Source organism: Opisthorchis viverrini (genome assembly GCF_000715545.1).
Source record: "Opisthorchis viverrini unplaced genomic scaffold opera_v5_1, whole genome shotgun sequence".
Taxonomy (NCBI): domain Eukaryota; kingdom Metazoa; phylum Platyhelminthes; class Trematoda; order Opisthorchiida; family Opisthorchiidae; genus Opisthorchis; species Opisthorchis viverrini.
Window position 1 is genome coordinate 3,354,151 of NW_008751657.1, and position 62,342 is coordinate 3,416,492.

Genomic DNA, 62,342 nt, shown 5'->3' on the forward strand with positions numbered 1-62,342 from the left:
TGGTGATAATCTGAAATACCTGGAGCTTCTCTTATGTGTAATTTAACTATCGCTCGGACATCAGTTCGTGGGGGAACTCCTTGGTCTGGGTAGCTGACCTCCAGTTGCATCCACTTTTGTATTTCTAAGGCCATCTAATCCCCAAAATCTACTCTGAAGATCTGAGGGCGTGCATCCTCATGCCGACTGATTGCTGCCATCCAGTCGGCTATTCGTTTTGTGCGAAATATCTTTGATTTGCCTCGTAAACACAAGCAATTAGCCGAGACATTTATTTTTTGAGAGTTGCTCAATTTTTCGCCGTTGCCGCACGCGTTTGGTGACTAATCAAGATGACGCTTACAAGAACGCCGGCAAACTGTGGCTTCCAACTTCGCTTGTGAAGTTTCTCTCTAAAGAAAGTTTGGAGCCTTTTCCTATGTCCTGCGGAATTCAAAGAAGTTAGGTGATGATACAGAGGTTAGTGGACGTTCGTTGGACAATCAAGCAGCTCTCGTTGTGACTCGATCACTGTGATACTGGAATAATGAAACACGCTTTCTACGAATTCATTCGTACCTTGTAGCAGACGTTCCAGTTGATCCAGATTTTCCAGTAACACTCAAATGGCAGAAGCGGAAGAACGGAGCAAAGCCCCTCTAAAAGGTTCCGGGATAAATAGAGGGACTTTCTAGGTAAGTGGATGAGATACTTTTATTGTCAGACCAAATTTAGGGGCAATAGATAAGCTACACCCGAGAGACGGGTTGAAAATTCCCCTAGGAGGAAACTGATGGCGGTATGGGCCGTGAGTGCAAGCGTTCAAGTGTTATATATGCTGTCTCATGGTGAGAAGGCCAGGATCAGCGAAGAAGCAGCGGAATGTGATGCAAACGCTCATCTACCCTATAAGTGCAAGTATTGTATTGATATAAGCAATCGGACTAACGTGCTTAGGATGTTCATCAAGGAGAATCTAACACATGAGGATATATGCAGCATTTTGCATATTCGTTTCAGGTAAATAAGGCCAACAAATGACTGGAAATCAACGCCATTTTTGCGGGGTACGGTGGTGTGGATGGTGGACGCGCGACAGCTGTCTTTCCGTGTGCCCATCAGCTTCGTGGTCGGTCGCACTATAATTTTGGTTTGAAAAAAGGGTAAAATAGATATATTCGTGCGTAAAAATTTTTGGCTGTTCCCCTGAATTCTGAAAAAAAACCTAAGTGGGCCTCAGATCTATCACCATCGGAAAGGTAGGTTTTGGCCCTGAGAGAAGGGAAATGTCAAAGCTGTCGCCTTAATTACGCACTGCACTTTTCTACGGGAGAAAGCCGGTTAGATTTCGGTTTGCGGTCGGTGAATACATTCGGTTTGAAGCTTTGCAAGACATTCGCTCTATTCTGCTTGAGGCGGAGCTCTGGAGGAAATGATCCGATCTAGACTGATTTCAGAATTCTTTTTACTTCATTCTATACCCGGACTATGTCCGCGCCCAAAATGAACTGAGAGTTGGTGTTAGACACCGGGAATGTGCTATGAATTTGCCCATTCAAGGATCGATACACAAGATCGAGGCTTTTGCCCAAGTTTCCCGGGCCAATTTTGTTCTTGTCCTACAGCGGCTGTCGTTCAGCTGAAGGGCACAAGTGAAAAAGGGTGTAGCACTGCTCTCTAAGCTCTCAGAGCAAGGCAGTATGCTTGACAGCGTGAGGGTTTGCGTAAACAACTCTCTAGTAGTGCTTTGAACTGGGTTCTAGAAGGAGCGTGGACAACTGTCGAAGGAAGGTTATTCCACGCAATAAAAAATTTTTGCCTGAGCTGTGAGCTTGAAGATCTTGCCATGTGCCCGCTGTGTTTGCTGATTAAACGGTGAAAAACCTGGTGGCCAAGTCTTGTTCAGACAGGGCAAAAGTCAGAATTAGGTCCCATCAGAGGCGACAATGCTCTAGGGGAAAGAGGTCAACCACCGCGTTTCTTAGTCCACGTATTTGAGGCTGGTGACCAGTTTCGTGGCACTTCGCTGGACACAATCAGTGCGGGTTACGTCTTTCGTGCGTCTTCAGAAGACAACTTGGTTGGCATATTCAACGAGCGGTCTGACGGCCGCATAGAGTATTTGGAATCCACGCGAGGTGCGCCGAATCATAAAACGGCGAATGCGTTTTGGGCCGATTTCTCATGGTGCAGTGAGAAGGATATGTCCAAAGAGAGCCAGATACCCGAGCCCTCTTTGGCGTCTATCGCCATGATGTCTTCCGTTCCTTTCTCACCGTGCATGACAAAGGCATTCACCGAGTCACTTCCAAATGACACGGACGCACTTTTCGTCATTCACAGAAAGGTGCTTTGCAGCGTCTACATCCATTTGGAAGGCACTGGCATCGGAAATCTTGGATTTTAAGTCGTAGACATGGACTTGCAAGAACATCTGGAAGGTCGTTGACGTAGACCAGAAACAGCAGTGGTCCCAGGACTGAGCCTTGGGGAACTCTAATGGAGACCGGCGCTGGAGAAAAGTAGGTCGAGCCTATTGCCTAGTAATGATCTGTATGTTAGGAACGCCTCGATCCAGTGAGGGATTTTCCCATGAATCACATGAGACTCGAGTTTGTGGAGCAGCCGGACGTGTGGGACCATATCAAATGCTTTTGAGAGGTCGAGAAATATGGCATCCGATGTGATTCCTCCTTGGCCTGGCTCGGGCTATCCATAAGCACAAGCACCTTTGTAACGAAGAACCGTTTGGGAAAGATCCGTGTCGAGCTGGAGATATCAAATTTTTGGTAGTAAGGTGACCTAGGATAGCTTGCTTCGGAACACGTTCCATCACTTTGCATGGCACGCTAGTGAGGCTTATAGGCCTGTAATTGCCGTGCGATAGTAGGTCACCGGTTTTGTAGATTGACGTGACAATACCTTTCTTCCAAGCATGGGGAGGCGGTCTTCACCAAGCGACTGACGAAACACCAGGTAGAAATGATTTGCCAGTGTAGACGACGTTTTCTTTTAGGATCCTTGGATGGACCCCATCGACCCCCGACGCGCAGAATGGATTGATCTTGTGCAAGAGTTGACGAATGTCCTCCACCGTGAAGACCAAGTTAGTTAGAGGCTGTTCGTATTTACGCCTTGGCAAGTTTGGATGTAGGAGGACGCTGGGGCTGAGCATAGAGCTGGATGGTTTACTCTGTAGACTTCAGTAACCATTGTTGTGTCACCCATGGGTTCTACTTTCTTTTCTTTCAAGGAGAGCGCGGATGGCTTGTTTCTGTGGCCTCATGTTTCTGTGGTTTCTGAGGTCTCATGTATTTGAATAGCACGTTTATGATTTTTTCAGGGCGAGGTTTAAAATAGTGGTTTGTATTCGTGTGTTCCCTTGAGGAATTCCCTATTTGCAGCGGTTCCGTATGTTAGGAAATACCAGCTCGTCTTCAGTGTCTGCTGCAGTCAACTTTCTGAAAAAAAGTTGAGACCTCTTTTATGGAAAACGCCGAGTCCTTTTAGGTAGCTTGCCGCTCATTCGATTGCGTGCTGCTTTTTTGGGACAAACATCGTGTCAGCCTCGTGAACTTTCTGGACATTGGTCGTATTTAAGTGGGGCTAGTCGCAGTACAACTTGTTCAAGAAAGATGCGCGTTTCTGAAAAGTCTGCACGGCAGAAGTTTCGAATCCACACTTGAGGTTCGGGATTTCCGGTCCAGTAAGAGATGGAACTGCGGGTCGGTGTTTACTGTGTCTCAGCAAAGCTTTATTCATCATATGATCAACAAAGTGTCTTTCGTTGTGGATGATCTAATCCAGGAGGGATGGTAGTTGGCCTGCGCAGTATCTGTTGGATGCAATGACATGTTGAGCCCGAGCGCTCTGTTTAATGACTTCGGTCAGTGTCGCTGCAAAATGCACACTCAATCCGACTGGCTGAGCCTCCATCTAGGATGTCACTGTGGCGATAATATTACCTACCAACTGGAGATGAGTGATGTGGCTGTCGGGGGGAGATTAATCAAGGGTTCGTAAGAAGAATTGGTCATCTTCAAGAGGACTCGAGTGGCCATAAAAATGGATACAATTATCCCAAAACTTCTTGTTGTATGCTGCGCTTATGGGTACCGGTCAACACAATTACCTCGCGAGAGATTTCATGCGTTCCGTGACGTGGGATCTGAATCAGCGAATTACTCCTGACATTAGCCTGAAGGATCATTCGCCTAAGTAAGCCCAGAGAGTTTCCTGCGAACCAACTGCGTTCCATTTTAAGCTGATCTCAAATAGAATAAACCGGTAATTTTTCTGGACGGAGCTCTGAAATTCGGACCTATGTCACTGGAGAACCATTCAAACTGGACGTGTTGATGGATCGCAGATAACAGCTGGTGGCTTTCTAATGAGACCGGGCCTGTGTTACAAAGACACTACCAGCACAAAAACTGGGAGTTGCGGGAGGATTGCTAACAACGTTGTTACACACTAGACACAATATAGGGCTGTTACACAGGTCCACAAACCGTCCCAATCCGTTGAATTTTTGCCAGAGCTTAGAAACGCTGACTATTCTGTTGATCTGTCTGATAGTTTTGCCCATCACCCAACTAATTCTTACAATCGCACTGTTAGAGGTTCAGTATAATGGTGAAGAAAAAACTTGGCGCGCATCTGATATAGCGTGTGCTGCCCATCATAAAAGATAGTGGTTGTGATCACTGCCTTAGTATTGTTTGGCCTAACGCTTGCGGCAACCATAGGAAACATTCCTATACAGGTCGCGAGTGACTGCTTCATGTTGAATTTGCATCGATGCACAGAACGCAGTTGTCGTCCATGTAGTCTTGAAAGTATTCCGATGTCCAATACAGAAGAAAAAACCTGAAGAAACCGGCTCTTCCGCTAAACTTTACAGTAACATCACGGGGACCTCATGCAAAACCACTAAATTCCGCACCCATTGTGGACCTCGAATACAGTGAAATAAATTCTAACAAAACTGTGACCGTGGGCGCATATCGAGGGTTCAAATAAATACCATCCAGTTAAAAATACTCATAGTAAATTTTCTCTCCTCCGAAATAAATCTTCAGGGAAATTCTGGGTGTGCGCCTTAAGCTTGGCATTCGCGGCTCGCACAGACACACTGCTATTATTCCGGCGGAAGCGAAGACCGTCATCAATGTTTAGCTACCCTTATCAGAAAGCGCACTTCAAATTTATGCACTTAAAAAACGCACTTTTAGCGGGATCCGTGGAACACAGTTGCGGTGACTTATGGAGTCCAACTGCCACATTCCTGACGAAGGGGCTTCAGTAGCTAAGCAAAAGAGATTCGGGCACATCCCCGGTCTCAATAGCTCACAGTGCAAGCCTCCGGGAGTTGCACCGTTGAGTCAGCGTACCCAAGGCAACCCAAAACTTTTCGTCAGCCGGGCCTTTTCTACTAAGCACAGAAGCAGCTATCGCATATATAATGGACCGCATCATTCTTTTCAAGCACCAGTTCCCGTAACTTTCATTTAGATTTCTTCACAATTATCCAGTAGGTGCACTGATACTCCAGTTAGGTGTGTATTGCTGGCGTGAGTATAACCACAGAGCAATGAACAAATTCCAAAGCCGTAGCCCGTAACGATTAGGTCGTCGAAACAGGCAGCAGAATGGGGCATTCCACATTAACTTTTGCATTATGGAAGGAAATGTGGTAGTGCCTTCATCCTGGCTGTACTATTACGGTCTTAAGTGACGGCATGCCACTGAAAATTTTAGAGTTAACATTATTTTTAGGTTTCGTAAACCTCATGGCACGCACGACACACATCGAGCGTTCGATCAATTGTTTCGCTATGCTGGTTGGTTCACCGCCGCCATGGCTTTGGTGGATAATTGAGTGTGCAAAAACATGTGTGCGCATTAGCCGTAGAGGGCTTTTGGGCAAGCGCCGCGGGCTTTAACTGCAGCTACCTGATCTAATCCAATCCAATGAAATCCTCCGCGGAATGATACAATATAAACAATAAATGGCTCTGGATATGAGACAGTTTGAACCTGTGAGTGAGCTTATATCATCAGATCATTCTAACTTACCACTCAAAATAACCGCAAGCTTAGTTTTTTAATTCAAGTTTGCCACCTCGCTCCCATGTCCGTTTGTGGAACATTCACAACACAGATCATGCACGGGGCTGCAGATGGACTGAAACGTATTTGATACACAATACCGCAGACATACTCCTGTTGGTCGAAGTCATCCGTTGATGTTATTGTCAGTGACTTTTGTGCCGCACTACGGTTTGAAGACACATGCAGCTTCTGGGGCGGACCCGTAGGTTTACTTATACACATGGCCATGTTATTTCGTGGCCTTGCGGCGTTTAAGGATGTAGAAACAGGCTTACGGCTGCCGCCCACATCGTCAAAATCACGATGAAAGCTTTCCGTTTTCAACTGGTCTAAATAGAACGGTAAGATTGAACTCATGCGCATAGACTTTAAGGCGACTGACAAGGCCCGGATACTCGATGATAGTATGTAATGTCACATTGGCAACCTCATCTATTCCTTTCAGTAGCGAAATCTTTGGTTTGTTTTCTTTTTGCAAATAAAGATAAGAAGTTGTGAACCAATCTGTGAGCTCATCCGCAGTCTTTAGAAGAAGCACAATAGCATGATGGGGAATTGAGCCGAAGATAAACTTGGTGGCTGTGGAACATGATGCTAAACTCCCTTGGCTAATAGTGTGTGGGCGTTCGTCCTCGGCACAATGTCTTGACAGGTCTAGCTGATGCAACCCCAACCACCACTGAAACTTCATTCGTGGAGCTGTTAAAAGCGATATCGGGATGACCAACCAACCAGACAATAAGTGGTCAGATGTGAACGCCCTCCTTTTAACGCTCGGGAAGCTTTTCTTCATGGATGCTCGTGGGTGACAGTAATAAAACACAAATAACTATAGACAGGCCCACGACATGGCACGCATGATCATGAACCAGTAAACTATTTCTAGGTTATTGTTGCGACTGCCACGTGATGCAGCACTGATTTATCAACGGAGTATTTACGCTGAAGCTCATGCTACATACCGGATTGAGTGAAGTGAAAGTAGTGAAAGGGCAAGCGCTACTCTCAGTGTGACGCTTTCGGCTTTCAAATATTTTTTTATAGAGCTCGTGGGTAACAGTAATAAAACACAAATAACTATAGATAGGCCCCACGACATGGCACGCATGATCATGAACCAGTAAACTACTTCTAGGTTATTGTTGCGACTGCCACGTGATGCAGCATTGATTTATCAACGGAGTATTTACGCTGAAGCTCATGCTACATACCGGATTGAGTGAAGTGAAAGTAGTGAAAGGGCAAGCGCTACTCTCAGTGTGACGCTTTCGGCTTTTAAATATTTTTTTATAGAATACATACAGTGTTTTGCGTTCCAAAAACGAAGAAGGCTATTTTTTGGTTCGCCATGGCCCCATCTGTTGAATAGTGAGATGTGTAGTTACCCACGGACATCCAGTTTTCGGATGTTGCACGACACTGCATCCAAAACATCTTTACCTGGAATAACCCGCTTGTTTGCCTCAACTACACACGCACTCGTACATAATGTTCGACTCTAGTTCCGTCATCGGAGCCCCGAGACCAGTACCACACTCAATTCTATCTCTCCGTCCTGACAAATTAAACATAAGAAATGGTGAAGCCCTCAGAACGATCGTCGTAAGAGGCGGAGTATTCAGGTCTATGAACATACGATACGGTTAGCACTGCGCAAGCGTAGTGTTGCTGGTTGGAGACGTTTTCCCCCGTGAAACAGGCTGAATAGCATAAACCGTCCTTTCTGTTGGAAGACCTCTCATCGCCGGAAAACTGAGACGTTCAAGATAGAGTGGACAACTGCCTGTTCCATCACTCATTAAGTGAAGGTAAAAGAATTTGTGGAAATTTTGGGCCAGTGCTCCCAGAAAATGAGCTGATCTTTGTGGGCAGTGCTCGAGTGCAAGCCCGGGAAAGTCACACTCCACGAAGGTTCCATGTTTATTGCGTGGCTCACTATCACACGGGGTTTCGGAGAATGCGTTGGATGGACCGAGTGTACGGAAACAGCCCTGGGATATCACCTGACCGATTCGTTCAGTTAAAAACTGTAGTTGCCAAAAGCGGCAGTAATGAACAGCAATGAGCATGGAAGCGCCCAAGAGAACTACTTGTAATCCCCTGTATAGAGCACTGATTTCGCCGCAGTTGCTGGAGGGTACAGTGTAAAATCCGACCCTAAAATAAAGTTGCGAGGACCCGGAGGGCTTTTTTCAGTTACCTACGGCCGAAAATTGACAAGCTGGTAAGTGTCGGAAAACGGAATTACGGACAAGTTTATTCAACGGCAAACTTGGGGTACACTTGAAACGTCTGGGTATGTTCACATATATTAAAGTGATGTGGCACAATCAACATTATGGACAATGTTTACCTCGACCACTGCCTTAACAAAGGGCCCTTTAAACGGTGAGATCTCGGAGAAATAAAACTTGGACACAGCCTCCAACGAGCTCGTTCACAAAGTGAACAGTGTTCAATCCATCTATCCATCGACCCATTTGCCTTGCTTCATTATTACTGAGGTCATCTTAGAGAGTAATAAGTGAAAGTTTCATGACTTCTAACTGGAAATCTGTTGGACATTAACTGTGCGCTGGCGGGCTCTCATCAGGTTCGGTTGTTGGACCATTTTCACTCATTTTGTTGCCTTGATGACCTACCGAGGTATTAGAACCCTCCACCCTATGCGCTGGCAGTTTTCATGAGAGTACCTGACAATTATCCGGATCTGGATCTTTTGGTGGCCTACATAGCCAAGTTGAACGAACGACAACAGCGTGTTGCCGTTCACTGTGAAGAGGTACTGGGGTTTGGACAACGAAGCAATCTTCCTCATCCCGAGTAATACGAGTCACATTAACACCGAGAAGCATGGTCCTGACTTCAACCGTACAGGCGACTTTTGGTGGCAAATGCAGACACTATTGTTTAACGAAGCCAAGAACCACATCAATCGAACCTAAACTTGAGTAATGCCCACCCATTTTCCATTAAATTCAGTTCTTCAATGTGGAACCTAGAAGGTATTGATGTTTACCCATTGGACTACAGCCCCTTTTGGGGCACTGAGACTAACCTAAGCAGTACTTTGAACAGCGGTTTGGTTATGCCAATCCCCATCTTTTGCCCTAAAGAAGACGGGTGGGAAACGACAAAGGAAGTGCTTGCAAGCAGCGACAAGCAGCAACTTATCAACCACTGAAAAAGCCCACGTCATATCTTGGGCTTGTTTTGGTGACTCATCTGGTTTCCGGTACGTGTGCAAAACGCAGCAGAATTAGGAAGTACCGCTGCATATCACTCCTGTAGCTGACCTCCACGGAAAGCGTTCCACCTCGACAATAGACAATCATCATTTCGTTCCACCCATTAGAAAGTATTCTTTAACTCAGCAAACGTGGATCAAATGGCATGTACTCACGTGTGCTTGCGAACAATCAAGCATGTCTCACCTGGAAGCCAACAGTTAACTTTTTTCGATGAATTATCTCGCATTCAGTTTATACGTACAGGACATCTGACGGCATTCTACTTTTGAGTGGTGCGTTGGCCTCCAAAATAAGTGGAGAACCTATCGACTTAATTCACAACTTGACCTTGAAGAAATACTGTGGTGACAGAGGCGCGGCTTTTTAAAGCGTGGAGAATGAGAACAAAAAAGCGATATTACACGCCAAAGGATATAATTCTTCATGATAACGCCCAAGACTGTTGGGTATCATTCTTGGGTAAAGTTTACGACTTTACTCCCTTATGTGCACAGCATAAAGGTGAGAATTTGATCACTAAAATCGCGATCACATTGGACCTTTTACACACAAAATTTGCTATGCGCATTACCACTAAATATTGACCTCTTCTGACACATTATCACATAACATCGAGAATAATTTCCAAACTTTGTATTATATACTTTTTCTGCTTCATCTGTCTGACTCTATTTCTGAAATTGAATCCTTTGGACTTACACGTCTGACTCAATGATACCGCTGGGATTGAAATGCATTGCTATGGAGCATTTTTGTGCAATATATCAACTCTGTAGGTGCTATTCTCATTGTTCAAAACACACCTCAGCGAGTGGAAGTTTTACCGTCCCGAGTATTTTCACGCAGTACGACACCAATATACGTTTGTCGACAACTGAATTACCATGTTTTAATCAACAGGTGACACGTAAGAGTGCTGGAGTACGCAGTACGACACCAATATACGTTTGTCGACAACTGAATTACCATGTTTTAATCAACAGGTGACACGTAAGAAGTGCTGGAGTTGAGGAAACCTGGATTGTTTGTAAACTGGATTGGGCTTCTTGAAGGCATGCATACACACGGTTTAGCCTTGTTCCCTGTACATGTAAGAGTTATGCCTTACACGGAATAAAGATCAGATTGCACTACTCGCCGGACTAAGTTTTAGTTGAATTTTTCACCTCCATTGTGTACCTGGATACAAAACCTATTGTATCGCTTTTTCATGGCGATGATGTTAGTCATCATAGTCGGTGCTCACAAAGCTCAGCTTCAGCGGTAGCAAAAGCAACATGTTTCAGAAGTTCTAAACCAACCAGTGTCTTTCAGTCCTTTGTTATATTGCACACGAACAACGATGTCAGTTATACAGTCTTTCACCAGCAAGATGGATAAAATAATATGAAACCGGTCAGAATACCGTCTTTGAACATCCTTCAAACTTGGCCAAGCGATCCCCACAAACTGAAAGTGATACTGCAGTTCATAATCGGTTTTATCCTACAGACCTCGTTCGGTATAGACCGGGTTCTAAAAAGCGACGGTAATTAGACAGAAAAATTGGGTTCATGTGCTTCATTCAAAAAGGGAAAGTTGAAGTTTGGGGTGATATGAGAGATCCTAATCTGCAAAATTCAACATTTTCATTTACAAATTTGAAGTTCTTGAGAATATGGTTGGTTGATAAAATTTATTCGAAAGTTGGGCAGAAATTTCAGGTTAACCAGGGAGGAGTCATTTTGAAAGAACGACGCTAAGTATAGTTTCTGCGATTTTATATGACTGCAACGGAGTTTCTCTTTGTACATGAGATTTGTAGTGCCTGCTCCTTAATTTTACGGGAACGAACTAATTTTAAGGGAAACCAAAAACGTGGTAAATTTGTGCGACGCTGCCTTGATTTCCTGCTTTAAAAAGAAATCCAGCCTGTATTATCCAAGTAGAAGATTGAACTTGGTTCAAAAAACTCTCCCGATGTATTGTAAGCCAAAAGGTAAATGCATTAAAGGGGAAAATAATGAGCGGGCTTACAAAGACTAGTCAAAATGACCTAGGTTTAGTTTGAGATAAAAAATGGAAGGTGAAAATACTTATTTTGTCATCTTCCTTGTGTGGCAACAAATTCGGAATAAAAGCACATTTGCTATACTTGCTTTTTTGTCTTATAAGCATTTTTGCTAAAAGAAAAAGACACTCATTCTAAAATAAAAAGCTTTTTTCTGTAGCTCTGAATTTCCGACCGACAAAACGAATCAAGATGTCGCTAAATTACACTGTATAAGGACATTATGGAAATGATGGCATTGTGGTCGGACTTTGTGTTTATTTACGGTTATCTACGCGGTAACAGAGAAAAAACTATAGCACAGTTATTCTGTGTGCTTCTGAATCACGGCCCCCTGACGACTCACAAGGACAGTACTGACTTTCTCTGTAAGTGTAACCACGCAGAGGGTTTGAGAGTTGTGCAATCGTAACGATTTTTCCGCTCTTAGAGTGCAACTTTATACAATTGTTTAGGTTGTCATGCTACACTTTGGCTTGTAATTTTATTACTTCAACTTTAATTAAATTTTAATACTTTAATCAGATAACCAAGCCCCGCCCGGCTGAAAATTAGCGCTTTTTACAGACCCAATAGTCTTCGAAAAATTATCAAAAATCGCATGCTGATTTTCAAAACTTGTCACACACAAATAAGTAAAACCATGTAAGAAGTTAAGTTTAGAATTTTTGGGACCATAATTTTGTCCGGCAAAAACACTGGCGACTTACAAACACCATCAGGGAGTGACTGAAAAGCCATTTGACATTTTTAGTCTTTGTAATGGATCTTGCAGACCCACCATCGTGATCAGCGGCGGTACACAAAACATGAAAAATAGTACATTCCTAAACTATGATTGGGTGCAGCAATTTAAAGAAATGCCGGTTAAAGATGTAACCGCTAAATCAGCGTGGAATTTGACCACAAAATGCAGCATTAGCGTCGATCAGATTGGCCGGAAATTCTAATTCGTTAGACAAGTGCTTTATTGTGCGTTTGTTGAATTTTCCAATAGGTTTGAAAGTCAAATCTAGGTCTTTCCAAAAAGAAGCATTTTTATTTGAAAGTATCTCCCGGTACCAGGCATAATTTAGCGAATGTTTGTTTATAAAGCGCCTTGGCAAAACGTACCAAGTCCGTTGAGCACGCAGCACCCAGAGTTAACAATTTTAACATGTCATCAATGAACTTTTTTATTAGACATTTAGCGAATGTTTGTTTATAAAGCGCCTCGGCAAAACGTACCAAATCCGTTGAGCACGCAGCACTCAGAGTTAACAACTTTAACATGCCATCAATGAACTTTTTTATTAGAATGGAAGGTGATTGCTGTCGAATGCTTTTGCACAGGCCGTGGCAGACTTGATCCCACTGGCGGTGGCAAATTAGGCTACTGATTCTTGTAAGACGGATAACAAAATGATAGGTTATTTATACGAAGTTCAACGTATCAATAGAAATAAAAGCTGATTGGATGAATAACATAAATTTGCAAATTTCTTTGCTGTGTCGCCGAAATTTGATGGGCTTGTAAATTAAACAAGCCAATCAAATTCAGAACCACTGTTGACATAATATTTGTTGATTGCAGTAAAATGCTTAACCGTGCCAAACAACGAACGATGAGTCTCTTAATAGACAAAATCAACAGCCAAAATTTTTAAAATGGAGGGAAAACCCTTCAAAAAATTCTTATTCCTTGTTGAGGCTCGATAATTTGCATTTAACCGCTTTTCATGTTGATGATGTTGTGCTACTGGAAATTGCATTTAAACAAAAGTTTCTGAGCGTTTACCCCGGCAGTATTTAAGTGGCGGCAATTCAGCTACATTGAAGTTATACTGGTTTAAAAATGCAATAAGTTTTTCAAAGTTTTGATATAGTTTCTACTTTTAAAACTACTTTGGGTAATAGCTACTTTTCCAAGGATGAATTCGAAAGAATAATCATTCACATTTAAACCCGGCACTTTTACGGTAGGCATTGAGTGTAGGTTGGCATGAATCCCCGCCATTTTGGACGGGGTATTGCTAAGGATCATATGAAAAGGAAAAAAAATATGATAGGCAAAACAAACAAACACAGCATTGTTTGCACTTGACATGTCATTTCGTTGGAGCTTTTGTTTCCCAACCAAACACTTTTTTAACGGCTGTTTGCTAATTTGCTGGCATCAGCTTAGTGAGATCTGACTCCGACACAACGCTTGTCAAAGACCTGAAGGTATCTCAATTCCACTGCCGGAATCGACCACACATCCCAACCATACAACAAAAAAGCACTTACTGTAGCCTGATACGCAAGTCATCTGATATTTAGAAATATGCTACCTCGCCGCTGTAGGTATTTCAAACTACCAAGCATGACCGAAGCCCCTGAAATTCGTGCGCTGACATCATTTTTCACAGTACAGTCGGAACCAGTGTAATTTGCGTGAGGGAAAGAAGGTTTTCTTGAACCAGTGCTTCATTAACCACCTTAAAGAAACGAAACGCAATCCGCATCAAGGGTCTCGTCGTTGGGCGGTGTTTTTTTCAAGATGTAAGCAAACAGAACAGATACATGCTGACTGACCCCTTCAACCAAGCCCTAAACAATGCGTGTGGAAGGTAATCAGTACTAAGTGCGCAGTAGTGCTTGAGAGAAAATATGTAATAATAAACCTCTGGTGTCACAAAGCGGTCCAGTTTTGCCATTTGGCCTTCTAATTATGTTAATCATTAGACCAAGTGATATCATTCGGCCATAATAATTTGAGCTTAACATGCTTGGCCTGGCGAACAAAGGGTCCTTCTTTATTTAAGATGGTCATCCAGTTTTGATCCTTGAGTGGTTTATTCACACGAGGTTTCTGGGAGTGGTTAAGAGGATCAAATAAATACTTCAAATGTTGCCATATGTCTGTTCCGCTTACATTTTCTTAGCGTTCCGTGTCAATCCGGCCTGCTATTTGTTGCAAACGCTGGTTTAGATTTGACTCTCGATAATTAGTCGGGCTGGATTATGTTCATGATCTGCGGAAAATGTTTCCAAGGTTCAAGGTTCCCTCTGTTAGTGACTTAGGTCAATGCTGATCTCTATACATCCCGCCACTTTGGCCTATGGGTTGCCAAAGGTACTTTGCCGAAATTTGGTGAAGAGTGATGGAGTACTTAGCTTGCATGCAATATGTATTCTTGTTTCTAATGTGCAGCAGGTGGAAATGTAAACCGAGTTAAGGGTGTAAGCACAAGCTACTTGTTGTCCTGCCTTATTCATAGCGTGAACTTTAGAAGCAGCAAGATTGAACGGTCGTTAAGGCTTGAAGACTGAGTCCAAGATACCTCAGTCTATCAGTGCCGGATGAAAAGCAAATGTTGCGGCCAAGACTGTGCGGAATGCTTTAGGTCGTCCATCGCAAAAATATGGCCTAATAAGAGGGGTAAACTAACAGCGTACGAGGAAGTGAGATGGAGCGTGTGAATTAGAAAGGAAGAGGGCGCCATTAGTAGTCTGTTTTTGCCTACGTGCCACAGTGTATTCAGAATGTAAGGTGATTTGTCTGATGGAACACCGCGAAGCTAAATATATGCATAACAAAATTTCTGGTGGCAGGAATCTTGACTGTATAAAGATCATGACAATGCGATGCAGGCCAGACCCAAACAAGATGTTTAAACCCCCAGACTTTGTCTCAAAATTCTGACCCCAGGGTGGTAGTGTTTGGAGGGAAAAGTCAGTGCACTGCAATTTTTAAGGAACAATCCGCGGCACCTATTCCTACATCAAAGGAGAGTGTGTCGGTCAGATTTCTAACCAGTGGTCATACTTGTATGAGGAAATCTGACATTGCAACACAGACACTCTCCAGTATAACTCACTGGGTCATGCAGTTTTCGAGAGAGTAGAATGGTTACTTGACACAATCCAGTTGGTTCGACACAACTGTGGTGGAATCCTAATGTGTACACCTCATTTCAGCTCTCGTCTGAATCAGGTTGGCTTAATTAATTTTACGTGCGTTGATTCAAGTCTAATAGATCTAACAGGTCGAATAGCGTTAGAGTAAGGCATGATCCAGCTGTCGCCTTATTTAGCAGGTAGGTGATAATAAACTGCATTTATAAAGCTAACCAACTAAAGTCCTCTGACTTCGGAACTTAGAGCGTTAGAAAAGTAGTATACGCTAAAGTGTGTGATTAGCGTGAATTCATGCACGAAATAACTCTACTTTTCCACGCTCGCAAATAAGCCTGCTCCTGTCATCAGTGATCATCTGCTCACCAGGATGAGGATGTTTTAAACTTAAATCCACGTAAATTGAATGAATTGTCTAAAATCAGCTGTTTACTCACCTGAACTGTTCACATTAACGAGGGAGATCTATCACACATCATCAAAAAAGATTTTTCTTTCTTCACCACTAACAAAGGATAAGTAGTCACGGCAAATAAAGCCACTTATTCGTTGGAACAGACGCCAGTTAGTTTAGGCGTATTGACGAAATTACTAATAAAAAACAGTTGACTTGACATTTTGTGGCACTAATGGTCGAGGAGCGTCGAGAAACCAACGGAGACCTAGAATGATGACTCCTGCTCCAATTACTCCGGCTAATTCAGGATCTGAGAGAGTCACACGACTAACCATCTCACACCTAGACTACTTTTTCTTGGTACGACGAAACCAATTCAAAGGTTTGAAAAAGCAGAATATCCTCATCAACTGTAAAACGCATTCGCTAGATGATTTTTTCACTCCTGACCTGAATTGTGATCTCCAAGCCTATGCAGCGCGACAACGGTCTTGATCGACCATATTGTAACAGCACATTTTTGGCTTTGTGGGCATGTAGTTGACCTGCACGTTTGTTTTTTACCAAATACTAGCAGCTGTGGGGATGTTCTGATTCCCGTTTGGTCAGCACTGTCACATCGTCACGAAGTTATTCCCTGAAAATATATGGTGGCTAAAATTTTACAAGAAACTCCTCCGGGTATGGTCTATAAAGCAAACTGATGAAAATTTACAGCACCACATACTCTGGTGACATTTTGTTGAAAGTCTCCCAAACTAGTTCGCCTGCTGATATAAGTCCATACGGAGTTCAACTTTTACGTTGTTGTTTATATGCACACATATTTTTGTGTTCTTAACCCGTTCTAAAATTTTACAAGAAACTCCTCCGGGTACGGTCTATAAAGCAAACTGATGAAAATTAACAGGACCGCATACCCTGGTAACATTTTGTTGAAAGTCTCCGAAACTAGTTCGTCTGCTGATATAAGTCCATACAGAGTTCAACTTTTACGTTGTTGTTTGTATGCACACATATCTGTGTGTTCTTAACCCGTCCATTAACGAGGGAGATCTATCACACATCATCAAAAAAGATTTTTCTTTCTTCACCACTAACAAAGGATAAGTAGTCACGGCAAATAAAGCCACTTATTCGTTGGAACAGACGCCAGTTAGTTTAGGCGTATTGACGAAATTACTAATGAAAAATAGTTGACTTGACATTTTGTGGCACTAATGGTCGAGGAGCGTCGAGAAACCAACGGAGACCTAGAATGATGACTCCTGCTCCAATTACTCCGGCTAATTCAGGATCTGAGAGAGTCACACGACTAACCATCTCACACCTAGACTACTTTTTCTTGGTACGACGAAACCAATTCAAAGGTTTGAAAAAGCAGAATATCCTCATCAACTGTAAAACGCATTCGCTAGATGATTTTTTCACTCCTGACCTGAATTGTGATCTCCAAGCCTATGCAGCGCGACAACGGTCTTGATCGACCATATTGTAACAGCACATTTTTGGCTTTGTGGGCATGTAGTTGACCTGCACGTTTGTTTTTTACCAAATACTAGCAGCTGTGGGGATGTTCTGATTCCCATTTGGTCAGGACTGTCACATCGTCACGAAGTTATTCCCTGAAAATATATGGTGGCTAAAATTTTACAAGAAACTCCTCCGGGTACGGTCTATAAAGCAAACTGATGAAAATTAACAGGACCGCATACCCTGGTAACATTTTGTTGAAAGTCTCCGAAACTAGTTCGTCTGCTGATATAAGTCCATACAGAGTTCAACTTTTACGTTGTTGTTTGTATGCACACATATCTGTGTGTTCTTAACCCGTCTGCTAAGCCTTTTGTGGACTGATGTTAGTATATCCATCTTGATTGCACCGGATATTACTATGGTAGGTCCACATTAAAGTGGGGAAGCAGTGAATTTAAACTTTTCTTTTAAGAGTGTCCATGGGTGAAGCACATCTCTGGCCATGTGGAGACTTTAATCCTGAATACACCACCATACATGCTACGACAAATCCACCAACACACGCAAGACGTGCTTGAATCACGTCAGGATAAGTGAACGTGATCAGCTTATTCAACAACAACTGACAAGAGCAATTCAGCAAACTGCGCGTTTAAGCTGATCTACCAGAATTTTCAGGAAATGTCCCAATTAGATCTAATTTTTTAGATGATTTTAGAATCCGTGATTACAACAGAATTATTTGAATGCAGAGGAATAGCTACACATTTGTTCAGCCTGCGAGGATTCCCTATTCCAGCACTACCATGGATATGCAATCTGAATAAGCTCTTACCGGACTTAAGCTCAAATCCGGTGATTTTGCTCAGAAGCGAAGAGCCGAAAACCGAAACTGCAACTGTAGTCATTTTGAAGCACCTCAGTGTTTATTGGATTATGTGCGTTCTTGTTTGAAAAAAGTTTGACAGGACAAGAAAATGCTCGTTTTTATATCTTTTGCTACATACATTTTATAATAATTTGCTTGAATACTCATGGTCAGAACAAGAACACAGTACCAACCTGACGATAAGGTCTGGAATACATTGATGTTTGTCACTATGTTTTCGTTCCAACCATTAGAGTATTCCACCAAACACGGGATTGCAAAGATAAGATAGCCAAAAGGTTAACTGGGCTTCAAAACCAGGCTTGTAAAGAAGACCGCCTCTCAGTTCCTTGAGGGTTGTCTCAAACGCGGTGTAGGAGGCAATTAAGCAGAAACCGCATCCGACCCGACCGTATCTCACTAAAGCGACATACATCTAAACGCACAATGAACGTTAGAAGTTCATATCTGACGTTAAAAGTATTTCCGACAAGAAGACAACCAAGCTGAACAAAGCCCTGAGTAGGCGAAAGACGCGAACCAAATTCCTCAAAAACCAGACAAGTACGTGCACAACTGTTCTGATGTGGTTCACGATGAAACATTGTTGAAGGTTTTATCGCTATGGCCGAAATTCTGCTATCCACGTCGTAGGGTGCATTTTGAGAACCTATGGTATCAGAGTGGTGCTTTGCTTACAACTTCAGTGGCCACCGTGGACCACCTCAAATCCGATGTTCTCAATTGCAGCTATAATAGTTTACAGTAGTAAACCCAGTAGTCCTCTCTTATGGTGAAGACTACTACGAATCAGGGATGAAGTACTGTTAACAAATCCTGCTTACTAAAAAACATCTAGATGCCTTAAGGCTCGTTACTTCATGCTTTACCGCACAAGCAAGTGGAACAAATTTTTTCAATTGTACGATGTTTATCATGAATTCTTAGTAAATGTTTGCTCCAACTTGGTCACTGCAGTTCAGTCTGTACATTGCATAATGTGCATTCAGAAATCTATGCTTTATTTTCAGGGGATGTTCTCTTGAGACCTTTGTTGAACGAAGCGGGAAAAGACATATCTCACTGGTTTGATCCACGTACCGGAGATATCCGATATCATGTAGACCCACAAACACACTGTTTGGTGCCCTACACTCCTCATGGTCGCTTCGTTCACATACCACCACCTTACCCCACAACCGATTGGGCAACGGACTTTGGTACTCCATGGTGGAAAGATGAAAAATATTTGATAGGATACTTGACAAAAAGGACGAGGTTTGTGCGCATAATTAACACGCTAGCGCTAAAAGAAAATGAAATCGAGGTAAGCGTTCCCTTTTTAATTGAGAAGTGCATTTGGAGTTTTACAAACGTTTTTTTTACCACATTTTTATCATCAGTTTGTGGTTCTGACGTTTACTCATAAAACCGTTTCCATTATGTTCAAACTGATTGAGAGAGAAATGTGAAATCGCCTCTTAAGATGGAGTAAATCATCCAATGATCAATCGTATGCATAAAGTTTGCCACTGTCCAACCAACACTTCCTACTCTCTGTAAACTGAAATCGGGTCCTCGTGTACAACAGATCACGTATCCAAAACCACCAGCTGTTTGGTTCATTTCGCACACAGTGCCAACGGGCATTCTCAGCTTCAAAGAACGAAGGGTCATCCAACTAACACAAATTCAAACAATGTTTAATTCCGAAGTTTCTTACAGCAGGACACTGATCTTGGAAATGCTGCACCCCAAAAACTTAAAGCAGTTTACAATCTCCGGAGAAGTAAGACTAGTTGGCAAAGCTGTGAAACTGATACTCTTGAAAAATAGCGCAGACTTATAAAAAGAACTCCAGTTAGGAGGTAAAATGTCATCCCCATTGCGATTACATAGCATGACACGCTTTAATGTGTCAAACTGTGGCATAAAGTGAACATGGTACTTAGCTTAATGCAAGCAATTATGTTTTTAACGTTTTCCAGAGTAATTAAACATGATTTTGTAGTTTTTTGCAAGATGGAAAGAGAATAGCGTCATGCTTCATCATGTGGAACACTTGAGGTTTGATCGTAACAAATTCTTCTAAAACGACCATGAATGGTACTCTACAGTGCACTGTCCATCATTGCTCCAACATGCAGTTGCACTTTACTTGGTGGAGTGGAGCAGAAACTTCGAAAATAGCCGGATGCTGTGTACAGAAGGAGATCTGACAAAGTGGACAAAATACACTCATGTGAAGATAAAATACGCCTCGATATCTCAGATATCATAGCAACTAAAGCATGAGATGGATCCCGTGCAGCAGCTTTCATGGGTGACCTTCATAGACAAAGGATTAAGTTGGGTTTCTCTTGGATCCCTCGTTAAAAGCGTATTTATTTGTAATTGAGTACACTTTGGAAATAGCATCCAAGGAGGGTGAAAACAGTACATAAGGTTGAGTGAAACTCGGGGGCTGCGTCTACCTGATTATCCCCAAGAAGGGAATACCGATCCCAGTCTGCTGAAGTATTTGCAGCAAACTTATGAGTAACGTATTTCATTAAAAACCAAAGAGTCTGATTTCATTACTCAGCAGTTGTATAGAAAACAGCCGGATTCCACATCGTTTGGTTCAAAGTTTATATACTCGGGAGGACTTCGTCTGGTTTGAAGAGTTCCTTTTGTAGATGTGTGCACTGGAATCTACCAGATTAACGGTCTCGAATACATCGGAATGGAAAAATGATACGATTGCCTGAGTGCATCTTAGAGACAGTGAAGCTTCATGACTATGAATTGTAAGCATGTGGCAATGAAGTCTGCAGGTTAGTAAGGTAACCTGGTACCTGAATATTTCAATTCGCAGATTACTGTTTATAACACTCAAAGCCAGCCAACTCACTTAAACAACACTGAGGGTAGACATTTATTTGGCTCCGTTCGCGGCTCAACCGGACGGATCAGTGGACACTGCTTTTGCCCTTGACAGTGGCTTACGTCACCTGGGTTCATGTCTTGTAAGGATGCTTTGAAATTAAGAAAACAGGTTGATGAAACGAAAAAAGCCCCCCTTGGTCAAATCTTGAAACGGATAACTGATTAATGTGGACTGCCCAGAAGGATGTAATTGAAAATTACTCGACGTTTGGCACAAAAACAGGTAGCAGACTGGAAATGGTGATGTTAATTAAGGGGCGTGATAACATCTCAGTTAAATCCGTAGTTATGAGTGTCACACACCATCCAATGCAAAACAGTGTTTGCTTGACTATGGAAGACTTTTGTGGAACAGCATAGCTCCAATCAAAATTCCTCCACATAATGAGGTAGTAAGTTTCAACCAGGCCACCGTGAGGCACTGCGCATGCCATGCACACGTAAGTGATATGACTCTGATGACCACAGGGTGACTAACATACATAGTAGGCGAGGTGAAAACAGCAAATTAGCTGAAGCAAAAAGGGCGCTGTTAATAAACACCGGATTGAACATCCCATTTTGCTGGATCGTGTGAACTGCTCGTCAATTCTGTCACCATTTGGTCAACAGTAATCACACTCAATTCTGATATGAAGAAACAATCGATTAAGGGTGGTTTTTTCATCATATTAAAATCATACGCATTCACTTGTTTTGGGCACTAAGTAGGTTTCTGTCAGTCACGTTTTTCGCGCACTTATCTGTTGCTAGCCGGGAGTGCACAGGTGCCCGGTATGCACCGAAATAGTGCAAAGTTGTACACTGTTAGCTATGCCAAAGAATCGTGTAAGGGTGATACTAACCTGCATTTAAAAGGACATGTGGGTCGCATACCTTCGATCAAAGTGGACAGATGTTGTGTTAAGTTCTCCAAGATTGTTAAGTATCACTGAAACACGTAGGTTTTACCCAGTGGTTAAATTATGGTAAAATCGCCATCATCACCATCAATGACAGCAACAGTATTACTGCTTCTTTGCAATACAATCATAATCTATCATAATAGTTCCAAACCATGGTTGGTAACATTGCTTAGAAATTATGCAAACTGCCGTGATCGGCAGATTACATTCACATTCACAGAGTTATGAGAGGAATTTTAGAGTAGCGATAGATTACTTCTCACCCAAATGGCCAAAGAATGATGTAAAACTTACCAGAGGCCAGTAACAGTGCGTATCGCTTGACCTACAAGGTAAACACGAAACTGCGGCCCATTGTCCGGACACGAATAACCAATCAAGAGTTTAATTCGACTGCAATGAGGTGCAGCAATAAGCCACTGTTCCTCAGTTAGAGTGATGTGGTATTGATGGGCCAGCTGACCGACGAATTCCTTTTGATTACTTCTGGGAGATGCACCGTGCAAAAGCTTCCCAAAAAGTATAAAAAAGACGTAACGTACTTCTGACTCTTTCAGCATAGAATTGATTTTTCTGAAGGATAAAATCCTCAACGCAACAGATAATTAGATTTTTGCCCAATTTTTCTTTGACACTTAGCACTGCGGATGCATCTCATACCGATACTAATATGATAACAATATTTGTTGGTTTGTGGCAGTACCGCATGTCAAAGCCCATCGGATTCAGGGCTTCTACTGGCATTTGGGAATGTATTTGCTCACTTCAGAGTACTTATTGCAGCTCTTTCGCTGCGCTGACAAAAAATCTATGTAGAAATCGACTTTAGTCCAACAAGACCGTCATTAGTGCGTAGAGATGAGCAAAATGGCAGCTGGTGGCTGCACCAGTGCCAATAAGCCGCATGCATTCTACGTGCCTACACTTCTGCATACACCCATGGATGTCTGGATATCTTTAGTCACATTCCAACTTTTCATACTAATAGACTGAGCTCGTCTCTTCATCCTGAGTTCGATTACACATCCTGTTCTTTATGTATTATGTGCCCCATTCTCTTGTTTCCGCACCAGGTTTGCGTGGAGGAAAACCTGGTGGACATTCTGGCACGTTATTTGCCATTTAACGCTCACGCAGCTTCCTACACATGGAAGTACAACGGTGTTGTCTTGGATATGTACAAGACTCTGGAAGAAAATGGGGTGAAGGAGGAAAACGAAGATATCGAAGCCATGTTCATGCCACAATTACATCTGTATTATAACGATGATCTTACTGAAGCCTAGCATGTGCTGAGCCCACACGTATGCCCAGTGTAGCTCCGGAATTGTGACGACCTAATGAAATATCTGCCTCTGGATGAAACCGCCTTCCGGATGATGCAAACCAACACTATTTGGATTTCACAATTAAAGGTGCATTCAAAGTGTACTTGTATGTCCAGTACATCTTTCAGGTCCGGCAAGAATATAAAATACATTTTATATATTTTATTTCTGCCAATATCGTCGAACTTTGCAAAATCCCATTCATGAGTGCTAGTTAAAATCGAGATCTTCAAAAAAGCTCACAATAACCATCGTCATCATTAGAGACAGTATCATCGGTGCTAGCATCAATGCTCCACCGCCGTGCAATCACAATGTTCATTTAATTGAACTTATACTTTAAACTGGAAAGGACAGAAAAGAATGGATGAGAAAGACCTGACGCTAACCTGTCACAAGCATTCCGAGGTGCCTACACGGGCAAACGCTAAGTCAATCTGGAAAGCAACGGACATGGATTAGCGGTCGTTTCTTAAAATGTATCCAGCCAAGCGCATAAGGACTCTATACTTAAAGGCGGACGACAAAATCTGACCGCATTTTACTTTAATGACAATCGTGGCTAGTTTGGTCATCATTATCATCATCCTCATCGTCAAAATCAACTTCATCTCCAGTTTCACTCCCTTACTCATCAGTTGCATCTACATCGATGCTAAAGCTGATACTTTACCGCACCATCTGTCTTGTAAGGCTATCCTTTTGAACAAAGTGCTACTAATGGCTCCCAAATCGACAAACATGAGGTATCCATCGCTCGTGAATTCCCTTTTTTTCAGCTGCAAAAAACTCGTTATTTGCAGAAAAGGTCTTCATCATCATGACAGCGCTGTTGTGTTTTTAGAGTTAAATAAAATAAAATACAATGGAATAAACCAAGGGGCCCAATCCATTTGAAAGAACTAGGTGGACACATCCTTAAAATGTACCACCGGAATAAGTGTTCCGGGACTGCCCCACGCAAACCATTTTAGCATTGCTATTCCAATACATTGAGGGAACTGAATTTACTACTATCGTCTGCGGAAAATGACGTATTTCGTCGTAGAATGTAAAGGTCCACGTTCAGATCACATTTGTTTGAGCAGTGCTGCACCTGTTCTGGCCCACTTGTTCTGCTGAGGCCATACTAAGTGATTGAAGCACTGAACTCGAGTTTTGCTCAGCAACAGTTCATTAGTAGTGGATGTTCTTGGTTATTCAGGGGTTTGAACTCTGCACACCTAACATTCTTGGCGAGCTTGTTAACATTCCCCCATCTGCAAAGGGCGAATGGGTTGCTATAAGTGCTTGGTGCTCTATTTCGTGTCCAAGATGAAAACCAAACTCAGGAATACAGAACGTTCACATATGCATAATTGGTATGATTTTGGTCAATTTTGTACCCCTGCTCCTCATACTTCAACGCCACACTCAATAATGATTAGGATGGCCGTCAAACATGCGAGCCGACCAAGGGCGAAATGCGTGTAAATTAATGGAAGGACCATCCCCCATCGGTATTCCGTATGATGGTTTGTTCTCAGAAGCATCAACCCGATTAGACTGTTTTGTGGCCAAACTGGATCGGTCGGACGGAAGATGACCACGTAGGAAAAGGACACCAACGACGCACCTAACTGAAAGAACAACTGAAACGACATTTTCTTGAACGCCGAACCCGGATTGTATATATTAGAAGCAAAATGTTTTTTTTGAAAGTCATCTGACATGCGAAAAACCAGCGTATTTAGCAACTAGTGCAGCAGTTGGGGTATTCACTTTTAGTGTCATGTCCTATGTACACAAAAAATTAATTGCAGCACAACATGAGTTAACCGGAAAGAAAGAGAGTGCAGTCATGTTAGATGGGGCTGCACATGCCCCGCTTGGTGAGGATAATCAATAGGGAAATTGCCATTTTTCGGTAGTTTTAACTATGTTCTTTCGTATGTGAAACTGAAGTTTTCCGTGAAATGATGTTTCAGCCCACAGAAAGTTCAAGCACACCGCTTGATTTAGACATTCGAGGCCATTTAGGTAAACCATGTTATGAAATCTTATCGCCGATTAGTGATGCTGTTTGTCAATTGTGCTATAACGACGGAAGCCACAATCATTGAGACCACGAGGAGGCTTCTGTCTTTCACCATTCACCACAACTTCCGGTTGTGCCCCTGTGGACACATCAAATGTGTGGCAATGTTCGCGAAGTTTTCGACGCATTCGGGCTCGTGTTAGATTGTCCATCGATTGGAAATCAAGATTGTTTGTACCCAGTTGGTTCAGTAGTTCCTCCGAGTTGGCATTTGAGACGGCCTCACTGAAGGAAATGCTCGTGTTGATTCCTCTCGGTCTTGTGTTCGTTTCTTCATCCCGTGTCTCTAGTGACTCCGTGTTGCACCCTCTGCATCTGTATTGTTTCTCTTCTTTGGGTTTCGGCTTTGGCGCGAGTGCTTCAAGCAGGCTAGAGTCAGTCTGACTAGCAGTCGTGCTCAGAAATGGCCTTGGAAATACAAAAAACATTGAAAAGTATATTGATGATCAATCAGCTGAGAAAAATGGAGGAAATCCGGGTCACGTTTACCTCGGATTTTATTTAGAAAAATTGGCTTTAGGTGGTTCGTAACATGAAAAAACACCGTAACGGGTTCAAACGTAATCAAAATTCATGGCTTAAGGGCAGCCGTTTTCAAGTATTTGTGTGACTGGCCAGAATCTGAAGGGACCTAATGATCTTCCTTGAAACAAGCATACAAAATTTGAGGTAACGTTACTGTGGACATTTCCTCTTCCGCGAGAGCAGTGTTACCCCTCAGGGGTGAATGACACTTCCTGAGGGAATCTTGTATCTTTGGGTTCTACGAATTAAAACATTTTCCATAACCTTCCATTATCTTGCGACGCAGACGAGATGAAATCTTATTAAAGTTGCCCTCGATTGACAGCCTATGTGGAGTAACCTGAAGGTATGAATTTATACGTTGGATATCCACATCAGTCTAGCCTAATCTAAGAGCTCCGCGCATACGGCTGACTGCCCTGCTATCTGACAATTTATTACTGGATGGGTAACTCCACCTTGTGATCGTGGTGAATTGTTCGAAAAGACTGTCCTTTACGTGCATATAATGTTCTATTAGTGATCAAGGTACGTCCCTTCCATCGTAATCACCATCATCGACAACATAGCAACAGTCTTCAACAATGATGCTTCATCGGGTAATACGTGTGCACTTCACGGTTGTACGTGGACTGGGATACTGTTAGGGCACTCACACCTAGATAAGAGAATGATTAGGGTCTTGGACCAAAGGCTTTAGCTCAAATGCCTGACCACCTGAAGGGAAATGTAGATGCGTTACAATCTTTATAAAACAAGTCGCTACATCTGTTTTAACCCCTAGCATTGAAGGCCGGGAGATTGTTTTGGTCAGACCTCTACCACAAACAAACTAAATATGAGATACTGCGGGTGGCGCATGGACATCCTCTGTAAACTCAATGGATGGTGGAGGCACACAAACTGTCACAACACGACTGGGTCCGTTCCACGGATACCCATACGAAGTAAAGGATTCAGTTACCCAAAGAAAAATTGTATCTAGACTGACTAAAGCGACAACAACCGTCCAAATGACGCTTTCACTCACACATTGTTACTTAAAACCACTGGCAAGGTAAAGCAACCAGAAAAAAAACCAATAGTGTGAAACATTCTTCCCTGTGTGGTAATGGAAAACATCATAAAAATGTTGAGAATAACTTAACGTTTCTTTTCCTGATTATTCGAAATAAACAGGCAACACTGCACAATAGACAAACTGTTGGGTCATATTTAGTGGGGATAAGTGGGGGTTATTTACTCATTCATCATCGAGTAAGGTAGGCTGAAAGCTGCAAGTTAACTGAATGTTGGTAACCAACAGATAACTACCGGGTGTCATGATAATGGAACGATAACTAAGCTGTGGACCGCTGCACACAATTAATACTCGTAACATTTTTAGTAAATTATTTTAAATTCAAAATTGGCTTATCAGAGGCAAAGTCAACAAGTTGATACTGAGGTTCCTAATTTGACACTGCATCTTCGATTGTTATAAAGGCATAATATAAAGATATATAAGCACATAAAGATGTGATAATATAAATATATAATTTTCTCCTAACCATTGGTTAGCAATCAGACGAGTCTGTGCATTTTTTTGACGTACAGCATAGTGTACTTCCTAATAAAAGTTTCAGTGACCTAAGAGGACATACCCTGAAAAGGAATCCACGAAAGAACATAGAAACAAGGTTTCCGTATACTGTAGTACGTCTTTTTAGGTTTCCTATCAGAGAAATAAATGAACCCAGTGTTCAGGTTCCTCACGGGTAGAAGCGAAGCCCATTGTGGTACTAAAGAGGTGGAAAACAGATTCGTTTTTTACTGTCGTCTCTGTTATCAATTCACTAGCTTTTAAACTCATTAGCATATACATCATTATCTTTCATTGGCAATTCCATCAGAAATGATCTGTTGAATTGACTTTACACTCTAAGTTCGTTTTAGATCGATACGGGGGTCTCCGAGTGTTTGTTTCAGGTGCGGAAAACACCTCGATTCTGTTTGGATAACCTTAATCTCGATGTACAGTAGACGATTTGTTTTTGTCCCATTTGCACAGTAGACACTTTACTGCCCTAAGCAAATGCCTTTCGTTATGGTTAGCGTATAAAACGAGCGTGGCTAAAAAATAGCCCACCCAAATTTTACTCAATCAAATTTCAGTTCGGTGTATACTATTCTTGTTCGGGAAAAAAAACAGAAACCAAGATCACTTGAACGTGTTGCCGAAGGCGTATCTCAGAAACCTGTGTACGTTCGGTGACCTTTAAGAAGAGTTGTAACTGGGGAAATTCTCGTGTAACAAATGGAGAACACGTTTGAAAAACTCTTGACGTGTCGAAGTTAATAGCTTCTTTTACCACTAATTCCCTTGTCTGGAGCACATTAATATGAAACTTTCTTGTTAGACCACTCCTGTGTGCGTCTGGTAATTTATCGGCCTATGAGGAGACAAATAAATTAGTCTATTCATAAATGGATTTCTGGAAAAATCTTTCAAACTTCCAGAATAGGCAGTGCACTTCAGCCAATGTTGATCCTACGGGGCGCCGAGTAAGGCCCATTTTAGATTTATATATCAAATCCCAACGTAGACGGCCAGAGAAACCAGTTTAAAGTTTATGGCCCTCTTTGAAGTGATTTTGAAGTGGATGTTAAAGCTTTAACTCTGTCTTGAGGACCGTTTTTGTAAGATATTACTTTCTTGTTGGCAAGTAATTGCTTTTCAACCCCACGTCATTCTAGAACTACAACGTCAGGTATAAACGGTTAAAACATTGTCGGGCACTTCTGCTCTGATTTTTCAGCCTAACTTCTGATCGATTCTCCTGATCCACTTCAACAAATGATTGAACTAGGAAGCCAGGTTATGAGGATAAACTTTGCATACACTGTATCCTGAATGATATCCCGTGAATTTTGCAAGCTTTGACGAAAATTCTTCTTTCATCTTACTACTGACATGAATCAACAATGCGACTCAACAATTAATGCCATTTGTAACCATGATTTGTTAAAGATCTTGACATCGTGAATGTTGTTTGTAGTTCACCAGTGGGTATTGATTAAATCAGGCTTACTGATTAATTAATCTTTCATAATCTCTCGGCACTCAACATTTCGCCTTAGGATTTCTGTGTATACAAAATTAACTTTGAAAATAAGTCGGTAATCCGTCTGAAAAAATTGAATAGCTCTAATAGAAGAGCAACGACGAAAGTTTAGAAAGTCGACGGCCAAAACCCCCGGATAACGAGGAAAATTACCTTCCCAAAAGGATCAAATATACGCTTAGGTAAACTGTCTAGTAGCTTTGGAAAACATTGTGCTTCCGAAATAAATAAAATGCATTCAAACATAGTAAAACTGTACACTAAACTACTGCAAGATCATGGCCTGTTTTTGGTATGTACTTATTAGGATACAGATTGGATACAGAGCTCTAATTGAAAAAAACAAGATACCTGGGCAAATTTTGGAAGTTTCGTCTGCACAAACAATGCCATAAGTATATACAGTGGTCAAAATCATTTCCTTATTGTTGTACAAAACTTTCTCATATTTACACAATTTGATTACAATGAAACAATACGAAACGAAGTAGTTTTAAGTGAGTCTTAGTCTAACGGTAAAGGCTCGTACATAGTCGAGACCTTAAAGGTACAATGACCGACAAACTATGCCAGTGTGCAGGCACAGAAAAAAAATCAACCTACCATGCTATTAACTAAGTAATAGTGTTAAATAAGAACATCCAGCCACTTCCTTCTACCGGTTTAGAATCTCACTAGGTAGCTTAAACAGGGCGTAAACAGTGCCGACATATGTCTGAGCTACTTGTGTAAAATCAGTACCAGACAAGACTAGGTAGGTGACGGAAAAAAACTGGAAAGCCGATCGAAATCTGTAAAGGACGAACGTCAAGCGATTCCAGAAAGAGAGAAATCTGACTAAAATCATCATTTTGATGGATGGTGTTCACAGCTGATTCCCCTCGGATCGATAATCACTAGATTGCAATATTTCTATTGCAGTAAGTTTCTACTTGTAATTTGGAATCGCCGAATGACTGTTTTTTAGCCAGTCAAAATGACCTTACAAGGCCTATATAGATTTCCAACTGTAGCTGGGGTAAACAAAAAACCTGAAGGCCTCTAAGGACAAAATCACTTGTAACAGCTATTCTATGGATGACGATGAATCAACAACAAATAAAGGCAAGTGGACACTGATGCAGAAAGATGGCTAGGTGTTTGCTAAGGTCTCTACATTTTTCAGCCAAAGTTAAACCTAATAAGACAGCGAAGCTTTCCTGGCATTGTAAAACTTGTAGCGTCAACTCTCATGACTAGTAAGATAGTTTTTTTTAATCTGAAGTTCCAGGGCGCCATACCCGGTGTTCGACTCCAGGTTTAACACTGACTATTCTCATCTAAACTTACACAGATGATGGCATGTGTGTTGTGGTCTTAGGCGGTAGATAAGTAGTTATTTCAACTTAACACTGGTGGCAAATATAGAGTGATTGTACTTGTACAGACCAGATGTCTGTGTCAAACAAATTCGGTTTGTAATACCGCTTTAACTAAACCCAAGTATTTCAAAGGATGCCCATGAAAACAACTCTAGGAAATCAAGTGTTGTATGCTCACCTGTTAGCCAGTTCAAGGGAAGATTGTGACGAGGAAAGTGGTAGGTGAAGATATTCATACTGTTCCGTTGGTGGACCGGAAACTTCGTTTGTAAGGTAACCGAGTTGGGCAGTTCCTGGACGGAAATATACCTCAGCGGTAATGGGTTCAAACTCCGCTTCATCCAAGTGCAGTTCATTGAGTTGATTCAACTTTTCGTACAACTCTGATTTAGCCAGAAGCATGTCAATTTCTTGTCCCTCTACATATTTAGATGATTCTTTGTAGATGTTCTCTGCCAATTCCAATCGATGTTCCGCATCCAGCTGGTGATTGATAGTTGCCATATTTTTAGACCCAATAAATTCATGTAGATCATGTAGGATTTCTTGTTCTTGTTTCTGGATCTTTTCAAATCAAACATATAATTAGAAACATAGGGCAGTAATGTGTACTAAGATAACCTAAAACTGTACATACTTAGAATTCAAGCAAAATGTAGATGGTATAATAAAACCAACATGACCAATCGTTACGTCCGTTCGAGATATGGTGACTTGCTCATGGAGGTAAATGCTTCATATACACAATGAACGATTTTCCGTTTTGCCGTAAAACGCGCTAGCATCCATTTGAATAAAACCGAGATTAAAGCCCTAGTATGTGGAAGGGGCCGCCCTACAAAATTCATTGACTTGAAATGCGGTTGTATTTTCGCGTTTTTCAATTTCCCCACACATGACGTACCACTTTGGGAGGCCTTTCCAAATAACAGTCGAACATCTAGGATTCGTAATCATATCCGTAGGCTGTCACGTTAAAAATTGCATGATTTAGGATGCAAGGTGAATGAAAACTTGCTCAGGCATTCATCGTGCTATAAGAGCTAACACAAATACTATTAATGTCTCGAAATTCTGAGTACTGAAAGGAAGGTAGCAAAATAAATGCATGACAGCCGGCACATGCAGTGCTAGCTAGTCGGCAGAAGTAAGTCTGAACAGTCAGGTGAACTGGATTTGTTTACAAAATAATTTGAACTTCGATCAAATTATGCTGGCGCAAAGATGTACCGGAAAGGTTCCTTTTTCATGACTTACAAGTAGGTTTAGACTGCATTAGCTAAAAGGATTACAATTTCGGCCCACCGACTACAGATGGTAGTTTTTGCTGTCATGGCTTGTGCCAGGTACTGTGTAACTTGGCTTTCCTTATCCTTTTGTTACAAACGCATACATACGGTGATATATACACACAAGTGAACACCAGTCAAATGTGTCCGAGAAAAGCATTCTCGTGTACATTAAAAGGCAGCGGTCAAAGGTTGAAAGCCGTCTTCGCCTAGCCATGACACAAAAATCGTGCTTTGTAGTCTCTTTCACCAAGCTTGGCTTGTCTGTGATTAGACTTGTCAATATACGCCTGAAGTTAAAAAGACCACTCCTATCAAAATACACGGCATACATATTGATGCTTCCGGATTTTATTACACGTTGCACGTATACATGTATATATGTATATAAATGCATATATATATACATACATTTGTACGCATATTTACATATAAATATATATTCCACAACACAGATTCAGTAGTGTTGTTGGCGTGTAGCAGCCCAATGCATTTGAATTTCATTACCTTACAAATCTCCGCCAAACTTTTTTCCATCATAGGGTACATGGAATATTTTCAACGGGGAGCGTTAGTTTTTGGATTTTACTAAAAATACGTTAGAACTGCTGCCTTCTTGGCAGGTGAGATTTTTCTAGGTTCATTGGTCCTTCTTATGCCTGTCTTTTTTTACAAAAAATTCGCTTTTTGATTCACATACCTCAGCATTCGTATGTGTGTGCAGTTTTTTCATATCGAGTTGGCTTTGTTACATACATTACGTTCTGGGTTTGGTGCACGCCGTATGATTGTTGATTAGGACGATGTGATGAATAGTTCATCAGTAGATTTCGTGTTCCTTGCTCGTAATACCGTAAATTTTGTTGGTCCTGGCAGCGTAGTGGTAGGATTGTACACCTCCATTCGTCCTTGAATACGAGAAGGCGTACCTAGTTGTCAAATAGTTCAATTTATCGAAATATGGACATCTTTTCACTCCTTTAACATCTTTTGTCAGTTTGTTTTTAAAATCAAATTGTGTTTAGGTTACGAATTTATCAAGCAAAATTTTACATAAAGAGAGATCCATGGGTCACATTATCCTTCGCTTTCTCAGCTGTGATTTCCGCGGCTTTTATCCCAATACCAGTCGGTGTCATTGATCGCACTTTCACCGTCACTAAAGAGCATTCATATTGACGCTTCATGTGTTTCGGACGGCGTGGTTATTTCCTTTACTTGTAGAGGAAGTTTGACAGTCATCTTCGCTTCGCTGATTGCTTGGCGGACACTTAACTTTCAGGTCCACAGCGATGCAGATTTGCGTGTTTTCTGTGGGTTATTTTATCCTGACTTTGTGCACGGTGACGTTTTCTGCACTGGCTGCTTTCAGAATTGTCCGTGCACGCAATTTAACTAAACCATAATGGCGCAAAAGGTTCCGCGTTTACGACACATCTCCATTTGTCGCGACCTTTAGTTTTCAATGTCCAATACCGTTAGAATACCGGTTGGAAATGGAAGCAACCTCACTGTTGTTTCCTGCACTGCAAAAGGTGGAGTACGGTGCTTTGGTTACTGTGGCACCAAACATTACATTTTAGCAGTTCAGCATTCTGCTCAATCCATATAACTAAATGCGTTTACGTGCATTCGCAATTACTGCCTTTGCTATACTCATTTTACTTCCTAGCCACTGAAAGAATTTTTTTAACTGGTGAATTGGTAGTTAAACAGCAATAAACAATTAGCTCAGCTTAGTTCCAAGTTGCTTTATAATTTGTTTCTCTGACATGTTGTGGGATTATTCGTGGATAATGGGAAAACTTTTGGAGATAGAGCTGACGGCAGATCCGAACAATAAATTTGCTTCCAATGGTGCACAAATTTCCGCATCAGAAAAACTTAAAGATCAGGCGGCGTTGATACAATCAATATTTCCTCTTAAAGGAATCTGAACACCGTGCAACATGCTGCATTTTTTGTAGGCCATCTGGATGATTAGAATTTTTTGGTTAACAATTTTTACATGCTGTCGGTGAAAATGAATTTTGCTGTGGAATGAAAATCCCGGCTACTCAAGGTTAGCTACGTTCGTTTAATCCACTTGAACAAGTGGAACAACGGTTTACTCAGGGACCTTACGTCGCTAAAATCTTCTCTCAACTGTCAAAGAATCACCCAACATCTATTCTTACAATTCTGAAGACAGGCTTTTGCATTTCATTTGAAATTGTGTGATTTTTTCCTCCGTCTACTCTGAAAAACGTAAACAATTTAGCTTGAGGTTTTCGATCAACTTTGAAGACTTAGAGCATAAATGTTGCTTGAAATCAGAAAGATACTTTTTCCTCAAGCACCGGAGATGATATGTTGTTCATTACTGTGCAACACCTAAATGTCACTTCACGGTTTGCTTGAACTATCCTATGCGAGAAAATTTGCTTGATTAATGTGTCCCACATACCACTGGTTGATTTCTGTACTCTGAGTTTTTTACCTAGTTCAGTGTGGCCACTTTACAGCTGCGCCAAGAATTGTGAACGGCTTATGAAGATTGCTAGAAAATAGGAGGATATTTGATGAATTGTGTAATGAGAAGTCCAAGTGTAGATATAACGAACAAAAAGAGGTACTTAGACGCGGCTCTGAATCACCGTTATCCCGCTTATCTGACATGTGCCCTACCAATTGAGCTACTGAGCAAATTGGCTGTCCACAATGCCCATGGGGTTCAATTTCTCGGCATCTTAGTCAGTACAGTGCTTCTCCGGTTCCTGTGGGTCACTGTGAGTTTCTTTCTCCTCATGCAGTGTTTAGATTGTTTCGAGAACCGAAGAGAATCGATGAAGGACTGAGGTTGAGACAATCCCAAATTCTCGCGACTATGAACACCTTACGCAATTTGAGTTTATGTCAAATCGAGACCGGTCCACTTGGTGAAATCTTTTGAAAAGACGCTTCATTTGTTTTTAAAAGTTACCATATTTTGCTCAATAGGTTATTTGCTGCAGATAAAATGTTGTTTCAAAATATATGAGGTATATCCGCAACTTGATCACCCAATCAGCAATTTTTAACCCCTTTGGTTGACGAAATAAAACAATATAAAGGCGCATAAGTGCAGGTGGTAGTTTTCTAGGGACCGACCTTTCTTGCAAAATACGTCAAGAATTGCACTGTACACTGATCGACCATAAATTACCACTACTCTTAGCAATTAATTTTTTTCATGTTTGTCACATACCTATGGTACGGATGCTGAACTTTGACACGCTGCTAGACTTTTCAAATAAAGTCCAAAATATTGGATTAATGAATATTTATAAGACTGGACCACTATTATTATCTGACATTTACTTTACACTTCAATGTTCTTTTTATGAAAACCGGATAGAAACGTGGTGCCCATAGAGAAAAAATTCCTGCACTTGAGTATGTGATAATCTCCCTGGAGAAATGAACGTTATTTCTGTTCATTGTGTTATTATACTAAGACTACCATGGTATATCGGTGTATTATTAACGTGCGAAGTGGGTAATTCAATAGAGAAGCGATGAAAATTAATCACCGCCCAAGTATAAAGTTTATTTGGAACTTCCAGCACCAGAGTCGCTGACATCTAAGGAGTAAAGAACTCGGCTCAGTATAGAAAGAATAAGTATCGTGCCATTAATATCTGGTTAAAAAAGCCTTTAATATGCAGTGAACGCGAGCCATCTGTTTTGTAATGTATATTGCTATCAAACTATGAAATCCGATTTCTAATTTCCTAAGTCTAAGTCTCTTCGCAACTTGTAACATAAGACGAATTGGTATTTCAAGGGAATAACCCATATACTTTCTACACTCACTCAGTCACTTAGATACATTTGCTGTGAAATAGATCAGATGGGTAATAAATTTTGTGGCGCACCACATATGGCCCTGAAAGATCACGCGAAGTTGGACAGGGTCTGTGTAGGAGGCAAATTAGCTAGCAGAACGAGACTAGGCACGGTTTACATGGATTTGGAGGAATTTGTCTACGGGAAGCATATTCGGAAAACTGTAGTAGACGAAGAATGGGCTGTCGCTTAATGGCAGTGCATGACTTCCGGTTTCAGACTGTCATACATTATCTGAAGCGAAGGTGAGTTTGTCGGTAACTTAACCTGATTTATTGTGAAGCTCTTAGATTCTTCCGTGAACAGCCTCTTCTCGTTGAGTATCACTGCTGACTCGCATTTTTCAGTCTGTGGATATTTATTCGGGTTCCTACGAGTCTCGGAGTTGCCAAGTAACCTTGTTAAACCACTTTAAGGAGAGAGCCCCCGTCCGTCAAAATAAGATGTACTGTATGATGAAAGTCTAGGCTAATATATATACGCAGCAGGCTGTTCAACTCAGTTTTCTCGGAAATTTAATTGTGTGCTGCGACGATTGTGTGAACTTTACTGTTCAAGCCAAGCGCAAACTATCGTCAAGTCATTATGATAACTTCATTTGGTGAAATCAACCTAGTGAGCATGGAAGGGTCTGTGATAAACCCGTTTAGCGTTTTTTTATAATCGGTTGCAATTTGTGAATTTTTCGTCTAGTTTTCAGCCTCCCCATACTTCATTTAAGGTAAACAGATGTTATACCGAATCAAGCGAACGTATCTGTCGTAAACCGCTATGTCTTAAAACTCGTTCCTTCGGAATCAAAGTCCAGTCAAAGTGGTTAAACCCGTCACGTCTAAATTGGCAGTGCAAAGTTCGAGAGATTTTCCATTTGCTTGAAGTAAACTTTCATCGTAGGTTGGCTGGAAGACGCAATGTCTTAAAACGTCTGTTCACCTTCTACGGACAAGCCACATAAAACGATTGCAGTTAATGAATGGAAGTGTGCGTGCAAGAGGTGACTTCTAAGTGTTCGTCTGAAAGCTTTGCTTAGTACTTCAATTATGCCGTTATTCGTTGGTGGTGTCATTTGGTCATATCAACGACGCAGAAGTGGAAAACTGCCTCATTTCGGTGTTTATTCTTATTTTCATGGGATATCTATAAGGCACCGTAATTTGTTGACGGATTCGAGCAACAGAGCGGTACACCAGAAGGGTTGGTAACACATTGGTGTTTTGAAACATTGGGTAACTTTTATCCGTTTGAGTAGCACAAAAAGAAGATAAATGCGATGGAGCGCTGATATTTCGCTTTTATACCTTCAGCCACGATACTGGAACAAGTGATCCTTCATTACAACTAGGAATGAACAACAGTAAAACAGCGAAACCGGGCAGCTTGCATTGTTTGTTCAATCCAATGCAAGTTGCTGGACGAAGTCAGGGTCTTTGTGCGCCCAACCGGGTTGATAAGGACCGACAAACCTCGCGAATATACATTCATTCGCAAACTAATTTGTTTTTTCGAGAGACTCGCCTGAAACCCAGCCGAATCTCTCACTTGTGATGTTCTCGTAGCGACTAAAACATGAGGCGGCCTGGTGCAGCTAATTCAGTTGCCTGAGAACATCACAAACGAGAGATTCAGCTGGGTTCCATGTGAGGCTCTCGAAAAACCAAAGAGTCATCTGGGCATAAGACAATAAGAGCATCTAAAAATATCAAGCTGCTGCCAGGCTCCGCTTCAGAAAATACTGAGAGTTTTGGATATAACTCGTTCACATGGTTGTATGGGTACTTAAAAGGATTGCACTCTGCCAAAACTAAGTTGACATTTACATATTATTTGTAGAATATGGTATTCTATACAGGATCGGACTGCTCTTTCGTTCCTTCCTAAAGGAACGTCTGCCAACAAATGTCTAAGGAGACTACCCATCGTTATGCCATCGGTTGATTCATAGACTCGGCCTTCGACTTCAGCGAGGACATTTTCAGAGTGTTGATGGTTCAGCTGTATTAAGTGTTCTGAGGAACCGCATGTAGGAATCTTGTGAGCGGTAAAGCACTTCACAAACACTTGGCAGTTTGATGCAAAGAATATTTGTAGGCAGTCAGATGACACACATATACAACATATTCTTTGAAATTACTAAAGATTGGTTTATAAGATACAAATATCTCGCTGTGTTCAACTTTACCTACGGTTTTTGTATGTGGTGATCTCTCTCAGCATGTGATAGACGCTTATGTATTTCTTGTGTTTTTACATATCAAAACAAGCTCACAGTGAAGGACGCCGGAGATATTTAGAATCTCACAGTATCCAAACTTTGTTTTGGTATGACTGAAGGATGTCATGGAAGTAACACTGAAAGAAACGCGAGTAGTCTAGCTCTGTGCACGTTGAATCACTTGGTAAAAAAGATTTGTAAGCAAACCAGACAATTTACTAGGGGGAGCAAAGGACGTAGGAATGAAATATTGGCTCGCCCCCTGGAGGAGTTTTTGGGTCCAAGTAAAACACCTGGCCCGTAGATGAGATGATTCTATTCTAAACAGCCAGAAATTACTAATGGGCTATTTGCTGCATACTAAGTATCACCATAAAGGTGCATCTGACGAATTTCCGGATGATCCGAACTTGCAACCTTCCGGTTAATAGTTGAAGGCTACTGGCGACGAGCTGCCGACTGGCAGTCTGATAAACCCATAATTAGACTGCCATGCACTGTTTCTCGGTCTTCCGGTGTAGATCGGCTTCACTTACATAAAAGATTATTAATAAAATTTCAGTCTTCCAGGGCTACCAACTAACTGTGAGTAGCTCAGAAGGGAGAATAATTTACATGGGAAACCAGACAAGACGTGACCGTGTGACGAGTATTTTGTGACTACACAGTGACACTACACTGTGTCCAGTTGCGAGTTACTCACATCGATAAACAGCAACTCTTGGGAGGAAGGCCTAGTTTTCAACTACTAGCCGAGAAGCTACTAACTGTAACCTTAAGGGACAGCATGGCAATACCACGTTTCTGACGACAGAAAGAAGTCGAAATTTTTTCACCCGTAAGAAGGTTCAGCGAGGCTGATGCATCGGTCAGTTTCGCGCAAAACGTGAAAACACAACGCTATATCGTTGTGCCACGAGTTAGAGGGTAAGGTCCTCCTTTGCGATGGTCGGTGTTCCGAAAAACAAAGCGGACACGATAGCATACAAACATCCATAATTTAAGGTCCTCATGACAAAAACTAAACATGAGTCGTTCTTCTTTCAAAAAAGGCAAATATATCTTGACCGAAAAAGGGGAATTCAGCATTGAGATGAATCTGACCAACAGCGCAGGGATGTCAATGGAACCACGCATTGAAAAGAAATTTGACTTAGGTGCACCCTGTCCCGTGTTAGTACAGGCTTCTCAGGTCGTCAGTGGGAAAACCTAGGTGTGTTATCATAGGTGAGTAGTGTATTGAAAAAACAAAGATGTCTCAGCAGCAAAGATTTTCAATCAATCCATAATCCCAACAAGTTTATTTCCCTGATTTTTTAAAGTAGTTGGCGGGTAGCAGTGACAAAACGACGTTTTGAACATCATTTCACATGCATAGTAACCTCATAACGACCGGATCTTTCTGGGAGAATTATGTGAGTAAATATTCCATTTCAGTAGCTTAAAGTAAATTAGGTTACTTCAGTGATTTCCGGTAATCATGTAATTTGCTCGCAGCTTTGAATGTCTTTTATTTGTACAATGTGGCAGACCACTGTTGTTAAATTTCAGCACTAATTGCACACAAGTATTGCAGACTCTTTTTGAGGAAAATTTATCAATTAAGAAAACTGTTTTACCTGAATCAATGCCAGTAACAACAGCCTTCTTTTATTATATATGGCTTTTTAAACACTTAGCACTATTTCTATGACAGCCCCGATAACAAACGTAACGACAACACAAAGGGTTTTCCAGGACACACTAAATGGAAGCAAATTATTGAAAATTTGAAACTTCTTACCCCGAAAAATTGTCACTTCGATCAAGTGGACTTCAGGCTCTTGGAATCTATCCTGTACGTAATTCTATTCTGCCCCGTCCACATTCTTAGCAACTCAAAATTCATTGCTTTATGCTATCCAATTTGAATTTAATCCAAAACTCAATCAGTTATTTGATTTTAGGAATGACTAAATAAAAATATGTATATTTGATACATTTGGTTGGTTTATTATTACTCAGCCAATTACCTAAACAAAATGAACTAAATGCCCCACATTTCTTCTATCAAATCAAATTAAGGAGCTAGGCTATTGTATCCGATGTGCATTAAATTAAAGCAGTTTCCTTCAGGGTGACGACTTTTGTTAGTTCTTTGAACAATCTTTCACTGGAAAATCTGCTGTCATTAAGAATCATTGACAAAGAGCCATTGGATTACCTCCCCTTAGGAGTCAGCTATAATATTTTCCCCGCTACAACATGATGTTATTAGAATGGTCACAAATTGTTCATCGGAACAATTACTCACTGCTTCGATAAAATGTTCAGCAGTTTCGTGAATTTGCCTTTCCAAGTTGTGAACCAACTCCGACGCCTCATTGACTGCATTCATTCTGGTTTGACAACTAAGAATTCGTCTGGAAGCGTGCTCCAAGGCCCCTTCCAATTCAGCCCGCAAGCAATTCACAGCTTCACCGAAACTGGTTACTTCATGTTCTCGATGTTCATTGAAGGTGCACAGGACGCATATGCACGACGAACAGGCCTCACAATAAAACCGAACGGTTTCACCGGGATGCTCTTTGCACTCAATCTCTTTGCCGGACTGCAAATCAAAAGTGGCATGATCTTTAGTGACCTTGGTGTTCCGGTGTCGCTTAACACACTCGATACATAGAAGTTTGTTACAATCCAAACACTTGGATGATGCCTGAGGCGCATTGCTTAAATGAGCCGAGCTGGCTCGTCCAGTGTCACCGTTAGACAAAGGTCTGCTAACGGGCTCTGTCGAGTGTCCGCGATCCAACCAGCCGACTTGGGCACATATTTCACACTCTCCGAAGGTAATACCACGCCTATTTAATCGAGGAAGTTGATGAACACGATCATTATCATCCTCACCATTTAATGAGCAGTTGTTGGTGTCCAGTCCATCTCCGAGGCCACGACCGTTGGGTCCTGCAGTCAAGGTAATGGAAGACGATGAGTGAGAAGAGGCACGCTGTCGCATGACCAACTCCGTCAGGCCTGAAATAAGGAAGTTGTCGGGAAGCCTCTTAACTCCTCCAAGTGGCAATTGCGTTCGCTTCCGACATAGCGGACAGGTGAAATCTCGGTAGTCGGTGTACTTGTTATAAGTGACTTCAGCAGAAATGTGTTTATCAATGCAGGCCGCACAAAACGTGTGTAAACAACTGAGACACTTTGGGTTGTTGTAGCTTTCTAAGCATATTTTACACACAAGGAACTCGTCATGAATTTCTTGTGCCAAGCGTCCTGCGACGGTTCCGAAGAATGAATCAGCCACCAGTTTATTTGCTGCTGCTCGCGCGTTTGATTGTGCAAACTCTGCTTCTCTTGTTTTCCCCAACTTTGTTTTCTCTGCTGCATGTCCGTCGTCATCATTTGGAACTGAAAATGAAAACAGTAGGACATTTTTAGTAAATTCCTCTGAAGCCCTGTTTAGTGCGTCCTGCATTTTAAGTGTCAACCAGTGCTGAAGACTAACAAACATTACTGTATAACTTGGTCACTTCTCACAGGAAGCTAATCTAATCAGTGCGCCGATTCACAGAATCCTATGAGGGGGCATCAACGGGGGAATTTCAGTTCATTCTCAATTCATTTTCAGTTGTATTCGTAGTAACCCACGTGTTCAAGTTAGAAGCAAAATTGGTAGAAATTCAGAGTTTAGGACTTCCCAGTGATCACCAAGATGCACAAAACCGGCAGGAGGCTGTCCAGAGTTTTCATCGACTTTGTGGGTAGCCTTGAAGCGAAGTTCTACATTTTAGTTTTTGTCGGATTCAAAATAAGCATAATTATGTGCTATGTATATAAATATATACATATATGCATAACCACCGATTGTGCTGAAGACTAACAAACATTACTGTATAACTTGGTCACTTCTCACAGGAAGCTAATCTAATCAGTGCGCCGATTCACAGAATCCTATGAGGGGGCATCAACGGGGGAATTTCAGTTCATTCTCAATTCATTTTCAGTTGTATTCGTAGTAACCCACTTGTTCAAGTTGGAAGCAAAATTGGTAGAAATTCAGAGTTTAGGACTTCCCAGTGATCACCAAGATGCACAAAACCGGCAGGAGGCTGTCCAGAGTTTTCATCGACTTTGTGGGTAGCCTTGAAGCGAAGTTCTACATTTTAGTTTTTGTCGGATTCAAAATAAGCATAATTATGTGCTATGTATATAAATATATACATATATGCATAAACCACCGATTGTTTACCAAACCCTTCTGAAACGATGACCCGTTGTTCTGTTTCATACTTATTTCCAGTGACAGTGTAAAAGGACAAACGAAAAGCTGTTTCGGTTGATAAAGCAATATTTGGCATCTTGGCCAAGCGGTGAAAGCCTGATGGGGACAGTTAGAGGTCGGTTAGCAGCTGACTGACTGACACCCAGGGAACTAGTCACAGTTCTTCTCGGGGTATGATCGACGAGGACTTGCTTTATCTCCGTAGCCAGTGCTTTTGTTACAAAGGCCTGACCCTATTTTGCGTAGTCAGATATACATTGTTCACACATTTGAACCTCTGGTTTGAACTTATCCTTGCCTTTGAATGCGTACACAACATCACATCTTCCTATACATACCGCCATCCGCACTTCAGGGCCATCCTGTCAGTTACCTTACAGCATACGTTTAGCTGTTTTTCCCAATCAGACACTGTCCGGTAGTCATTCTGCCTTTTATTTGGCCTTTGCAGCTTGTGTATATGTAGATGTTCGAAACTTCATACGGTCCACCCGTTTTAGGTTTGAAAAATATGATGGTGAAAAAACTTTTAGTTACTATAAGCTCTAGCTTTTAACAGGACTCAATCAAAAGCGTATAAATGAATCATGTGTGGGCAAGGCGAGGGTGGTTTATTGTCAAAATATTTCATAAAGGGCGGCTTCACCACGCCGATCTGAGGTAATCATAACACATGGCGTGCTGGTCGATAACGATACCACTCATACTCTAGTCAGAAGTTACGATTTTGAAGAATCTGTTCTGGAAATCACTGAAGTAGATGGTCCTAGTTTAGTATTTTACCTGTGCAATAAGTCCCAGATCAACAAGCGGGACTTGCCTCAGTAGCACCGTTTGATGTGGCCAGGCAAAACGACAGGATTTTTTACAAAGAGGAACACAAACTAAGAGTTACACAACCAGTTTTAGGGCATTGGATCCACCGTCGTTTGGCGAGTAGCCAGAACTGTGTAATAGAAGATTCCCACAGTAGCGGATTCTTACGTCATTGAAGATGTGGATCTTCTTAGAAGTCACAAAATGCATACCTGCAGAAACCTGAGCTTTGTATGAGTTTGAAAAACTATTGGAAACTAATTTTGGGTGACGTTCCTCTTCTGATTAAAGTCCCGTCAGGTAAAGTGATAGGGTTCCGAAGTTGGTCAGCGGGGAACCAGCCAACGATATATTTCATTAACAGCAGGTTTAATCCATGCTAGGTACTGCCCAAGTTTCTTAGTGTCATCACAGCGGGCAGTCTCAAACACAGCCTAATAGGTGGATATTGCCGTTGTTAGAGGGTGGATAAGAGTAAGCCGTTTCAATGAGAAACAACCATATGCGAAGGTGATGGGCGGACTAAAAATATCACTATTTCGTCAGTAATGAAATAAGGTTGAATTTAGAAGGAAAGCAAGACCCATACCAGACCGTTTTTTGCAAGATAAGTGGTACTAAATTTACACGAATACTGCTGTTTAACTACAGCTTTACAAGCTGCCAAAAATCCACAAGGTGGACGCCCTAGTAAGGGAAATGGTGACATTGTATGTTTGCCAACACATGAGCTAGATAAATTCTTAGCGAGCATGGTAAAACCACCTATACAGAGAAATCAGCTACGTTTATTAGGTTTCGTAAGGCACTGCAAAAAAGGTACAGGGTTTCCCTTGAAAGCGCGTGAAGTCTGGGTGATCTCTGACGTCAAACAGATGCATACAGACGTCCAAATGGTATTCAAACTGTTCGTAGTCGTGGGTACAACATTCCAAGAAGGGGCACATCTTCCAGTGTTCAACGCCATAAAAACATGCTTGAATAATAATCATCCTGTTTGGACTCGTTTGTGTTCCCTAGACTACATTGGCTGGTAGTGCAGTATTAATTGTCCTTTACTGTGATAGTGGGAGCGAAGACTTCGAACAAAATGTTTGATCAGATGTCATTACCCAGGGATTTTTGGCGTCGTCACTTTGAAATTCGGGAAAAAGTTGCAGGAGAAAATTTTAGGCAGATGTTTAAATTGAAACGATTGGAAATTTAACCTTGGTAATAATGTGTGACATCTATCTTCACAAATTTAGGTACAATAGAACCTTTTCTCTTTAAAATTTAAGTGTATTTGTCAAAAGGTTGTGAGTCCAAAGACCAGCAATCAAAGAAGTATGAGCAGCCGACACAAGGTTTCTTCAGAAGGATTTTTTCTATGTGTATTTGTGAAACCTTGCAAAATTTTGCATTCAGTCACAGCTGGTGCGAACGAAAGGTACAGCGGATTTAGATGGGGCAGAATAGGTGAAGTAAACGGTTGTTCAATGCAACTTGCATGCCCATCAAGTGTCACTCCCGATTTGTTTATGTTACTGAATGTTGCAAAAATATCAACATTGGGAATATATTGACGAGTGTTCTGCTAGAACTGCTGGAGCAAGACACACTACAATAAGACACATGATCCAAAACCAGATTTCTATGGGTGCGCAGAAAGAACCCAATCTTTCCCAATGTACATGCAAGAAGGTCCATTATAAACTTAGTAAAACATTCATCCGTAGAACGACTGGAACGGTCATCCTTCACAAGAACATGATCTACCTAGCAAAGTCAGTTCATCCGAATGATCTCTAAACAACTGTACCTGGTTACCATTTTGGTCTGTAGGGGTGGCGTCATACCTCTGGCCTGAATGTCGAAGGATCAAGTGCAAACCCCAATTACTGGTCAGGATGAATCACTACATCGTAACAAGCGCCCAAGCATGTGTTAAACACCTGGTATTAGCTGTGTAGTTAACCAGCAGGTGCATTGGGCGGGAAAGGAACAGATAAACTGCAATTCATGTGCGCACTGAAAAGATCCCAAAAGACATCCGTTAGATGCACTTCGGGTACATAATACCTGACGACCATGGTGTAGCAAACCAACCAATTCGTTCCCAATAGAGTGAGGGGTCGTTCAAATTTACGGCAGTGGGATTAGCCTGAATTAAATTTGCCTGAAAATTTACGGCAGTGGGATTAGCCTGAATTAGATTTGCCTGAGGGTCAAGGAAGTTACAATGTAGTACTCGTGTTCCGACAGCGTCACTGTTACCATACTGGCTATTACATGCGGTTGGTTTTGAAAACTTGGCTTGACGAAGCTTGGTAATTCGAATTTATGTTTGTTCGAGCGACCGATAAAAAATTAACCATGGTAAATAATAAAGCTTAGTTGATTGCAGTCTTAAACCGAATTTGGACGCAACCATCACTGTACACCAAAATATTCACACTTTAGGATCAGTTCGTTTCTTCTCGAATAATCGTTCTTCCGTTCCGAAACCGTCAGTCTGGTAAGCCCTCAACTAATGGACAAGGCGATGGAACTAAATTTTGCCCTTATCACCGGTAACCAGCGGTATATTTCCTGTCACTGGCTTCGTCTTACTCTGGACTTCGGGCAAATAAAGAAGACATGTAATCATCCTTCCAAAAGGCACATTTAGAGTGTCTGACTTTTATAATCGTGCATCTGAAATACGCTTATATTTAAAGAATCGGTCTAGCTTGCTCGAAGGCTGGAATCGCAACCTCCAATCTCTCTTAGAAATTTGAAAACGAAGCTGTATCACCTTATGGCTCAAACTACTTATGAGGAGGCCAAAGGCTCTTCAGTAGCCTGTGTAGTATGTTTTGTCAAGGAAAGGTACTGCAGTATCTCGAATATCGTACCACCAGTGAGGTGAGGCTGAGTTTGCGTAACATTCGGAGGAATATCGTGAACCAGGTATTTATCTTGGATTCAGGTGGGTTTTCCTGTAAAAAATAACGTGGTTTGCAAGTGAGTGTATTACGCTAAGTAATTTCAATTAGGTTACGCAGGTATGTAATTTTTGGCAATGGTTTAAAAAAATCGAGGTTGAAAATCGATCCCGCCTCCACCAAACCAACAGTTCGTTCCGAACGTTCCGGCGACATGCATTTACGCAGTCAATCATGACAGGCGATTGTAATCCATTTTCAGACTGCGACAATGGCTGATTCTTTGGCGGGTGGTAGAAATGATCGATGAAAAACGAAATGGGATGATATTGTCCATGGATAACACTACAAGGAAGGAAACAAACAACGAAACCCAGGCGTAATCATTGTACGTGAATATGCAGTGATTGCACCCTTTCCTGAGTTTCGCAAGAACTACGTGTCTGTGACCAGTAAACCATGGTGTAGTTAGCCTTTTGCTTATTTTACATGGTATCTCCTAACCTAATTTGAAATTTCAGCTGCAATGATGCAGCTATATAAACTGGTATTCAATATGATTTCTCACCAAAATAACTATTGAAATAACCTAATCATGGTGGTAATTTTGATTCTCAGGTGGTCAACCAGTGAGCGGCGCCTGAACTGAAGATGTCCAGCTGACGTCGAAATCACGGAAGTAAAACTATGTTTGAACCAAACGTGAGAAATAGAGAGGCCCGGCAGTATTACGACATCCTTGATGGGATCATCATTATTGAATAAATGTAGACACTCTGATTCACTTCTCTTTGGCAAGTCGTGCTGACCGTTCAATGAATGCTAGTGAAGATACCAGAGTTGAGGGACAAACGAAGTGAGAGCAAAAATCATTGGGAAGATCTTCAACACATGGGGGTTTTAAAAGTGCTCACGTCCAAGACGACTTGCCACAGAAAATCGCGTGCCAACTATAGGTGTTCTACTAGGAAACCACCGCACTTTACTGCTTGAAATATTGTTTTATTGATCAATTTTCTGATTCAGAATGAAAATAATAACTCACTGAAGTTCGTATCTTTTCTATCTTTAAAGCCTAACTACGTCAATATTGTTCTAAATCACATCATTGTCAGATAAACATCAGTCATCTCTCTGAAGCACCACGAACCCTCTACCGTTGTCAGCTTATTCATTCATGACTATAAGGTGGAACAAAAGAAATAAACATGCTCAAACAAACATGCTACAAATGTTTTAGATAAGAGCACTATCAGGTCTGTTAAAAGCAATGCCCATCAAATGTACCAGCCTATGGATTTAGCATGTTCCGATGCCGTTGGAGTTTCGACTTCATATCCGCGGAAAGCACTTAGTTTTCGAAGTATCGTTGTCTCTAAACCACCCAATAAGATTCTTGAAGAATCATGGTCTTCAGACTATCACACAAAGTTTTGTGGTCTTTGCGAACTCATGGGAATCTTTTGCCTTGCCATGCCATTATTAAGTATTTTTTGCGTTTTCTAGCTATTTAGCACGGTTTGTTTCCAAAAACTTCCTCAACGTGACACGGCTGTGTCACGTTGTTAATGAGGTATTTCTATCAGACCAAATACTGTTGTTTTTTTGTAGACAGATTTCTGCAGCGCATTCTTATTGACGGATGGGTTTTTACTGTCAGATGGTTATACCGACGAGACTCCTCATGCCGAAGGAGTAGGTTACAGAATTTCTCGAGTTTTAGCGCAGATCAAATCCATTTAGCAAGAACTTTTGCTAGTAAACGAGCAAATATTTTACCAACCATAAGCCTGCGTATTCTTTCATTTTAAGTTTCATTCCGGTCACACACTTTCAGTGATCTTCTGAGGCGTTGCGAACTGCCGTGAGGTATAAGTCTGCTCCTCTTACTTTAGGTTCTGTTGTCCAGACCTTTTCACTTTTTAATACAGGGCGAATACAATGGTGACGTGGCATCAGTCCATCGGCTTGACACCACAGCAGCTCATCGGAGTCTACTGATCGGATTTACCATTTTCAAGGTTGGTCTCAGGAATACGTTCCAAGTCACTCACCTTTCTGTCATTAATTTTGATAATCTCAGATTCCCAATGATTGAATGATCAAGGTTACTATCCTCAGTAGTCCTAGATGGTTCCGCCTGCTTAAGGTATTTTATGCGAAATTAGCCCAAACTCATTTTGTGCTCCCAAGTTCTAGGTATTGAGCCTACCTCGCACCAATGCTTTGAGCCTTTTTAATACATATGACCCAACAAATGGAATCTCTGTTTCATGAAGTGTTACTGCTTGTTAGCTCACCGTGTGTTCAAACAAATCGATAAACTTTCACAAAATTGTCGCTCCTCAAAACATCTTGTTCTGCCTATTTCGAGGAGTTGTACTTCCAAAAGACTCGAGCCTACATCGCCGCCTTCCTATTAGCGCAGCATTGCTGTTTTATTCCTTCAAAACCATTCGTCGCTCCTATCTTGGGATGCATCTAAAAAGTATCTATCGATGGATATCCCGAATGACTTGAAACGCAATCAAAGATAAGGCCAAATGACAAATGAATAAAATTACCAGCAATATTGTATAAAACTAGACGGTCCTCTTAGTGTATCCTTCTAAATAGGTAGAGTTCCGGCAGTTCCCCTAAAGCGCTCTATAAAGGCAATTTATCTAGCGCTGACATGAGGACGAAAGCAATAATCTTGATGGAACATTAATCTTACATCCAAAAACCGACAGAGATTTTTGTTGAAATAAAAACCAGAATCAGGCACTTGTTGTTTTCCAACACTTCGTAGATTATATGAACGGGCCTGGCAGTTCTTCCAAAAATAGGGTTACAAACGTACACTGACTTGGCAGCTAAATTCAAGTTTTTTTGCATGGCCTTTGTGAAGTCATGAGAAACTTCTGATGTTTTTACAGGATACTTTTAGAAAACAAACGAACATGTTTCCACCAGATTGATTCAGAAGCCAGCATTTTTTTCGGTGGTTCGGGTAGAGCTTTGCCGAATTTTCAAACCATTTAATACCGATTTACCGAGAAGGTAACTCTTTACATGACTTAGCTTGTACAATTTTAGCAATCAGGAGTTTTTTGGTTGGGCAACAAACGGTTGCTTCGTAGTTACGCAGAACGATTTCGCTAAACATCCTCACCAGCCAAGTGGTAGATGTTCTCACAGCCTGAAATTCTAAATGCTTTGAACTGTGCCCCCAAATAGATGTGTACTCCATGGCAAAATCCTGGTAACTGGAATTAGTTTTTCTGTCTTTGCAGCATACAGCGGACTGGTTTAATTTCAAGATTAGTTGTATCCTGACAACGAATCTGTCACTAATCTGCTGGATACGTAACTTGATATGTGGCAGCTTCTGAAGTGGCGACTTTCGACTTAGCACATCGTTGTCGATATTATTACAATCCTTCAGTGGAAGGAATCCCCTTCCTTCCTGGGGAAACTCTAATAGACTGTGGTATCTGGCATTACTCAAGATTACTAAAAGGATATTCAAATGGTTGGAATTGATGGACCGCTTCCTACATTAAAAGAAACAGCATTGGAGATGCACATGAAAATTGCATGCTTATGTAAACCGAAGCAAAAGGAGATTTTTTATGGCACTAAAGGCTTTCAATGGATACTAAGCTGGTCGCGTCCAAAAAAGCACTCTGAGTCCACTTTCACTCTAGCCTCTGAACCCTATGTAAGCAAATAGAGACAAACACACTTCATTTTCTCTTCTGTTGCACGCGGACCACAAACTTTACTTACGCCAATCACCCACAACCGATTACTCCAGCATTTGTTCTACAACCACCTTCTACGGGCACTACGAGTTTGTGAAATCTAATTGCGCTGTTTTCCACTTAGGCCCAGTTGTGTAGGCCCCAGCGGACTATTATTCAGAATAGTGTTTTTCATCAGAAAAACATGAAATTTGGGGTTTACTTGCAGTCTGAAGGAGTAAATAGGGGCACAAATTCGCCACGCTACTCAAAGGATACCTCAGATTTAAATTAAACAGAGCTTGCTTTCGCAAGGCTGTCACAGGTACAGTTAAAACTATGAGTCGCAAAGAATTCGTTTTGTTTTTCCAACGGCACATGGACAAAAAGCTAAATTAACCAGCTGGCGTTCATAATAGACCGTCCTGAATTTAAAAAAAAATGATGCCGTGTCTTTTATCCTCAGTGAGACTAGCCACAAGATTGCTGTAAACTCTTATATAGTCCACAACCTACTTCGCTCTCCATGCTGTCGAAAAGTTTTCAGCACACTTGTGAGTAGCTTAATTCAGGAAAATATACTTTGGTGTTTCGAATATCATACCAACTAAAATATGGACATTTATTGTGCGATAGGTTCAATTAAATAATATAATAAACAGAGGATTTAGCTGAAATCTATGTTAGTATCCCACAAAAACCAAATTGGTGTGCAAGTAAATTTCACTTGTAACAATGAGTTGTCCGAACACTGTGGCCTCATTGTGTCACTTTTAGATTTGGTAATGATGTGTCAGAAAATCATATGACTGCGACTAAAAAATTATACGCTTTCGGTTGTTTTGTCTAGTTCTCCTTCCTAGTGTTATTCTTTTTTACTTCAGTGTGCCGTCGGAAACCGATCTTCCATCGATTTTGTTTCCTAAAATTTGATGTCAGTGTTCTTCACTCCCCGCGTAACTTTTATGATAGAATAAAACTGATTCCAGTAGGTGCACCTTTCTTGCCATGACTAACTTAGTTGTTTGCACGCAATAAGCTAATCATAAAGTATAGAAGCTTTGGCATACAAGAGCAGCTTCGAGTAACTTATTTGAAAAGTTACCAAAAGCACTGCTCTGAGTCGTTCTCTACAAACATTCCCTTGTTTGTTAACTCCGTTCAGTCTTGCTGAACTAACTCTAGAAGGTTTCTTAAGTACACTTCAAGTCCGTCCTCCACAAAATTGGTCATTGTTCAAGGTGCACTATGGGGTGGATGGTGTGGGTTAAATGTTGTTCGTGCGGTTAACCGGGTTCTACGTAGACAGGTTATTGCTACTTGACAGGTTAAGACCACAATACTGTTTTAGACTCAGTTCAATGAATACGTATGTATGAGTACTTCAGGCACATAGCGCGTTTATTCGTATGCGCAATAAGGTGGTTTTTAAAGACAAATATTTCAAATATAATCCAGTGCTGCCACAACCGCCTCAAAATCGCAGATAGTGCGGACTTCCTTGCAGAATGAGATATATAACAGCAACCGCTTGCAGTATGTTCTCGCTTCAGCCAATAAGAAAGACGTTCATTTACATTTTAGCTGGAATCAGGTATCCAGTGTGGTCGCGCCGGTTACCATTACTGGGATTCAGACCGTCCGGCTAGACAGGATATATCAATCATCTAGGCTTTCTTCCAGCATTTATTGCACTCAGTTCAGTGTTTCTTCAACAACCATGGAGCAACCACAAAAAGGGTAAGGGTGTGAGTAAATGCCTTATTGTTGGGTTTGTAAGAAGAACCTGCGCATTGTAAAGTTGCTCAATTTTGATGGTTGGTTCCATATTTCGTTTTACACTCTAATGAAATACTAGTCTTCACCGCCTTTTGCGGAAGTGATTGGCATACTACTATTATCATCATCAGCAGCAGCAGCTCCTTTCTGTCATGGACAACAACACAGGTGAAGCAACAGAGGCCTTACTACCATGCGATCACAAGGGTGATTTAAAAGCCTTTCAAATCTTGAAATTGTAAAAAGGTAAGGCAGGGCCCTGGTGCTAACCTAACCCAATCAACTGGCATAGTACGCTAGATGAACGGGGTGTAAATTGCCACCTTTATAGCTCCAACTACAACAACAGGAGGAGGCTATATTATTAACGGTTTATGGCTTGAGAGGTCGGGTAGGCATTCAACCAATAACTAACTGGTAATTGTGCCGTTCGAAACTTTGCGCTACTGTAATCACCGATAAATGTATACTTTCAATGATTTCGTTGACCTGCGAATAAAACGTATAATTAACACGGTCGGTTTGTTCTCCAGTGTCATATCCAAACAATTATGAAGTTCCACACATCACAGGTAACCTATGCGACCAAAGCGATCGCATTGCGACAAGGACAAATACATTTGCCGGAATCCTGACATTTACTTCAAAGCAAATGCCAGTTTCCAGACTGAATACTTTTTTCAGAAATTATCCCGCACTTATTTGGGAGGAGTGCTTGCTTTTCTTGGGGGTCACGTGATTGTTTCTTGTCTAGCTGACACAAAGCATCTTATGTGAGCGTTCTTGGGTTCCCACCTTTTCTGTGCTAAAGTATAAGTATGAATATGTACTACGTTCTTTAGAGTGGAAAATCTAACACCAAACTTAAGAACAAGTCAAAGAAAATTAAACTAGCCTTATTCCGAGTGACATTGGAAAACAAGATATCGCTCAACCGAGAATGTTACTTGGTAAAGATACTGTCCACTTGGTGAACAAAAAATAATTCACATGAACACAGTCCTCTGGCTAATAAAATCAACTTGTTTTATGTAAACTTTGGAGCTTGAAAATTGAGGAGATCTCGAGTAATGTGCAGATCAAATGTTGGAATCTCAAGATAACCTCAAAGTAACGCGATAAATGTCTGGAAGCACAATGCCCGTAACAGCATTTGTCGATGCCTTAAAAAGCGTACGCTAAAGATATCATGCAAAACAAAAATCCGGTGGAATCTTAGATGGGCTATTGTGAAGCATATCCTTTTTATCTCTTTTTCTCACCAAACAAAAGACTTTTAGATCCGTTTAAAATTCTCGCCCGTTAGTCGGTGCAGGCGTTCCGACCTAAATCCGGTGGAATCTTAGATGGACTATTGTGAAGCATATCCTTTTTATCTCTTTTTCTCACCAAACAAAAGACTTTTAGATCCGTTTAAAATTCTCGCCCGTTAGTAGGTGCAGGCGATTCCGACCTAGTATCCGAAAATGGCCGGAACTACTTCTGATGTCTACTGTTGGAACAATGTGTGGACAATTTTATGATGAACCTACGCGACGGCGTTAGGGAAGTGGTATTTCCACCTCTGGTGTGCCATTAGATCTCATGACAGTTTTACCGAGAACTCACGGGATTCACCAAAGGTTGTCTAGGTGAAAGAATTCCTTCAGTAGCAGGCTTTGCTGCTCAAAAACAAGCCAAATAGCAATAGTAATTTTTCTGTGTGTTCTAGGTTTTGGCCTCTCCTCTATAACCACCTAGTTTGGAGAAGCTGTTGTAGTTATGCAATTTTTTCATTCACATTTCCGGATGGAAATATTCGAAAAATTAAGTCTGATCAATAAGGAACGTTATCTTACGGTTAACGATCTATAACCTTTGTTAAGAATTTTTAGAATACCTTGATCAAAATTAACCCCATTGGTGTCGGAAGATACTTACAGTGTTACTAAAAACTCTTCTGCAATGAAAGACTGTTTTTACTCTTCTTGTAGCTATTCAGTAGGCGCGGTTCCTGTCAACCATATGCTCCAATTAAAACCAAAGTAAACTTCATTCACTTCTACTAAGGTCAAGAATTTTGCTATCCTTCGACGTTGCACTGACAAACATTCTCCAATAGCCAGAAATCGCATATGGTCGTTGATTTGTTTGCTGAGCTGGGGCAATTCGCTTGCAAACCACCAGTCGATCGCTACTCATCACTACGCTCCCCAATAATACATTGATAATGTCACCTCAATTAATGATGAAACGTTTGTAATCGAATTGCCCAGCTCAACTAACAAAGCAACGACCATCTACGCTACTTGAGCTATCACCCTTTTTCTCTACAATCACGAAATTTTTAACCACAAGTAAGGTGCGTCAAACTTTGTAATTTCGGTCGTAGTACGTTCTATCTAACGAAGGTCGTCTGTATCATCGTCTCTAATTATTGAAGGCTTGAAGTTGAAAAAAAGCTCGGTTAAGTATAACCCTAGTCAGAGATTTAGTCAAGAGCCTTGGCGGGGGAAAAATTATTATCCGTACAATAGACATACATAACAGAAGAGCAGAAGTTTATGGGATCTCTGTGGTACACTTAAAGTTTATGGGTGTAGATTCAATGTTAAAAAGCTTGTGGTTGCACACTTATCGACGGAATTTCAAGCTTCCATGTGCGTAGGACGTGATATGATAACAGAAACATTTGTACCCCATTTGCCTCGGTGTTCCGTAGTTCGTGCTATGAACATGCGAAATATCTTGCCTTAGATACTAATCTGTCGTAAATTGGGTTATGGAATCATGGCGTATCGCAATACTGTAATTCCGGTTTCATTGTGAGGAATCGTAAGGTCATGATGTTCATTCATCATTGTGACTAAAATGCCTCAGATAATGTGTTTTGAGGGATGAAATGTTCACTCTAACAAACCCTGTGGGTGATCAGAAACTCGTGTTATAAAGTGCATGAAATGATTGATGGCAAATATTCAATTATCACATTCAAGTTCATCACTAGTTTATGGGAACTAATTAGTCTTGATCCAATGGTTTTGAGCAAATTAGGTCAAGTGATCTACCACATTTTGTAATGGATGCCTCCACCCCCTTGGCTTTGTGTATTATCTGTGTTGCAAAATATCCTCTGTGTGCAACGGAAAAGGTAAAAAAGAGAAGACAAAAATAGAAAGTGGTTGGACGATAGCACAAGAACCACATCTCCGGATCACAGTTTCAGGCCCTTTAAAAACGTCTAATGTTATTCGATTGTTACTTTACACTCACTATATTTCTATTTTATTTCACTTGATTTTCATAACACTTAAATGCTTTTGTTGAAATGCAGTTAGTGTAACCGGGAGTGTTTATCAGGATATTAAAATAGAAGCATTTAGCCCTTAGATGATGATGATCTGTCGTTGGCAGTCTATAATAACATGCTGTGAAATTTGTCATACTGAATATACATGTGAAGTCCTACCAGATTCTGTCCAAAATGGTCGTTTTGTGCGATGCATTCAAACGTGTTGTACTGAAACGTCCAAGAAGTCAAGTACCGATGTGCTAATTAATCGTAATTAAACTACGGGGAAGTAGAACCAGTAAGATGACTGTAACAGAAAAGAGGTGACTTGTTATTATCAAAGTGGAAGAACCGTCAATTGGATGGGATCCGATCGAAAAGATAGAACATTTTACTATTTGATCCAGCGTTGGTCGTATGAAGTTGGTGTAAACTGAGTTGAAGGGGCTTGAGTAGACAGGGTGGGTTTTTCTGGCTACAACTGTAAAGCTCACTTGGCGCGACAAAGTGAAATTTCGTTATGCATTAAGGTTTAAAGTGCAAAATTCAGGTGAAAAAATGAAGCAGACATCAGTTTTCTGTCTTGCTTTTCAACTAATTGTGTATACTTGTGATCGAATGAGGCCTATATCTATCGCCAAAACTTTCAGAAACGTTAGCTAAGATGTAACCAAAGAACTGTTTACGTCTGATTTGTGCCAGCATGCATATCAGGTTGACAGCGACACGGCACAGCGTTTTATGGGGCTCATCATCAAACAAATTTAATAAGATTTACCATGTACCTCTTTAAGTATTTCGAATTGCTGGTGGAAGGCATCCGGTCGTAAGAAATTATCTGCGTTAAACCGGGAGCATTTTAGGAGTAACTAGGGTGACTACTGTGCAGTTTTAGCTATCTTGGTGAATACAGTTGACTGAAGATTCTACGATGATTGAGGCTAATGAACTGAATACACACTTTTCTCGCGGGAAACGTTTAACGGGTCCTGCGTTGTCGTTAGCCTCGCACCAACTAGGCCAACCTTAAGTGCTGACGTATTTCTATCTTGGTTATCCCGCTAAGCTCAAGTATGCTTCTAGAACTGATTAATCTATATGAAAGCTGTTGGGCTGCATGCAACGTAACTTTGTAATGAGCGCTCAGCAAACCACTGTGAGGTACCTCCTTAACCACCATAGATATCAGCCAGTGAATATCCACAAATGAAAAGTTGATACGACACAACGGAGAACGGACATTAGTATTCGTCCCCAGGTTTGTCGTCTATTTAACCAATGAACTTCCCTTCTCAGCAATTTCCTACTTTGATCTCTTACTCTGGAAAGATTCACTATCATATTGATGCACTTCGGTTGATTCTTTCGGGTGACCTCTCGACAGAGACAAGATGGTATTTGCGAACGAATGTGATAATACCGAAATATTTAGCCTCCGTCAGCAAAAGAACACTGAATGAGTACACACCGTTATAACTGTCTAGTGAGTTCACAGGTCACATGATTCTTATTGTTGGAATGACATTACCACCGGTCGTCTTGATGATTGGAACATTATGTATGGAGAAGGTAAGAACCCGCTAAATCTGTAGAACGAGTTATTTGCATCTGGTAAGCCTGAAATGTGTTTAATATCAAACTCTTCCCGTGATATTCAGTACTCTACCAAGTAGATGAAAAGAACGTTCATTGATCCAAACTAACCATAAAGATGAATCTATGGTCTTTTGTTTGATAGTTTGTCGTCCTATGCTCAGGTTAGCAAGCTTATCATGCCTTGGAGTTGGAATGTTACAGGATGCTCATTGCGTGTATGCACCCTGATTTGCTAAACCACACAAACATTCCTATCCACAATGAGGCTCGTTTTGTAGGCGGAGGTGGTTTGGAAAAGCCTTGAGGCATTCGCACTCGTCAGCCGTTTGGACAGTGTCACACGTCGAATCAAATTTATTAGCCGCTACGTTCAGGAGGTTGATGAGTGGTTCACAGTTATCCCGCAATTTTAGCGAAGCGGTCTTAAATGTGGTCTCTCTACGCACCCTAGTAGGCCTGATAAAGACAAAAACACCCATGTGGCTTAAATTCCATGGAACCGGCCACACCTGTGCATAAAGAAACGGTGGCGTCAAATGAATATAACTGGTGAAACCAATGTCCCCTAAGAAGTTTTCAGTTTTTAAACTCCCACAGACTTCAGTATGACAATTAATTCAGCTGAACTAAAAATCTGTGGAATATGAAGGAAATTATGTCTTCGCACAAAACCGCTCATTTAACTTTAGTCAGAATGTTTCTGTTTTTTATTCCAACACAATGTTGAAAAGAGAGTGCAGATTTTACACCTACACAAAACGATGAGATATCGAGTCCATTATGCACTGGGTCAATCAGTTAATCTACAGTGCTATAAAATTGTACTGTTTAAATGCAGACCGAAAGACCTGGCTTCTGCCAACATGTTTTAGGCAGTTTGGTAGCTCATAATTTAACAGGATGAATCCCATAAAAGATGTCAAAGTGACCAGTGTACAAAAGATGAACAGTTTACCTGGACGGGGTCTACTTCGATAATGATAGGCACTCTGGTGGTTTTCTATTGACATTCCCACGGAAACAAGAATAATGTCATAAACGGATTGAGCCAATAGATCTGGATGATTGTGATCGCTATCACAAATGGAGTGTTGACCCACAATTCAAAAAAGTTTCCTTCGTCAGTGCTTGCTGTTGGTTCGTGTTAACAGGTTGTCTGAAAATTATCCGAAAGCTTTCTAATGTCCTTCACAAAAGTCACCAAGCTTTTGTAAAGGTCGAAATTGTCTGTTCACAGATAGGTGTGAAATAAACGAAATTCAGGACGAAATGATGTTATTAAGGAGCTGGATTTGATCAGAGTTGTTTGCGCTCACGGCACACCATGGGAAAATTTTCAGGCGATGATGGTGAACGGCAGTCGATGGAATCACCAGCAGTGTCTGACGTATGGTCAATGCATATGGTGAAAATGTGTGTGTGCGTGCATGCGTGCGCGTATCGGTGGACAGCACAATATTTTTTGGGTTGAACGCCTGCGCATATGTGCACATCTTCCCAAACATTGGCTAAAGTAGGCGCTGCACGAAAGGAATCGATTGGATGTGCGAATGCCAAATGACAATTTGCCGCGTCAAAATTGATCCACCAACAAGGAAGTTCGATAGGCCGATGGAAGCAATGAGTGAATGTCTGCTTCAAAGTGTGGCAAATCTGGTAAATTGGGAGAAAACAGTATGCCACCTTGCGGAACCACCTAGACCGCCGAGAATCAGGTGAACTTCTGCTAGGTTGGTTTGCCGGCACAAACCGCATTTGTTCTACAGGGTCCGAACAACAACCGGGTTCACTGAAGTGATTTTTCCGCTGACAATTTATCAGATAATACTGACGTTTTTCGAAAGTTTCGACACAAGTGCAGCAGATGAATCAGATGTCAGCGAAAATAAAACTGACTGTGAATGAGTGAAACAGAAATATTAGTGCTACGCATAGTTGTAGGGATCGGAGACGTGATTGCACAGAAACTAGTTCCAGAATATTTATGTCCTGTTTAGTACTAGGCTAGTGTTCCATGTTGTTTGATTCCGCTGAATACAACCAAGCTGTCTTTGGAGTTTAGCCCTCGGAAATCCCACTCGTCAAGGATCTATCTGAAGCATTATATGGAAAATCTACTATTTGCACACTGTTGTCTACACTACTTACGACCGTTTGTGGTAAAGTTGCTAGAATTAGTGTTCACTCTACGCTCTACGCCAATAACTCAAATGATAATTTATTGAATACAACGATGCCGTCATAAACAGTGAACGATGTGAGTATTTCTGTGACCAAATTATGATGGGTTAGTCACTTTTTGTATACGGCTGTTCACGCAGAACCCAAAAGCCACGAATGTCAACTGTGTTTAGTATTTTTTTTAATTTTTTGCAGACAAATCAGTGACGCAGGTTACTACAATTACGCTATCTTTAATGAACAATTTTTTCATCACTCTATAGAGTCCAGTAAGAGATACATTCCCATGTGTTGTCATAAAAGATTCCCAACGTAACAAGTTGGTCTTGGGAACACCTTTTCCGTGAAAGTATTATGGCGCCCTTGTTAACACAGTATGTCACCTCCGACGACAACATAGAGGATTCAATGACGTCTACCCGAAGGTGTTGCTTTGGCGTAGTCGCCTGACTCTTGAAAACTTACAACGATCATGCTGCACTATGAAAATAAGACTGCACTTGCTTCCGGGTGTATTTTTGGTGGGGTTAAATCTTCCATTTTAAATGAGGTAAACGCTATATATATATATATGTATATATATCACTCTTTAATGCCTGTGACTGACGCGAAAAAGAACATGTTGATGGTGTAAAATAATATTGAGCCTCCGTTACCTTGGTAACAGCGAAGGACAGATAAGTACATCCCGCAAGAATCATAGAACGAAGCAGTGCATTACAAAGATGCAATCTTATCTAGCACAGAAAACGCTCTTAAGCTCTAACAGCTAAATCATCACGGGGTTGCTCTGAGTTCTTTTGTTTGGTCAGCTTTATTGCCTTCAAAGTGTAGTGAAAATGAAATTTTTTGACGGCTCAGTGCCTGGGCTCATACACAGCCAAAGTGCCGGCCACGTAAAGTTTGGTCCAATCAGGGAAATCTAACCGATCTGGCGAGTAAGCAGCGGTTGTGTTTACGATGTAAACTACTTGGAGCGATAGCCTATCACCAAACCTCAGTCAGTTATGCAAAACGGTTAACTTGTTTCCTCTTGAGGAATGAGTTGAGTCTTTGCAAAGCCGAAAATTCTAGAGGTTCTGGAGGTTTATTTCCTTGAAATAAAACCACGATGGGGAAATATTTCAAGTGATCAAAACTACATTTTCTGGAGAGTTTCCCGAAAATACGCTGCACGTGCTTGTTGATTTTTAGCACAATATTTGCAATTATGTTACGGGTGAAACAAAAAAGGACTACTGAGCGGAGATTGGTTGTTCATGTCATGAATTATATTCTGACATAACGTAAGAGGTCAGCAGAAAACAACTTTTACCTGAAAAACTAGTTCCACCTTCAAAGAGCTACTGAAAGTTGCTAACTGAACTACACCGTGAAAACAAGGGATATAGCAGTAGTGATTTGAATATGACGTAATCTACTGAACCCGAAGAAAGTTCCAAAATACTCTCAGAAAGATGAGATTTGACTGGATGAAATACATATTAGCTTCAACACCTGCTACTAACTCCATAAATTTTAATAGAAAAGCACCTAATGCAGACGATTTTTTTCCTCGCAACTTTTGGCGCATTTTTAAAGGGGGACAAAATCCCCATGAAACTAAGATGTGCCATTGGGAAAAACCTATAAACTCCCCAATACATTCATATTTTTTCAAAATTTACTGAAGACTGCTTTTCTGACCACAAGGGTTAAATCACACTGCCATATCGTATTCAAAAAATAGGTCATAAACCTTTTATGTAAGTAGGTCAAGATAACTCCGGTTACCAGTCATACAATCTTCCATGGTCAAAACAAATAGAACACAGACATTGGCTGGTAGGACCGCTTTGGGGTTTATAAATAAATAACCTGCATTTACTAAAATCTACACGTCACTTGGATCTTCCACCAGATTATTTGGCATACAAGGAAAAAGTAACCAAGGGCAGTATTACATAACTAGAAGGCTTAATTAACACTATCCCTTGTTGACTTTCTCTTTGTATGCCAAATGATCTGGTGGAAAGACCCGAACGACTCGTGGATTTTCGTAAACACAGGTTACCTATTTTTAAAACCCAAAACCGTATTACCAGACAATCTTTACGTTCTATTCGTTTTGACTATGGAAAATTGTATGATTGACAACCGGTGTTATCTTAGCCTACTTACATAAAAGGTCATAAAAAGTTCATGAACTATGTCCTGAATACAATATGTTAATGTAATGCAGTTCTCTTTATCCAACCCAGTTGTTACATACTGCTAACCAGCTTCCTCTAGTCAACAGGTATAATATCAGAATGAAATCAATATTCTCTTATTACTTTTTTGTCCTCTGCGTTATAGAGCAGCTATTCAAACGTATTTCTGTTCTCGCCGTTTCTGGCTGAAACCCTACAGTTCATTCCATTTTGCGTGGATCTCACACGACCATCCTTACTTTGTTAGCTTGATACTTGTAGCTGAGAAAAATCCGAATTCCGAAAGTCACTCATAAGGTTGCTGAAATCTCCCAGGCTGCCCAGGATTAGTTGTGCTCTCCCTGGAGCTCGTTGGGAAGGGGAAATTCCCAAGTTTCCGTCAGCCTTTTTTTTACCTAAACCGAAATTGCAAAAAATCAGGCAAATAAAGATATTTGTGGAATTTAGAAAACCTTTTTCATGAAAAACGGTTTATTTTCTTCTTTTAGAAAACTAGGCATCCATCACAATGACGAACGGTTTGTGCTCTCCATGTATGCGAGCCGCAAAATCTTATTTGAGGTACGCCCGGTAAACGCACATAAAAAATGTTTTGTAGTTAAAATATAACACTTCTGCATGCATTCCATTTTGAATTTGGTTAGTAAACAATCACTAAAGCAACAGAATCCTCTCTGGCAGTCATAACTTTTTTAAAGTATGGTTTAAGTTTCACCTTCATTTTTTTAATTCAGACAGAAAACTAATATAACATCCGCAATGTTTTTAACGGTGTAAGGAGATATGGTAATTTTTCTATCAAGACTTTGTTTTGTGAGTAAAGTTAGGCTTTGTTAAAAAGCAGAAAAGCACCTCATAACTGTAAATTTTTCGAGATCAATTATCATCATTGTGCATCAAATTTTTTTTAATTTATGGACGAAATCACTTTGAATCTTTGTTAAAAAGCAGAAAAGCACCTCATAACTGTAAATTTTTCGAGATCAATTATCATCATTGTGCATCAAATTTTTTTTAATTTATGGACGAAATCTACTTTGAATCTGCCATGACTAATGTGTCACTTTTACCGGACCAAATATACGTCTAGTTCGTCTGTTGAACCGCTAAGATTCGCATTCGTTACATTTGCCTGGCAGCATCTTGTCATGCATTCGAAGAACAAGGATAAATAGGGGCAGGTAAAATCTCAAGCAAGAAAAAATCAACCACAATTTAAGTCCTACGTCCATGAAAGCGAAAAAACAGAACGCGGTGCAGCTGTTAATTTGGTAGCAGCATTAGTGCAGATAAGAAAAAGAGCAAGTGGGTGGGTCTAATGCGCTAGAGATTGCAAATGTAGGCTGGTAACTTGACAGAGAAAATTTAGTTTGTTCACTGGTACGTAGCCAGGCCAGTAGAAAGTGTCGGGTGGTCAGGATTACTGATGCATTCTGATATGGAGGATGACACTACCAGTAACGACAAAGCCACTGCTCTTTTGACAAAATTTGAGCTAGGTTGTACTTGAAAAACAATAAGATAAAACGGGAAATCTCCAAAGAAACACATATGCCCCCCCGTGTACTTAGGGTTTCCAAAACTGTCACCCAACCAGGAGAGTCATCGCTTTTCTGCTTGTCACTGACTTCACTGAGTTTTCACCATTCGGTACTACACAACTATGGACCAAACTGTTTTCCGCATCGATCATAAAATTTTGGGATGTAAAGACATGCAAGAAAGGTAGAAGTGATAACGAAACTAAACTGTCCATATTTTTGAGGCAATCTAGAACAGCACTGCTGTGTCTTGTCAGCCATCTTTTACAAATTTAGTGACCAACATATGAATACAAAGGAGTCTAATTATTGAGAGTTAACTAATAAAATTTGCTGTATAGCCAAAATGTACCCATTTCGGCATATTCACAAACCATTGAAGAATAAATATCCAAAAATCCTCATAAGTTGCCCTTACTAGTGTGCGCATTTTTAAAAAAAATTTTTATTAGTTA

The 62,342-nt window shown here is 41.1% G+C and overlaps 3 protein-coding genes across 3 annotated transcripts; 1 reads left to right on the plus strand and 2 right to left on the minus strand.

Moving 5' to 3' along the window:
• Nucleotides 1–6,090: 6,090 nt before the first annotated feature.
• On the minus strand, nucleotides 6,091–23,497 carry T265_00052 (hypothetical protein; the record flags this gene model as incomplete). The annotated part of the gene is made up of 2 exons (XM_009163709.1): nucleotides 6,091–6,422; nucleotides 23,425–23,497. The coding sequence occupies 2 exons, from the start codon at nucleotides 23,495–23,497 to the stop codon at nucleotides 6,091–6,093; spliced, it is 405 nt and encodes a 134-aa protein (XP_009161973.1).
• On the plus strand, nucleotides 9,689–23,312 carry T265_00053 (hypothetical protein; the record flags this gene model as incomplete). The annotated part of the gene is made up of 3 exons (XM_009163710.1): nucleotides 9,689–9,845; nucleotides 19,046–19,341; nucleotides 22,921–23,312. 3 exons carry the CDS (start codon nucleotides 9,722–9,724, stop codon nucleotides 23,131–23,133), a joined length of 633 nt encoding a protein of 210 aa, XP_009161974.1.
• Nucleotides 23,498–24,755: 1,258 nt separating the features above from the next.
• Nucleotides 24,756–57,281, minus strand: T265_00054 (hypothetical protein; the record flags this gene model as incomplete). The annotated part of the gene is made up of 4 exons (XM_009163711.1): nucleotides 24,756–25,660; nucleotides 30,421–30,806; nucleotides 39,904–41,006; nucleotides 56,929–57,281. The coding sequence occupies 4 exons, from the start codon at nucleotides 56,981–56,983 to the stop codon at nucleotides 25,225–25,227; spliced, it is 1,980 nt and encodes a 659-aa protein (XP_009161975.1).
• Nucleotides 57,282–62,342: the final 5,061 nt, after the last annotated feature.